The 72,089-nt window shown below is 35.6% G+C and overlaps 1 protein-coding gene across 1 annotated transcript; it reads left to right on the top strand.

Moving 5' to 3' along the window:
• Positions 1–20,394: 20,394 nt before the first annotated feature.
• LOC145686762 (uncharacterized) lies at positions 20,395–63,935 on the top strand. Its single transcript, XM_081760401.1, has 2 exons — positions 20,395–20,859; positions 54,787–63,935. The coding sequence occupies exon 2, from the start codon at positions 54,795–54,797 to the stop codon at positions 56,169–56,171; it is 1,377 nt and encodes a 458-aa protein (XP_081616527.1). The 5' UTR covers positions 20,395–20,859; positions 54,787–54,794; the 3' UTR covers positions 56,172–63,935.
• The last annotated feature ends 8,154 nt before the right edge of the window (positions 63,936–72,089 follow it).

Raw genomic sequence — 72,089 nt, 5'->3', positions numbered from 1 at the left:
TATGTAATAATAAAACGAAGAGAAAAATCTTAAGAACTGCAACAGACAATTCACTTCTGCTTCTTTGAATCTGGGTGGTATTTCATAAGGAAATTGGAATGGGAAATAGCGAAAAGGAGTGGACAGAATCTCTTAAATGTCATTGGAAAAGTTTCAACAACTCAAAAGAGGAACAATTGAACATATCCATACTAAAGTTCTCTTTTCAAAAGATTTTAAAAACGTAATAAACAACACCATTTTTCTCTGTTGAATATGTTGTTTTTGTTTCACCGAGTAACACTGTGTTATTTTTTTCTTGTTTCAATACGAAATTTTAGGGTCTAGAATTAGAGCAGCATTCTGAATCGGAGATGGGTACCCTCACTCATTTCTGCCCTCAAGAGGATTGGCCTCACTTTAATTCTTCCTCAATTAAGAACATAATCTAACCCTACTACGAAAGCTATGCCTGTGTGGTATGCATCCTTGCATTACTATAGAGTAATGGTGGTTGCATAACAGACCGCTATTCTTTGTATTGGATAAGAAAAACGACTTTTTGGATTGAACAAGAAAAACGACTTGAACGATTTGGTCGATATATCGCCGTTTTCTTACGTTCAAGACTGACATTCCTTATCTCTTATAATCACAATAAGTTACACCGGCTGGGTGTCAAAACACTACTAGTTGTACCAAATTCCCTTGTGATAAAGTCTCTGCTACACAGAACCATCGGTAACGCTGAGCCAGCAATTGTAAAGCACTTAAAATGAACTAGCTAGTAATTTTAAAGTGAGTCTGAAAGAATTACTGTACCTAGATAAGGTCTCTACTTGTAAAGGCAAAAGAACAGAAAATTGGAGTATGTCAGTCAAAACACAAGGTGAGTAGTAGCAATTGTGTATTACGAAATATGGTGAATAAAATATCACTCGAAGTATTTGATTGATTGATTGATTTTGAGTTTAACGTCCCGTTCAGTAGCGAGGCTATATGAGATGTGGACCTACTGATTAACGTGGAATCCGAACCACATGAGCTCCCGCCGGGAATCGAACCCGGGCCTCCCATGCCAAAGGCGCGTACGCTAACCGCTTAGCCACGGAAGAGCTCACACTCGAAGTATTAAATGTCCTAGTTTCTAAATAATGTAAATCACATGATACAACTTTTACCCTATTCTCCAAAGTTTCACCACCGAATTTGAACCATTTGTGACTCCATCGGAGATCGAACTCCAGATTATGTACAAACTTCACAGCTTGATAGCCGTGTACAAGCTCCCTCCTTGCTAAGCGGTTAGCGCAGCTCCTTTGGTGTGGGAGACCCGGGCTGGATTCCCGAATGGATCTCATGTGGTTCGGAGCCCACGTTAAGCAGTATGTCCACGTCTCATATGGCCTCGCTGCTGACTCAGTAAAATCTGAAAAAGTCAAACTTCAAGAACAAAATAAATGAGTTTCGTTTCACATTTTTGAAGTACAGTAGACGTCCAAACTTCGTGACTTCTGAAACCGGAAGCATAACTTTAGGATCTAGTAGAGAAATAAGGTCAGAGATGGAAACAGTTTTTCAAACCCTGAATCTATATCAAAAACAGTTTCTTGCTATCGCTTACAATTATTATTATATAAGAATCACTCTTGAAACCGGAAGCTGTATTAGACTTTACTATTTCCGGTTTCAGTAGAAGAATAAGATGTTAGATGAAAACTATTCCTGGAATCCTGAGTCCATAGGGAAAAAGTATACAGTTTGCCACCTCCTATTACTTTTCTTACTCTATGAGACTAGATATTGGGACCAGAATTGGTAGTAGATTTCTACCACTTCCGGTTTTAAAAGAGAAATAAAATTGGAGGTTTGAACCTATTCTTGTGATTCTGAGTCAATATCAAAAATCTGCTTCTTGCTACCGATTATCTTCTTTGCATTATGCCGATCAGACCTGAAACCGGAAATCCTAGATTGTCACCACTTCCGCTTTGAATAGACGAAAACTCTTGAAATAGTTAATCCAGATCAGATGTCACCCGTTTTTAGCTATTGCTGATCTTATTTTACGGAAATCAATATTGAAACCGGTGGATTTCTACTGGTTTCAATTTTAGTAGAGAGATAAGGTGGGAGATATAACCTATTCTTGGGACGCTGAATCGATTCCTGAAAATTGCTTCTCGTTATCTCTGACCGGTTTTTCTCTGTTACCTATAGATAGGCAGGCGAACAAAGTGAGAAACAGATGGATGAGCTGAAAGATGGATGGGCTGAGAGACAGACGGATGGACTAAGAGACAGGTGGACTGAGAGATAGATGGACTGAGAGATAGACGGACTAAAAGACGAATAGATTGAGAACACGTTTGCTGTAATAGAGACCGACTGACAGGCGGATGGACTGAGAGACGGATAGGCTGAAACACAGAAAGATGGACTGAAAGACGGATTGACTGAGATAGAGATAGGCTTAAAGACAGAAAGATGGACTAAGAGGCAGATGGACTGAGAGATAGGCTGAAAGACTGAAAGACAGATGGACTGAGAGACATATAGGCTTAAAGACTGAAAGATGGACTGGGAGACAGACGGACTGAGAGACAGATAGGCTGAAGGACAGAAAGACGGATGGACTGAGAGATAGATAGGCTGAAAAACAGAAAGATGGACTGAGAAACAGACGGACTGAGAGACATATAGGCTGAAAGACAGAAAGATGGACTGAGAGACAGATGGACTGTGAGACAGATAGGCTGAAAGACAGAAAGATGGACTGAGAGACAGGCTTACAGAGATAGAGATGAACTGACAAACGGACAGAAAGATGGACTGAAAGACAGATGGACTGAGAGACAGACGGATGAGACACAGACGGACTGACTGAGAGACCAATGGACTGAGAGACGGACGAAATGAGAGGTGGATAGACTGAGAGACAGACGGATGGACTGAGATAGAGACGAATACACCTATTCTTAAAATCTTTCCACATTTATATATTATATAGTTTAATTCGGAAATCTAAAATGCAGTAAAAAAAAGTAATATTACCTCGCCTAGTTTTGTAAACGGAAGACTCTTGACAGAAAGTTCAATATTCACTTTCGCTTTTAGTACGGCTGTACATGAAAACTATAACTAATTAGATTTCTGTCTTGCATCACCAAATGATAGCGGAATGACGTAGCAAAATACCACAGACATTAGAAGCCAAGCCATTAACAATAGGAGGGTAGAAGTGTTTCACATGGACCGGTCTGATTAGGCTCTCGTTGCAAAAGCACTCGTGGCAAATGAATCTCGAAGTTAAATGGTGAAACACCAAAGAATTTGAAGACGAGAGGGGAAGGAGGTATTGAAAAGCCTTTTTCCTGCTTCTTTTACGGGCTATGCAGCGAAGATGAAATATGCCGGATTTAATATGCGTCGACAGGACGATAAATTTCGAAGTAGGAATCGTGAAATGCGGGGACTCATCGGAGACCATCTTTTAACCCATCCATCATCAACCTCATCAATTCCTCATCGTCAGATTAGAAGACCCTTCTTACCTTCAGCACATACTAACACAGATACATTTTTCTTTCTCTCTCCATCTCGCACTTTAAATCTACTCTTTCAGAAATGTTGAGCCCTTTTATAGAAATTATTGAAGCACCCCTTTCACTACCGCGCTCCGTTCCAATGCTTCATTTTGTATTCTACTAGTGTGTTAAGTAAAATAGAATCATGTATTACACATAAGGAATTTATAAAAAAAATGTTTCAGTACAATATATATTTTAACATTAAAGTTATGTCCAAATTAACATGGGATTTTTTGACGCCAGAAATCCAATTGTTTGTTCTATTTCTCAGAGGGGTCTTGGTGGCTCAATGGTAGAACATTCACCTGTGGTGCCTAAAGTCCTTGGTTCGATCCCAGTTCGCGCCAAGTGAGCTCTGTGGCGGACAAACACCGTATGCGTGGGTTTTCTCGGATTCTCTCGTTTTCTCCTACTTTCTTCATTTTACCATTCTCATTCATTTCTCATCATCATCGTCTCCTTTAGCAATGCCGTGTCGTGGGGGTAGCGGGCGACGGCTCTGGGCGCCGAAGTAAGGGGCGCAAAATTCGGGAGGGAGAAACAAAAGAAGGAAAGAAAAAAGAGAAAAATTACTTGGAATGTTACTAGTATGTACTTAAATCCTCTTCCTGTTTTAGAAAGTGGCCCTATAATGTTACTCATGTTAGAAAAATGCATGTAGACATACATAAAATGGAAGGAAAAAATAATAAAAAGTGCTCAAAATCAAAGAAAAGCAGGGTTTATTTTTGAAAATGTTCTTGTTTTTCCGCCAACCATGGTGGCGTTTCATGGCTGATCTGTCGACCTCACTCATATGTACGGAGGCGCCGTCGAATGTTCTCGCCCTGGGCGCTGATTTTTCACGGCACGGCACTGTCCTTTAGGCTAGCCGGCATAACCATAGAACGTATAACTTTAAAATTTCATTTCCATTTCTCAGAAACACAAATAGTCCTTTGACAAAAATAAAAAAAATAAAAAAATAAAAGAAAAAAGAAAGAAAGAAAGAAATTGTGATAAGCAAGACCAGACGAGAATATGAATTTAGGATGTTACTTATATCAAACTACAAATTTGATAATTTTAAATACAGGAGAATGTCGTTTATGCGCATATCAATTATCTACAACGTCCGTTATCTGCGCACCAAAAATGAAACAAATACGTATGAATGCATAAACGTTTGATTCAGTTTTGAACGAAAAAACAATGTCTTCAATTATAATTTGGATCTAGATGTGTTTTACTGTTTTTCAGTTGACCTGCTATCCTGCAGAAGAAAATGTGAGTAATGGACTGTGCAAATATTAAAGCTAAAAGGGTGGGAACACTTGCCAATCATTGTTGTATTTATCAACCTAGAGTTCTTACCAGAAACTAGAATACAGTACTGAGAATACTTATGTATTGTTTTAAAAGTGTTTTTGTGTGGATAACTAAACTGTCGAAGTTACCCGTGAATATGTAAACGAATTGATCCATCGAGATAATTACAGCAAGAAAAATGATATATCCTTTAAATATAGGCAATCATCATTTCTTTGCTACCTTACAGGTTGCAGAGAAGCTAGGGAACGATAGGGATTTTAAACGGAACATGGATAGCCACCGTTACTTGTGAACATGTTAACGAATTGACTTCATTAATGAACTCAGTCGAGACAGCAAGAAATACGATATATCCTTTGAATATAGGCAAACAATATTTCTTAGCTACTGTGCCGGTTGCATAAAAGCTAGGGAATGTTATAGATTTTAAATGGAACATGGATAGCCAGCGTTACCCGTGAAGATGTTAACGGATTCACTCCAAACGAACTCAAAATAATCGCTGTAGCTGTCTACTGCAAAAATCGTGCAGAGTAACGGATGAGCTGACAAATTCTCGAGTTTGTTTATTATTGTTATTGCACTGACATTACAGTCTCGACGATATTATTATTATTATTATTATTATTATTATTATTATTATTATTATTATTATTATTATTATTATTATTATTATTATTATTATTATTATTATTATTATTATTATTGGGACGTCTGCCAGTCGAACTAGAACCCACTGAAGAGCACAGATTGCGATGCGTAATCCACTAATCGGTGGATTGCTAAGCTTCCTCGTGACTAGATGTTTAGCATAGGTGAGTGCCAAATCTTTATTCCCGTAGGAAACTCGTGTGCTTTGGATCCCAAGTTAAGCTGTTAGGTCCACGGTTGATTTAACCTTGTTGTTAAATGAGACGCTAAAACCAACCAACAGTGGATTGCGCCTCGTGATCTCAATTCAAATGCCCAAGACCACTTGGATATTTCTACCGACAACCACTAAGTATGTGGTCACTTGCTATTAAATTAAATAAATTACTCTTAGTCTTAGTCTGAAAGTATTTGAAAACAAGATCCTGAGAAGAATATTCGGACCCAAGAGGAACGGAAATGGGGAATGGTGGAAACTTCATAACGAGGAACTACATAATGTATATGGTTTACCCCACAGTGTTAGGGTCATCAAGTCTAGGAGGCTTAGATGGGCAGGTCATGTAGCTAGAATGGAAGAAAGTAGAGACGCTTTCAAAGTCTTGACTGGAAGACCAATCGGAAAACGACCATTAGGAAGACCTAGGCGCAGATGGGAGGACAATATTAAGATGGATCTCGCAGAGATTGGAATACAAAGTAGAAACTGGATGCAGTTAGCTAAGGATAGAAGTCAGTGGAGAGCTTTTGTGAACGCGGCATTGAACCTCCGGGTTCCATAGGCCATAGAGTTAATTAGTTAGTTAAATTACTCTTAGTCTAACCCATACATTAATCTAAGAGCGACAAGGTAGCTGAATCTGCTTGGGGTCCCTAGTTCAATCCCCGACCAAATAAGTTTGTTGTTAACAAAATCGTGTCCGTCGGTTTTCTCGGGGAGTTCCCATTTCATCACACACTATCAAAATTTAATAATTTTACTGATATTCATTAGACTGGGAAGAGAAAAGAAGCTGGTCTAGATAACTCAAGAGCCGTGATGGAATTCTGAGTCGTACACAAAATTTTCTGCATCAGCTTACTTACAAGTTTGTTGCTTCGCCATCACATGCTGGAAATAGAAAAATCATTAGTTATGCACTTTGATAAACACATCCTTGTGCACGGATATTACAACATTCCATCTTTGTGTACAATCTAGATTTTCTTTCTGGTCGGAAATAAATCAAACTTCATCCAGAAAAACTGTAGTCTATGGGTTAAATAATTGAATACGTAGCAGCATCTACAAAATCTGTACGGAACATATTTACAAAGATACAGAGTACACATGCACCACCTAGGTTCACCTAGCTCCACTCCTTCCAACGCAGTACACAACATAGTAGTTCTCTGGCCGTGGCAGGAGCGATTATCTGTAGTCGGAATCTCCTACGGATTTTCCTTCTATAAGCCTTTGATTTTTCTCTTCGTGTACGACAAATATGTAAGAAACCAAATTCTATATATAATTTTGGGACATATTTAGTGAAGGGGGCCAGAAGTAAATAAAGAATAGAAAATTTATAGGAGAAATGAGTTGAATTAAGGGAAGTGTAATTGATTTGTATATTATTTAAGAATGGAATAAAAGTACATGTTGTAGAAACGAGAAGTGCGAAATGCTGTAAAGAATATACAGTAGTTGAGTTCATTAGCAAGGCTATATGAGCTCCCACCGGAAATCGAACCCGGGTTTTCCACCCCAAAGGCGTGTGCTCTAACCACTAAGCCACGAAGGAGCTCTAATGTAGAGACTATAGTACTTACCAGAAGCGCACATAAGGGAATATAAGTGTCCACAGCGGCTCAGTGGTAAAACGTTCACCTCTGGTGCTTGAGGTCCTTGGTTCGATCCTAACTAGCGCCAAGTGAGCTTTGTGGTGGACAAACACCGTGTGTGTGGATTTTCTTGGGGTTCTCCCATTTTATTCATTCCACCATTTGATTCATTTCTCATCATCACCATCTCCTTTAGCCTAGCCGTCATAATCGTAGAACCTAAAGCTTAAAGATTTCATCTTATTCTCATAAGGGAATATGAATACAGTGATGCAAGTACTTAGAAGTATCCTAATCTGAACTAAACTGACCTAACCTAAACTAAATTAACCTAACCTGACCTAACGTAACTTAATATTAACAGAAATTAGGGAAACTGTAACATTGTTTTTGAAAAAAAAAAAAAAGCTGGCTCACTTCAACTAAATACAAGCCATAGTTTTCTCCAACTTTTTGAATTAATAGATTTACTTTAAAAATGAACGAATGTAATGTCAGCAACCTAGATTTTTGTTATATATACAGGGTGTTTCAAAAAAGACTTTACAACTTTGAAAACTCATATTAATTTATCTATTTAGCTTACATATATGGTTTTGGTGTCATTTTGTAGCAAAATACATATTTTTCTTTCCCTTATACCTAAAGAGGTTCAATGTAATTTCCATTGGTGATGCGGGACACATCGCATCTGAAGTCTCATTTGCCCTACAACGTCTTCAGACGTACACGGACGGCCTGAAGAGTTGTTGTGTCTTACCGAACATCCAGTTTCAATAAAAACACTTACGCCACTGATAAATAATAGGCCTACTAGAAGAATCTGTACCATACTCTGTACGAAAGTTACGTTGCACAATTGTCGCAGACTTGGTTTCTTCAAACCAAAACACACAGCTAACATGCTCGTGACCAATAAAGGTAGCCATCTTTGCTACAACTGCCGCTAGCGCTTGCAGTGGCTTGTTTCTGAATTAGTGTACTACGTGAGTAAAAACTTGTTGAATTTAGCTAGAAAATTACACCAAAATCATGTCTGTAAAATAAATGAATAAATATGTTTTGAAAGTTCTAAAGTCCTTTCGATACACCCTGTATTTAAGGTGCATGCTCCTATTCATTGCCTGCACTAAAAAACTCGTTGTGTCATCTAATAAGAAATGTTTCCTGCAAGAATATTAAAATATATGATAACCAAAATTGATTGAAACCTTTTCCGGGCGGATCGGAATAAAAAATGTCTCAGTTATAATTCTTTAGAAATCTAATCATGGAAAAATGGTCTTAGAAACTTCTAAGAAAATGTTTTAAAATTCCCCATATCTTCTATACATTATGGTGTCGGAGATATTCTTTTTACTAACATAATTAAGACATAAACAAGACTGTACTCTATTGTGCATAATCATAAATGCTGGAAAAGCTCCAGTAGTTCTTTATAATTTTAGTATTAGAATTAAAAATATCCATAGATCGGAAGTTCTCAACCTATTCTATTTTTGGAAGCCCTGTATAATCCCTTCGAACAGATTGTAATCCTTTGTACTCAACGATTACCCTTAACCAGTGGCGTATTTAGGATTTTGTTTGGGGGGGGGGGCTATGTACACTCTCCTGACTAGGTGTATATATGTTGGGTATATGTAGGTATAGACTACAGTTATTATAATATACGATATATAAATTTAGGGGGATTGAGCAAGATGGTCACCCCCTAAATACCACTACCCTTGACCCTTAAGTACTCGCGCGGGGTGTACACACACCCCCAACCAGGTAAATTTTGTGTTGCTAGCCAGAAGTACTGATGAAAAAACATTTTTAAAAAATGTCTCGCAAAGAGCAAAAAAAAATAAATAAATAAATAAAAATAAATCTAATTGCAGCAAATATTAAAAAAAAAAACATGTCTAAAGTTATGCTATATTGTCTGAATTATTTTTAAAATATATTTTACTGAAAAAAAAAAACAAAAAAAAACATGAATTTGGGTGTCTATTGGACCCCGCGCAAGTACTGGTATCACAAAAAAGGGCGAGAGTGCTTATGGGTTAAGAATTAGGGAAAATACTTGTGTCGAAAGGAAAATGAAAGAGTAAGTGTTAGAATTAGTGGGAGAATAAAGAACAACACAAGGCGTATTTAAAAAGAGAAAGAGAAACTGATTGAGTATTGGGTAAGAAGCAACGGTATCATGAGGGTCTGGACACAAGATGCGATTGAAAGATTTAGGAGTTTACTAACCCATTCAGCACCGAAGCTGTATGAGACATAGACCTACAGCCTGATGTGGAATCCGCATCACACGAGCTCCCTTCGGGAATCGAAGCCGGGTCTCCCGCGCCAAAAGCATGTGCGCTGTACATATAGCCACCAGGCACCTCTGCGATTGAAGGAAATATAGTGATAGACGAAAGAAGCTAAAAACTCATGAACAATACCAAACTGAGAATAATATTGCTACGTCGAAACGACCATGGAGCATGGAAAATTATTAGTTTTTAGTAATAACTAGAGCAATCCAGGCCCGTAGCCAGCCCAAAAATGTAGGGGGGCGGCGCTGAAGTTAGGGGGGGACCCGATCCAACCATATGATAGTTCATTACCATATTATAGTTCTTTTGCAAGCCTACTGTAAAACTTTTAGAGGGCCAGCAAAAATTTAGGGGGGCGGCCCCCTAGACCCCCCTGCATACGGGCCTGGAGCAACCCACACTATGCTTTTTTTCGTGCTTATAAATGCTTTATATTTTTCCAAATTATGCTTTTTATGCTTTATTATTAATTTCAGTCATTGTTTAACATAAAGCATCCATAATGTATAATATTTATTATTATTTATTTAACAATACAGCTCAGAGGCCATTTTACACTGGATATCTAACAACAACAAAAACAATGGAAAGGATTTGGGAAGTTATCGGCCAGGGCCTGTTTAGTAGGTACCATCCCGGCATTTGCCTGGTAGGACTGAGGGAAACCCTGGAAAACTTCAGTCAGGATGGTCGGCAGCGGGATTCGAACCCACGACCTCCCGAATGCGAAGCCAACGCTCTACCACTTGAGCTACTTCGCTATTATACATTAAATATTCTAAATGTCTTGATCTATTTTATGCAACCAGTTACTTTCATAGTGAACTTTCTACTTCATGCACTGTAAAGAGATATGCTTTACTCGAGTCAATTTTTTTTTTATCAATTGTGTGCGCCTTAGAGGTGCATATACACAGAAAAGGAAAGTAAAAGATGCCACAGAAAGTGTTCAAGTTCAAGGTAGGGCTGTTCCGATAATCGAGTAATCGATAACAATTCGATAAAATTTCAAAACCGTTTCATCGGTAAAGAATTTTAATTTTATCGAATTATCGAACTTTCGAGACTCCCGAAATGTTCGAGACTCTCGAAATGATCGAGACTCTTGAAATGATCGAGACTCTTGAAATGATCGAGACTCTCGAAATGATCGAGACTCCCGAAATGTTCGGGACTCTCGAAATGTTCGAGGCACTCGAAATGTAAGAAACATTAGACAACTTCGAGACACTCGAACTGTTCGAGAATCTCGAATTGTTTGAAAGCAGCAAATACAGAAAATATCAATATGATCGCATTTGTTGAGTCGCTTGAATATTTAGAAAAGTTCGGGATTATCAGTGTTCGAAAGAAACGATGTATTCGAGGTTATCATAGTTGTATATAATATGTATTACATATATGCAGAGTATTCATTTAAAACTTCTTTCCTTAGCAATGTAGTGAAAGAAAAGTTTTTTTTTTTTTTTTCCCATAGATCTGTATAAGGTTTAAGCAGTCTGTCAGAAGAGAGAAAGAGGAAGAGAAAACATGCACCACCCGAATGGAATTGGAATCCAAGACAACATTAGTCTATTAATAGTCACTTTGCTGATTGCGCCAATAACGGGGCAGGCAGAAAAATAATTTTACTTATGATTTCGACAAATACAACTTTGCAATAACGTACCAGATAAAAAGTTGTTTGACTAGTTTGGCTGCAAGAAGAAATCATTGTTGGAGAGGTGAAGGAACCGAACTGTTCATCACTACTTTTGATAATACCCAAAACTTCGATAATACTCGAAATGTCGATAATACCCAAAACTTCGATAATACTCGAAATGTTGATAATACCCGAAACTTCGATAATACTCGAAATCTCGATAATACCCGAAACTTTGATAATACTCGAAATGTTGATAATACTCGAAACTTCGATAATACTCGAAATGTCGATAATACCCGAAACTTTGATAATACTCGAAATTTCGATAATACTCGAAATTTCGATAATACTCGAAATTTCGATAATACCCGAAACTTCGATAATTTCAAATACTCGAACGGTTTCGAGTAACCGATGACAACTCGATACATTTTCACTCCCGAAATTCGATAGGTCCTGAGCCTTATCGAACACCCCTAGTTCAAGGTACACTGTGGAATTCCTGTGCACTTTTTTTTTTTTTTTGTACATTTGAATCATCATACATAACTGCACAGTTACAATTAATATAAAACTATTGTTTATTCATTGTTGGCGGAAAGTTTTCTTCTTCTTTTTCTTTTCCGCTTTTCTTTTCTCCACTTCAAAAGGATTACACTGAAAAGTTTAGAGAAATAAAAATAAGGTTTTCATTGTTGCATTGTTATGTTCTCGAAGGTTTTGCATTGTAAATATTGATTTTAAAAAATATTAATACAGTATGTTAAACTTGCAGTTAAACATAATTTTCTAAGAATTGTGCTATATATTTTAAATTATGCTTTATGCTTTATTTTCCAAAATTATGCTTTATTATGCTTTTAAAATTAGTTTCTTCTGGACCTTTAGACAAGCACAACCATGTTGAAGGTACCAACCATATGTGTAAACTGCTGTTTTTTATGCTCTTTATGCTTTTGGGTTGCCCTAGTAATGACAGAATACCAATGATGATCATTACATTCAATAAAAAAAAATAATAAAATAAAAATTACAAGGAAGAAAGAAAGGAAAATTCTGAAGAAAAGTTTTTTAAAACTTTGTCAAACGGAATCACGGCTATATGAAGATTGGTTGCACTGGGGCTAGAGCAGGGCCATGCCATGGAAAATCAGCGCCCGGGGCGAGAGTATACGACGGCACCCCCATACATATATTCTAAACAATTTTTCGTATCTTTTTTCCTTTCTTCTCCCGAATTTTTCGCCCCCATTACTTCGGCGCCCGGGGCCGTCGCCTCGCTCTTCCCCCACCCACGGGACGGCCCTGGGCTAGAGCGAATTGTAAACTGTTTCGATTGTGATTTATTACACATACTTATTCACAATTACAATTTGGGGACTATAATCAGTGTTGCAAACGAGCCCGTTCCCATGAACACGGTCGTTTATTGTTGAACTTTATCATGAATTATAATGACTGTGGCGACTCGTCAAGCCTTGAGCAATCATAGAACTGCTTTGCCTCACGTGTGATGAATCGGAAGAATTCGGCACGATTCGTGGAACTACCTTCCGAACGCACACTTGAGAAAACGTGAAATAACAGAAGTGCACCTAACAGTATTGTCAGTGAAAAAAAAAAAACTTTTAAAGAACAATAATACGAACACTAACAATTAATCGAATTAAACACTAACAATAATAATAGCAAAAATATAAAACAACAACAATAATAAAAATAAACAAAACAAAACAGTGGCAATCCGAGAACGCACTATCCTCAGGAGATATTCTCCTGTATACCGCAAGAGACGATACTGACAAAATGTCATGAGTGCGAATTGACCCTGTGTTTTATTGGATGCTGAAATTGGTAGATCTAGGCCAAGCTTCATGACTCCCTGCGATCACTATAATTTACTTTTTTTTTTTTAAAAAAAAAAAAGGAAATTTAGCGTGGGTTGAGTTCAGTAAACTCGAAATATAATTGGCTTTGAGAACACTATCCTTAACTAAGTCAACATCTCTATATCAAATTAAATCTGAATCGATTAGGAGTTCGAGTTCACGAGCGATTACGAGTTCATTTTTGTAGCTTTGAGTAAAATTATTTAAATCCAGGACTGCAAACTTTCATTCCGGTCGACCCATGGTGCAACCACTTACACCATTGTAATATCTACGACACCTGCTCTTGCTAAATGCAATGTTGTGAATACTTCTAGAGAATTGGGAACTGTTCATAAACCAAACTCGCTTAAAAAAAATTAACTCGTGGTCTTTTCTATAATCATCGATTCCATTAATCATTTGGAACTTCGCTATTGTCTAATTTCTTAGAAGATAAAGCTGTGCTGAAGGAGGTAGAAGCCTGCTAATAATGACAATAACGGGTGAAGCATAATTATGGAGTCCAATAAGGGGTATTTTGTTCGAAATAGCAGTATGCAGAAAATACTGTATTTTCTTCGTATCTATGTTCACAATTTAAATTGAAATGAATTCAAATTACAGAAGAAAAACGGAACAGGCAACAAAATATGTTCTCAAAAAAACAGCTTTTAATTTAAAAAGCAAGTCGAAAACAAGAAACACAACCGTCAAAGAGAGACTGATACATTTCATTTCTAACTTCACTTCAGGACTAACTACAATTGAAAACTGAGACAGCCACAGCCTAAGGTACACACCAAAACGTAGAAACTGTGCTAACTCTATAATAATAATAATAATAATAATAATAATAATAATAATAATAATAATAATAATAATAATAATAATAATAATAATAATAATAATAATAAAAAGTTGTACAGCCCGTGACGAAAGATAACTAACTAACTAACTCTACCTGGAACCCGGAGGTTCAATGCCGTGCTCACAAAAGCTTTCCATAGACTTCTATTCTCAGCCAACTTTATCCAGTTTCTACTTTCTATTCCTGTTCCTGCGAGATCAATTTTAATATTTTCCTTCCATCTGCTCCTAGGACTTCCTAATGGACATTTTCCGATTAGAGTTCCAGTCAAAACTTTGAAAGCGTTTCTACTTTCTGACATTCTGGCTACATGACTTGCCAACCGGAGCCTCCTAGACTTGATGACAATAACAATGTTTGGTAAACAGTATGCAATTTCCACCATTCGCATTATTCTTGGGTCCGAATATTCGTCTCAGGATCTTGTTCTCAAATACTCTCAATCTACGTTCTCCCCTCAGAGTAAACGACTATGTTTTGCAACACACAGCATAACAGACATTATTATCATTCTATAAGTTTAAGATTCGAATTCCTGGACAGAATTCGAAATGATAAAAGATTTTCAACTGAATAACAGCATGAATTCCATGCTTTTTAATTTCTGGTATCTTCCCGTTCTGTCTAATCTTTCGAGATGGGGAATTCTGTACAGGGAGGGAGGTTTTCTAGGGAATTTTTGTTTAGTAATTCTAAAATTATGTAAGAAAAATAACTATTTCTTCCAGATTCATCATAAATTTTAGATGTTATTCTACTTGTTCTTGTCGGAAAAATGACTAGATTAGGGATGGGCAAAACCGGTTTTTATAAAAACCGAAAACCGGTTTCTTGAAAAAACCTAAATCCGAAAAACCGACATTTCGGTTTTCTCCAAAACCGGTTCGGTTTTCTTCAAACCTGGTTCAGTTTTCACCGAAACTGGTTTCGGTGAAAACTTTTGGAAAACACATAAAACTATTTCTCTGGAAATGGAATGGGTTCCCGGAGAACAACGAAACACTATTCTGGTCAGAAATAAAACAAATTTTGGAAAAGCCGGAACCGGTTTTAAATAAAACGGAAACCGGACCCGGTAAAAACCGAACCGGTTTTGAAGGAAACCGAAACCGGTTTTTGGAGAAAACCGAAAGACCGCTTTTTGTGCCCACCACTAGACTAGATACAGTTCTGTTATTAGCAGTGTTATTCACATCTACTTTAGTAAAGATGAATGTGATTTTTGTTAAATACCTACAAGGAAATGGAAAAATTGGTTGATTCAGTTGCAACAAAGCCGTTTGACATTGTAATTGAAACGAACATAAAACGAAGTTACTTCGGTCTAATATCAAGTCATTTCTCAACAAAATTTTATTATTTTAAAGTAATTCATCACCAAGATGCTAAGGCTCGCAGTATTATAAAGTGCCACAGTTCGCATCCTCAAGACATGTTTGGCCATATATTAACCAAACAGTGCAAGAGGATGCATATGACTGCCCTTGAAAAAGAGCGTTTGTCTTCTACATCACATCTCCTTTCTCGAATTGATTTACTCTGTTGCAAGAAATCTGCTTGACATTGTAACTGAAATCAACACGAAACAGACTTACTTCGGTTTAATATCAAGTCATTTCACAACAAAATTTTATTCGGGTTTCCCTACAGGTATTAAAAAAAAATCACATTCAACTTTACTAAAGTAAATGCTAATGATCCTGCTAATAACAAAACCGTATCCTAGTCATTTTTCCGTGAAGAACAAGTGGAATAACATCTAAAATTTATGATGAAACTTGAAGATATGGTTATTCTTGTTACATAATCTGTAAGAATTACTAAAAAGATTAAGAATACGTGACAAAATCCCAGAGGACAAAACCCAAGGGAAATTCTGACAAAACGGACAAAATTCAAGGAAGAAATCATAGGAGCAACTTAATAAAAATATGATTTTATTTTCTTCAATTGTCATGCATCTAAAATGTTATCTGTAATAGTTCACTTCACTGAAATAACATTTAATATATATATATATATATATATATATATATATATATATATATATTGAAAACTCAATAAAACACGTAAGACTGTTATAACAAGTATATACTTCACATTTCGATCTTTGCTTAAAAAAAATTGATCAGTATTTCAGAATTAAAATAAATACATATTTATACAACGCTCTAAATCAGCGTTTCCCAACCTTTTTCAACTTGCGGCACACTATGGGTGTAACTTGAATTCTCGCGGCACACTATGGGTGTAACTTGAATTCTCGCGGCATCCAGTGCACTCCCGCATAGTTATTATTCTTTGTAAATATATATATAATACCGTGGCATTTTTTTCTGTAATTACTGATCTTCTCACAGAGAAGAAAGCTCAATCGCTGGTTCTTCCCCGTGGTAAATAAATATGCTTATTTTTCATTCTAATTTTAAAATAGAAAACATTTATAATGAAATATTGGACTCAGGTTTTTGAAACTAAGCTTTCTTTTTCGAAAACTGTCTCCAACCTTTCACTAAGAAGAAAGATCACTAAATAGAAATCTCTTTTAGTTTTAAAACACAAATGTAGGTAATTTGTATGCATGTTTGCTTTGTCGAAAGGATTGAATGATATTTTAAAATTTCAAGTTACGAAATAGTCTGCAGCAATAAAGAAACAATAATAGTCATAACAATGATAACAAATATTTTTTCAACATTTAAAATGTACACAAAAGTAACACGGTATGAAACTTAAAGTTGTAGATTCATAGTAGAGGTTCATAATAATGCGAAATACAAATATACATTTTTCCTTTGTCTTGCAATTTCATTCCTATAGAATTAATAATTTGTTTCGATTTCCTCGCGGCACACCAGCGGCCCATTCACGGCACACCGGTTGGGAAACGCTGCTCTAAATAAAAGAACACTACTGTATATGCTATCTCATAAGGATGAAATACATTTAAAAATCAAATAACATCACAATTACTTTTCGTAATTAAAATGAATAGTGTTACAGTAATATGCTGAACGTATTTCAAATGTATTAAATTTATAATGATTAGGAATAACCAGAACTTTTCATATATATATATACACAAGGGCGGATCCAGGATATGATCAAGGGAGGGGCTGAACCATATTTTGCCGTTTTATCCAGTGTAAATCAGGATTGAAGCCCATTTTATCCAGTGTAAATCTGAGCGCCAAGGGAGGGGGGCTATAGCCCGTATAGTCCACCACTTGGATCCGCCACTGTATATATATATATATATATACACACAGTGGCGGATCCAAAGGGAGACAATAGGGGCTATATCCCACCTTGATCATATCCTTGATCCGCCCCTGTATATATATATATATATATATATATATATATATATATATATATATATATATATATATATATATATATATATATATATATATATATATATATATATATATATATATATATATATATATATATATATATATATATATATATATATATATATATATATATATATATATATATATGTGTGTGTATGTATGTATGTGTGTGTGTGCGTGAAAGTAATTAAATCCAATCTGTCTTTTTGTTATAACACTTTTACGTTTTGTTGGCTTTTTAGTGTTTTTAATAAAAGAAAATATTTCAGTAAATTGAACAATTACAAATAACATTTTAGAGTATAAGACAAGACGATTTGAAGAATATATAAGACGATTGAAGAAAAAAATAATCATACAAGGTGTGCACTGATATATATATATATATAATGTATCTTTCTATAATTTTCTGCCTTGGATTTTGTCAGTCTCGTTAGAATTTTCCTTGGATTTTATCCTCGCCCTCGTATAACTGAAAACGCATTTCGGTGCTGAATTTCTTATAAAGAAAATTCCTTTCCGCATAAAACTGCCTATCTCCAAAGATTAGACAGAACGGAATTCTTATTCTACCTAAAGATAAGATCATTTTCTACAAAGTGCTGAAGGGCTTTTAGGCAGAACGGGAATGAATCTAATTTCTTCGTGAAAATGATTTTGTTCTGTTAATATTGATCTTAGATATTTGAAAATATCCACTTTATCGAAAGTATAATTTGATATTCTGAATCTGATGCATCCATAATTTGCGGTATTACTATCATGGCGAACGTCCATGTATTTTGCTTTTTCTTCATTTACTTCTAAACCAATGTCCCTGCAAATGCTTAATAAGGTCTCTGCATTTCTTTGTATTGTTCTCCTATCACCCCCTATCAGATTTACATCATCAGCATACGCCATAACCTGGTGAATGCCATTCAGCAGTTTATATTTTATACTTACAAACTGCAAACTTCATCGTAACTATTGTTATAAAGCAAAATTCTCCTTATAGTTTTCCCGATAATGAGTATAAATTTAAGCGTTGAACTAATGAAAACTAAATTAACTGAGAGACAAGAGTTAAGGCCATCTTGCCTATAAAGAGTGCCGTGAAAGTAATGTCTCGCCTTGGAAAGTATGTTCGTTTTTTATTGGTAGAGCTGTGTAGTCTGTTTCTCATCACAAAAATCATGTTTCGTGTAGTCTCGTGGACAGCCCTAATGAAAATTCAGTTTGACTTTACCTCGTTTATTTGAAAATTATTGGTTTGAACGTGATCCAAGTTTCGTTAAGCTGCGCTAATTTCAAATTTGAGCTTTCGCAAACCCTCATAATCAGGGTATACTATTGTTACACTATATAAGAGACCCTTAATTTGTTTTATCAGCCGTTACTAAAAATCCTCCTCGCTTTCACAAACAATCAGTGACGCCGTTAAAGTCCAGAGGTTCACGTACTCCAGGTTGGAAATTTCTTATCTATACGTTATCAGCAGTACCATCATTTCAGATTTGGCAGGGAGGAGGGAAGATTGTCCATCGACGTAAGAGTTTCCTGCTTTTTATTATTATTATTAATATATAGACTAGCCGAACCTGCGCACTCTACACAGTGCATCATTCACATATGAGCATGAACCTCCTTGTCATTCCTCACAATAGCTGTACATGTTCCTTTACAGACACAAGTGAAAGACGTCTTAATAAAAATCGGCAAGGGGTACCATAAAGGGGAGATATTTTTCGATTATGTTTTCAATATCTCGCACCGTTTGCAAGATTTGAGCCTACTTCCGGTTGGAGTTTTTAATTCATATATGATCAGTGTTTTCTTTCTTCTTGCATGCAGTATGGAATAAGCAAATACATTACACACACAATTAATTATGTCAGTGTTCATTAGGCAAAACACTCGAAACAATCAAAGATTCATCTTAGACTGGAGAAATGGTTATCTTTCATTTTTCATTATCATTTGGCCATGAAACAAACGTCTGATAGATATACAACCCACTGTACACAACTATGTGATGTTGGAATGTATAACTCGTAGGATATGATGCTTTTTTTTAAAATCAACACTTCCAGTGTATCCCTAAAAAATGTAATAAAGAAATAACGGCCATTAAAAAAAAGAATTAGAATTGAACAATCTACAAAAAGAATTGCAATCGATCAGTAAAACGGCATCTTTCTAGAGTTTGTGGTTTCCGAGATATCACTAAGAAAAGATTTGGCCACAAACATATAAACGTTCACAAATATACAAACTTTTCTTAACCACAAACCTAGCATCTTAATATGGAGATTAGTATACGATTTATTAAAACGCATTTGTTTCTTAAACTCAGAAGGGAGTAATTTCCTCTCCTGCTCCATTCAAAATGACACCCCCTCCCTTGTTAACACTGAAATGATCAAATAATTATCACTAAATAAAGAAAAAAGGTTTAATTCGTGTTGTTCACCAATCTTTGATAGAAAAGATAAAGAGATGCTTGCAGTGAAATATTGCCTTTTCAGTTGTATTCAGATTGCTGTTCATAAATAATTGTGCTTCGATAAATTTTAAATAAAGACTCGTTTCCGATGCAGTAATGAAAGTTGATAGAATGGTCTACCATTTCGTGTTTCGAATCTACTACAAAACTTTCCCTGTCCTTTTGTTGCAAAATCAATGAAGCATCCTTGTTGGGAATTTATCACACAAGTGAAGCGAACGTCTCCCCTCTCCCTTTTCTTCCCCTACATCCCGCACATTTCCTTCAATCTTGTGAACACCTACTGAGCTTGTGGTTTTACCAATGCTAGCAACCACGTGTTGCAGTCAAACTCTATGTTTTTACCATACCAACGAAGAACCAATACTTTACATGCCGGATGCTTGCCACCTCGAAACCTTATTGGACTCCGTCTGGCTAAGCCACGCCCACGATTCCCTTCCGCGTATAAAATGGCGCCAAATCTGGGCGGGTTTAATCAAAACGGTCGCTTCTCTCGCGCCGTCTCTGGAGCATCTTCATAGACGGCTGCCGAGAGCGACAGGCCGGCTTGGCGGTGCGGTGCGTCTCTTACAACGCATACTCGGGTTGCCAAGCTGGCGGGGTTAACCAGATCCTAGCTAAGGAAGATACTTTTGTCGCTTGCGTAGTCGACACATATCAACAAATAATTGTCCACAATATTTTATAGAACAGTTCAGTGGGATTTCCTGTTACAAACATTCGTGAAACCACTGATCGCAAGTCGAACACTGAATCTTACGTTCTTGAATGGAGACACAAACGCTAGTGACAGCTGGTGATGAAGAGTGAAACAGGTGGCAACAGCTGCAACTTCTATAGAAAAGTGCATCTATTTTGTCTGTGCTGAACAAAAAGTCAGAGGACGAAGAGGGACTTACTTCAAGTCAAACAGCTGTGAATCTGTTTTTTCCGGTTCAGTTATTGGAGCACGAAACAGGTTAGTGTATAGTTTTAATATTATATTTGTTACTTTATGTCATAGTTAAGAATCTTTTTTTTAAAAAAAAAGAAAAAGAAAAGAAAGAAAAAATCTTGAAAATGAGTACATTTAAATGGGTGCTATAAATTATACGTTAAACTAGAACAAAAAGTTAATAATTTTGCGTTTTATTTCTTCGACGGAACAGTATTTATTAATTTATCACCTATATTTTAAAACGTTAATTAATCCCCAATCTTTCTTTATTAGTAAGTTCTTTTGTTTAAATTTTTTATACGAGAATCGGAACAATTTTGTTAATCAACCAAGCTCTAGTTTCAATGGCCGATAAATCTCAGCGTTAAATTTTCCTTTTATATTTTCAAATCCGTAGATATTCCTTGTTAAATTCTGGTAAAGAAATAGCGGAATTAATCGCGACATCTTGTATTTGATCTGTTTAAATTGTTGTGTTCAATCCATGTTAACGTCATCGCGGATTTTTCGGCGTTGATCACTGGACGTCTTAAGGCCCTTACGGAGTTACAGAAACCACTTCGGTCTAGACAGCCAAAATTAATAATGGCGTTCGGTTGGATATTGACCTAAAGAAAAAGAAATGAATTGACTAAATTTCTTTTAAAAATTATTTTGTTATTTAGAAATAATTAATTGTTTAGGAGTTTAAGAACTATTTTCAAAAACGACAATCAATGAGGCATATTCATATGATACAAGTATTTAACATGTGATCCCGGACTACATAAATTCTAATCGGTAGACAAACCCGGGTCTCCCTTATGAAAAGCAATAATACTTTTTACCACGAGAGAATCCTCATAAAATTATCGAAAAAAAAATGTAATTGAGAAATGTTTCAGCAGAATTTTTGTTGCGCTAACTAAGCAAGAATAATATTGTCTCAAATATTATGACGTTTATCCTTAATTAACCATATTTATATATAAAACATTTTTGCTTCTTGAAATGGAGTCAGTTTACATTTGTTTTTGTTTTTTAAGTTAGTTCATAATATATAGTTTAATTTTTTTAAAATGAAAAAAAAACTTTGAGAAAATTAATAAATTTGTAAATAACTCGCATTTGTCTTCTAACAGTAGGCCTACTCAATATTTAACAAAATAATAATAATAATAATAAAAACCCTGTGAGTTGTGGATCCCTAGAAAGTAGTCGTAATCATATTATATTTATTTGTTGCAATAGATGGCAGTGAACAGTCACTTTTTAGTTTGTTTTTTTTTCTCATAAGTAAACGACAGTTGTGCATCAGCAAGCTTCTCGCTTTATAACAAACTTAGATTAATGTCAGAAACAGTGGCGTATTTACGATTTTGTTTCGGGAGGGGCTTTGCTAACTTTCGGGGGGTGCTTTGCCTGAAAATGTGAAAATTCTGCAAGATATTTCATATACTTTACTATAGTAAATAAGATTTCGGGGGGGGGGGCTTAAGCCCGGAAGCCCCCCCCCTAAATACGCCACTGGTCAGAAACAATTAAAGCGTATTTTAATTTTGTAAATATACAGATGAGAAAAAATTTGATTTAATGTTTTCGGAAGCACAAATAAATTTTAATTCTTTTTAATTTTAAAATTTTGTACATGGTGATTTTTAATGCGTGTAATAATAACCAATTAAATAAATGTCAATACTGTAAAATAATAGCTATTACTGCTAATAATAATAATAATGCTGTAATAATATATGCAGACACTGAGAAAAACATTGAATGTGGCGTACTTGAAATCGTATGTTACATTTGTAAATCCTGTAGATTTTGGACTTATAGTACAGCAAACGTATAACTGAAAACGCATGTTTTATAATATTTTCTGTATAAGTGTTTCGTATGTACGTACTTTCCGTATGAAACAATATAGGCGGTCAGGATCTCACATACAAATGGACGTATATAATATATAGCTGACGAAGGTAACATACATATGTATGTAATAGAAGGAAGACTGTTTGATATCAGACATCCTGCAATGGCATAATGTAACATCTAAGGGCAGTGCCTATGTAGCATACGGATAACGTATGCTCAGTACTTATTTCTGTAGTAAGCAAGAGGATTCCGTATACTTGTACAATATACTATACCGCTCTCCGAAGAACGGATTTTTGAGTTGAGTTGACTTTGAGTTTAACTTCCCGTTCAGCAGCGAGGCTATATCAGACGTGGACCTACTAATTAACATGGAATCCGAACCACATGAGCTCCCGGCGGGAATCGAATCCGGGCCTCCCACGCCAAAGGCGCGTACGCTAACCTCTTAGCCACGAAGCAGCTCGAATGGATTTTTCTCAGTGCAGTTGTATAACATACCGACCATCAATGAAGTTTGTATACACACGTGAATTGTCTGTCCGTATAGCTCACTGATGTATTCATTAAGAATTTTTGATACGCCTGAAACGATATTTTTATTCTTACGACATCCACAATAAGGGGAACGGAATTTCGCAAGGAAATCGGCCTGAGCGTTAAGTGTTTATAAGATACCACTCCGTTATTTTGCCTGGTGAGACTAGGAAAACCTTAGACGCAACGCTAGTCTCATAATTTAATTCTTAGAACCTGTTAGATAAGAAACACAAATTCTTAGGGATCTTCCACTAACTTTTTTCTTTGGTAATGTCAGATCTAGTCCGGGACCGGGGCTCCTAGCCCACCCAGATTTTTTTTTTTTTTGAGTTACTAAAATAATTTAAGCTATTATTAATATAATTTTGAAAGTTTATAGTAAACTCATAATAGACCTATTATAGTCTGGGTTCTTGCTACCCCCCCTCAGTTTTTACCTTCTAGATCCGCAACTGGGTAATGTCAGAGTTGTCTAGATCTTCTAATAGGGACAAACATATTACACAATTAGAAAATCATTTATTACTCTAGCAAAAATAGGCCTAAGTAAATTAGTTACGCATGATAATCTACGTAGTATATAAGTATATAGCTCTATAAAGAAAATATTAAAATTACTGTTGTCTTACTCTAGAGGATATGTTCTCTCTAAATTGCCAATTCTGTAAGTTATATATTATTCTATCAAATTAGGGATTCGATCCAAGATAAATACGTTTCTCTGTATTCTATCACGTAACCTGTATCAAGATACAAGTCAAATAGTCAGAACATCCCTGTTTGGCCCCAGGGCAAATAAGCTTGTGGTGGCCAACTTTGTGCCCGTAGGACTTCTCGGGGTTCTCCCTTTTCCTCCCATATTTTTATTCTACCAATTCTTCTGTAATCTTTCAGATTTCATTACTCCTTCTTCTTCAACCTCCTACAGAGGTTTCGCTCAACTTCGTGACCAGGGGCGCCCGAAGAAAATTTTCCAGGAGGCCATCTCCATGAATGCTCTATTACGTCTGCTATTTTTTGGTATGTTATTTACGTGGTTTGCTACATTACGTATACATTTTCGTGAACCAGGGAGGCCGGTCCCACCCTGTCCCCGCCTTCGGGCGCCCATGATCCTGATTAGTGTTGTGAAAAAACGGTTTTTTTTCTGTGAAGTTTTTTTTCAATAAAAAACATCGTTCTTTTTCATGTTTTTTTTTCAAATGTCTGTTTTTTTTCTGACAGCTATTATTTATTGATTTATGTTGAAAATTATTGAAATAATCAATAGAACTTGAGTCGAAGCCCTCGTAACTTACAAATCGTTTGTTTCCTTGTACCTATACGAGCAAAATCGTGTGATTATTCCTTCGGACCCAGATCATTTTTGGCGTTTTCCTACTTTGTCAGTTAGTGACTTATTGCTCAAAAACCATTTACCCTATTGATATGGTTAAGACCTTGTTTTTTAGAAAAGGAATGTGGCTATTTTTTGGTGTACGTTACATTGCAGTGTTGCGAGCGGGTGGGAAATTACTGAGGGAAATGTAGGGGTGAAAATTTACAAAAAATCCCTAACCGAATTTCAAGATTTTTTGTATCTAGCACCACTGTTGCCATATGGGTCTAAGTCACCTAAAAACATTCTTTGGTGCGTTGACATGGTACAGTAAAAACCTAAAGTCGCTGGCTTCCATTCAAAGAAAGAAAGAAAAAATTCTCTGTTTCCATACACATGAAATTTTGACACTTTTTACGCCTCAGAAGCAAAACCCACCAGATATGCCGGGGCTACAGCTTCTCTAATTATCCTATTGAAACTATTTATAGTGCGTTCTGTAGGCTAAAGAGAAGGCGTTCAGGTAGTGGTACATTTGTTGCAACGTAGCGAGCAACAGGGAAATAATAGAGGGGAAAGGGAAATTTGCCAAATTTTTTACTTAAAATCGGGAATTAATTGTTTTGGCTAGAAACACTGCCATAAAACAGACGTAAAGTATCTGAAAGTAAACCTTCGTACCCCAAGAATACTACCTACAAGTATCATGGCGATATCTAACAAAGTAAGCATGATTTTTTTTTTAAATATCTCATTCTACCTCAGAAATTAACAATTTTCTTAACATTTACAGAACATAGTTTATTATAAGCCTTAACTGTACTTCCCCTAATTATTCTACCGAAACTTTTTATGGTGTGCTGTGTAGGCTAAGGACGAGGCTTTCAGACAGTGGTATGTTTGTTTGAATGTAGCCAACAAGAGGGAAATAATAGAGACAAAAGGTTTTTTTTTCAAAATTTCTCCCTAAAATCGGAAATTAAAATTTTCTGTAGCTGGCAACAGTGCTAGCAGACACACACACAAACTATCTTAAAAGAAGCTTTGGTATCTCTATAATATACCCTATAAGTATTGTAGCGATATCTAATAAAGTAAGCAGGTCACTAAAGAATATTTCAGTCTACCTAAAAAAAAATCACAGTTATCTTTCCACTTAGAGAACAAGGTCTACTGTAAACCTTAACTGTACTTCCCCTAACTATCCTATTGAAACTTTCTATAGTGCGTTGTGAAGGGTAAAGACAAGACTTTTAGATACTGGTACTTTTCTTTCTATGTAGCCAACAAGAGGGATATAATAGACAAAACACGTAATTTTCCCCTAACATCTTGAATTAAAATTTTCCGTAGCTGGCAACACTGCTACCAGACAGACGAAAACTATCTTAAAATAAACACTGGTACATTACTAATAAATCCTACAAGTATCATGGCGATATTTAAGAAACAATGCTTTTAATTACCAAAAATATATTTCGATAAAGAGAAAAGTAGGGGAAAATCAAGAGTTAGAACCTTAATCCTAATTTTTCGTGCGTCCCCTAATTACCCCACTGTAACGATATGTACCCGAGTTTGTTCAGTAAGAACAAATGTTCGACTGGCGTAAATTGACTTGCATTCGGACGTATAGGTACGGTTTATAACAAAAAATTCGAATTTTTTGCCCAAATTTAAGGAGATTTTAATTTCTGTAGTTGGTAACATTGCGCGCAAGCCCGTCCAATTGATGTCAACAATTAGGTATCCATCCGACGTATCTACCTGACAAGCCTTAATGAGGTCTCTCTACAACGAATGAAGCTACAGGAGCAAAGTAATTTTAAAAATCGAAAATTCTCGAATTTTTGACTGGGGTGAAATTTGAGAGGGAAATTCGACACACAGAAGAAAAAGGGACTAAAATGATAAACTATGGACCAACCATATTTGGCAAAAAATATATATACCGATATCTTAATTAGTGACCATACAGGAGTGGATTAAAAAATGGACACACCCGTATGTGCCACTTTGACCACCTGGGTCCGAAAGGGTTACGAGTGTACATTTAATTACATTTTTTTGACTACTAACTTATGTTGTTGTAGTAATTATAGTCTTGACTAATAATAATATCGTTGTTGTAAACAATCACAATCTCTCCTTTTTACATCTTAGTTCCAATACTGATGCTGAGAAATGCAGGGTGTTTTAAAATGAATATCGGGGGAATTAAGTCTTCGTAGTACTTATTACATTTTACGCACAATTATAAACAATACATCAATTAAAAGAACACCTCAAACAGTTTTTGCTTCAAGTGTTCGATATGAGCTTCATTCGTCACATGGCACACATTGAGTCAATAGGTGAGAAAGGCCCATAAACTTTCCGCTATATGGCACAAAACATTCAATTCATACAGACGGTTGCACTGTAACTACAGATTCAGTCTTTGCAAAATTAAAACACTCAAAGCTTTCTGGTCTCTAGTCTCCATCTTTGCTACTTGCTCTTTCTAACGGCAGACAGAGGAAACAATGCATGGCATGCGTGTGTACAAAACTGTTTGAGTTGCTCTTTTATTAGATAATCTTATAATTGTAAGCTAATTGTTAATTGTTCAAAACCGTAATATTCATTTTGAAACACCCTACATTACTTCAAATTATCTCATCCTATATTCATGTCTTGTATGTACACTCATGTCCAAGATTATTGTCGCATGTCTATAAATATGTTGTTGTAGGAATATAATTTGATAACGAATCCGCCTGGTATTTCTTATAATGTTAGTATGTGTATAATCGGCAAAGACATGTATGTGGAAAATTTCATGTCAAAACAGCAGTAAATAAGAACAATAAAACGAAAATAAAACTTTCTTGTCCATTTAGCAACAGTTTCTTTTACTCTTTCTCATTTTCGTATTTATAATTCTTTTCCTTTGAAATTTACCACAAATATACATTTTCCGATTATATACACAGCATCAGTATTAAAAGTACCCTGCAAAATCATTATCAAATTATATTCTTACAAGAAGACAGTTATAGATATGCGACAATCATTATGGACATGAGTGTACATATCATCAGGCCGGCCCTAGGCAATTTGTCGCCCGCGCAATGACGTAATTTGCCGCCTAAATCTTTCTCCAGAAAGAACAAATCTTAAAAGTCGCGATTTTAAGTATGCTACTCCAGCATGAACAACGAAAGGGAGGGAAACTACACTCGCACTCAGAAAGGCTTAAATACTTACTACAAATACAATATTGTTGTGTCTGTATTTTTCTTTAAGTATTAATCTATTATGTTAGTGAAAGATAAAGCAAATACATCTGAAAGATGATAATCCTTTTTATAGAATTCAATATCGAGTTTCAATCTCAACATATCAGTTTGCAATTATAGTGCAACTAGTTCTTTTATCTTTATTTCTTGATTTTCCTTCTACATCTGTTATTTAAAAAAAATGTTTCCACCTTCCATGATACGATCTTATTTGCGACAAAGACAAGAGAAGCTTCATATCAGAACTTTGATAACTAACCAAAGGGGACAGGCATTCGAGAATTGAGTTCCTGTATTTGATAACAATCAAGCAGTTTATTCTGGGATTTATTTTACCATTTGCTTTAGCACTGATCATGTGACTTAAACTAATGCGACCTAAACATAATTTATGAATGTAGTATTCAAATAGAAGGTCAGCTTAGTCAGTGGTGCCCACCCCCCTCATGTCCATGAAGCACCCCTCAATTGTCTATCCAGGTGTTCTTCCATGAAAAAAATCTTTTCGATTAATTTTTACACACCCTCAAGCATATTTATATAGATTTGTAACCCCCCAAATATTTCAATGATTCAATTTGCGACATAGCCCCCCCTTGTGGGCACCTCTGGCTTAGTAAATTTAGCTACCATGATCATGAAGTCGGTCTCCAACAAGAAATATTTATTTTAAATAAAATACTTATGACAGATATTGCATCTCAGTGCAAGTGCACGTGTTGCACATATGGTAGAGTCAGCAATGCATATCACATATCTAGTCGACAAATTATTTATATATGATATTCAGAAAAATGTTAGTAGGAAAATTAGTATTAGTTTTTACCTTTAGACAAGTTATTTGCATTTTATACTGTTCGTGATATTATTTTCGTTCTTATTAAAGGCCTACTTTCACGAATAAAACAAATGTTCATTTATATTTTTATTTCTTCGTTGATATTGGTGAAACAGTACAGAAACCCGGATTATTAGTAGGTACGCTAGTCATATAAATTGTAAAATATTTGTACCGTATCAGTATCTAGTGTTTACTTTATGTTGCATTTTATGGTAATTACACCTACATAAAAATACTTCAGGCTTAAATGACGTAAGATACATTACTAATGACTATTTGAAAAAAAACGAAATTTAGAAAAAAAACGAGAGGCAATGTTTTTTTTCTAAAAAAAAACGTACATTTCAGAAAAAATACGAACGGTTTTTTTTCTATTTACAACACTAATCCTGATTTCTACGAGGGTTGCTCGCAAAAGATTGAAAAGATAAATATAATTAAGGTCTATAGCAGTAGAAAATATATCTTGAAAGCTTAATTTGAATTTCTTATTTTGATAGATGACATTTTTATTTCCATATACATTATCGATGATATTTCTATTCAATATATAAAGATTGCACACATCCTACCCACAACTGTAAGCAATAACGAGCTATAGTTAAAAACATTATTACAAAGTCGCTTATGAGTCGAAAGTACTTATGAGGGTCGCTTGCAAGAGAATTTTATAAAAGGGTGTCGCGGTATAAAATAGGTTGAGAAAAGCTGTCCTACAAGATATAATTGCTGGAACATAAAACTAAACAAGAATCTTAGGAATAAAACCCATAAAATGCACCAACAGATTTCGATCTTCGCCAATAATTAGTTTTTTTTTTTTTTTTTTTTTGATCAGGAGCCACAACATTTTTGAACCGCCCCTAATTTGAGTTTTCGTATTTTTTTTTTATTACGGAATAAGCACATCATACTGAGTTAAGTGATAGTTTGGGTTTGGCTACACTGTATGTAGTTCTCCAGATATAAGACGTAGAGGAAAATTTTTGCCTGAAATATATTGGATCTTTTGATCCAAAAATAAATAAAGAAAAGAAAAAGCCAAAAGAAACTTGACAATGCAAAATTTAATAATAATAATAATAATAATAATAATAATAATAATAATAAAACTTGCTAGAATTGTGACTCTCAGAAAACTACAACGGTCAGCTTATTTAAAATTTTGATCAGCACATTGATTCACACTAAAAAATTCAAATATTTTAGTGACTGCGAAACGCTGATGAGAAACAGCGAATATTTTATGCCATCACAGGCAATCGAACCCACGATACGCATGATATCCACACTTGCTAATGTCCGAATTATTATTATTATTATTATTATTATTATTATTATTAATAATAATAATAATAATAATAATAATAATAATAATAATAATAATAATAATAATAATAATAATAATAATAATTGGTATCTCAAATTGATTGGATAATTTGGCTTATACAGAGCTTTAATACTTAATACAGTTATCATACGGAAGGAATATTATCTTTCAATTGCTAATTAGCAACTTGATGTCTAATAATGTTCTTAAATGATTAAGTCAATTTATTCCACTCTGTTTCTGTGTTTAGTAACTGTGTGAAGGAACCACTCTAGGTCGTAGGCCTCGGAATCTGAGGGTTCATATCTACTAGCCTCTTCCCCCGATTATTGTCGTTGAGTGGTCTTAATCCCTCCCCAGCAAATGTTTCAGTGTCATCTTCATGTTTTTATTACTACAAAACAATCTTTCCGGCTATTAAACAAAAAAATGACCATTTAAGTATGTTTCCGTTTTGGAAACAATATTTTCTTCTAAACAATTGAGGTTATGTAAAAAGTATTACAGTATTCAGACAACTATTTTCATTCTCACAGAATTTTTTGACTTACTGTAACTAATTCCATTAGGGTTATCTATGAGGTGAGAATTGAGATATCTCGTCTCGAAAAGTGTGTACGTTATGTCTCATCTCGGAAAGTCTGTTTCTATTGAAAAATCTCAATCTCAACATATCTCAGGAAAAATCCTGTCTCCTCCCACGGCAAACACTAGAGCTCCACTAGGAATTTGTACGAGACAAGATTTGAGGCTGTCTCGTCTCGAAAATGTGCTGTAAAAGTGATGTCTCGACACGAAAAATGTATTTTTTTCTATTGGAAGACATGTGTCTCGACTCAAATTTTGTCAGAAAAATTCTGTCTTGACTCGTCTTGTGCGCATCCCTAAGCTCCACCCCCACAACGTCTTCTTTACACTGGTACTTTTTCTCTAGATATATATGTATTGTGTGTAAAAGATATTGGCACTTTCATATGGTGTTAGATTTCGTCCGCTGGATAAAGAAATTAAAAAAGAAAGTAGTATTCTTTTTTTTTATGAATTTGTAATTTTTCGTCCATTACTTTAACAGAGCGTTTTTTAAGCTTTTTCCTACTAGGGACCAATTTTTTTATTAATCAGAATGTTCTACAGAGCACCGTACTTTTGTGCTTTTCGAAACCAAACTTAGGGGGTCTATCATTTTTTTCTGTTTAACATTTTAAGCATATACCAGTATATTTATATCTTTAAAATAGTAAGAATTAGAATTACCCTAATTTTATATTGCTATTAATAGAACGAGATACATAGCCTGTATAATTAAAGGTAATTAAGAATACTTTATAATAATACATTTATTTACTCCCTTGTAAATAAGCTATAGACTCACTGTTAACAGATCACAACGGGACCAAACTCTTATCGAATAACGAAAAATATCGCTGAAAAGAAAAATCACAATTTCATATCCCCTAAATTGTATAGCATCTCTATAAGGATTTTTAAAAATGCGTAAAATGTTATAATTTAATACATTTAACTGAACCAAAATCAGAAATTTTGACCGCAAGCTGCTTCAGTCTCACACAGTTGAATGACATAATTTATACTACTGAATAAGGCACATTAGACTATCACTCAATCAGTTGAACGAAATAATGTATACTGAATAAAGCACATTAGATAACCACACAATCAGTTGAACGAAATAATGTATAGAGAATAAAGCACACTAGACTATCACAATCAGTTGAATGAAATAATGTATACTGAACAAAGCACCCACTAGACTATTACACAATCAATGGAACGAAATAATGTATACTGAATAAAGCACACTACACTATCACACAATCAGTTGAACGAAATAATGTATACTGAATAAAGCACACTACACTATCATAAATCAGTTGAACGAAATAATGTATACTGAATAAAGCACACTACACAACCACACAATCAGTTGAACGAAATAATGTATACTGAATAAAGCAAATTAGACAATCACACAATCAGTTAAACGAAATAATGTATAGAGAATAAAGCACACTAGACTATCACAGAATCAGTTAAATGAAATAATGTATACTGAAGCACCCACTAGACTATTACACAATCAGTGGAACGAAATAATGTATACTGAAAAGAGCACACTACACTATCACACAATCAGTTGAACGAAATAATGTATACTGAATAAAGCACACTACACTATCATACAATCAGTTGAACGAAATAATGTATACTGAATAAAGCACACTACACAACCACACAATCAGTTGAACGGTATACTATATATTGAATAAAGGACACTAAATTATCACGCAAATCCTCACTTATTTACGGTATATCTGTATTTATTTTTTTAAAAAAGAAAGATTAGGGATTAGATTTTTGGGCTTTCGACATGTATGGCAATGTTAAGCCCGTCACACACATATGAAGGATGGCGTCCCTCGGCGATCGAATCGTCCGAAAAGAATGGGGAAGGAAGGAAGCGATTTTGGACGATTATGTTAGGCACAATCTCTGCATTTGCCTGATGTGAATGAGGGAACACCAGGAGAAACCTCACTCAGGATTGTTCGCCTAAAAAGCTATTACACCTTATCGACCGAGTGTCCCAGCTATTACACCTTATCGACCGAGTGTCCCAACGGGTATCGAACCTGGAAAAAAGAAAGAAAGACATAAAATTGATAAAATACAATTCAGACTACAATGCTAAATGAAGTATAGTACTTGTAAACACATTTACTAAACGAAGAAAAACACACTTGAGCCTATTGTACGATATTTTGTTAGACTGGAGCACCGAATGCAGTTAATAAAAATGACTTATTTCTTGGAAGATGCTCGATAAATTGACGGACAGTTAAAAGGAGAGGGCGGTTAAAAGGAATCCACTGTACTAATACATTACCTTTGTTTTTTAAATTGAATAATCTTTTATTTATATAATAACCTATACTTGTTTAGCGATTACTGTTCCCGTTGGTCTACTTCCTCGCATAAGTGCCTTTGTTATCAGGGATCCTGAATTCGATTCTCACTGGGAGAATCTTTGCAAAATTTTTAATGCATTACGATGGTTCAAACTCCATTTAAACTGCAAGTATACGTTTCGTATAGCCTCGCTGTTGAAAAGAAAAGCTAAACTTTAATATCAGAAACAAAATCTGTTGAAGATTCTGGAGTATAGTGTACGTCATACGCAATTCGTTTTTCTTTTTAACTACAGAAAATGTAAGATAACCGCGAGGGCCATTTGTTGCGTGCTTGCGGTGCAGGTAGACTTTGGTTGGGCACAGTAGATTCATTTCTGATTTTGACAAGGGAGGGTGGGGCAAGATTGCCCACCAACTTGAGTTTCACGATTTTTATTGTTATGTAATATACAATTTATTTTCTTAAAAAGCATGTGTTTTTTTTCAGACTCAGAAGGAAATCACACTGAGAAAAAAATTGTACGTGGCGTACTTGCATGTAACGCATGTTACAAGTATAAGTAAACGCATGTGTAAATCCTGTAGTTTTTGGACAACGTGTAACAAACATATAACTGAAAATGCATGATTTACAGGTAATACTTTCCGTATATGTATTTCATCTATAAGTACTTTCCGTATAAAACAATACAGCCGGTCACGATCTCACATACAAATGGACAGACATAACATATAGTTGACGTATATAACATACGTATATGTATGTTATATACGGAAGATACGGAAGACTGATAGATATCAGACATCCAGCAATGGTGTGATGTAACACCTAAGGGCAGTGCCTATGCAGCATACGGATAACGTATGCTCCGTACTGATTTCTGTAGTAAGCAAGAGGATGCCGTATATTTGTATATACAATACCGCTCTCCGGATAACGGATTTTTCTCAATGCACTTCTCCTGTCCTCCCCAAATGACGCCACTGGTTGTGTAAGACGTTATTAATTGCTAGTTTAACATGTTAATGTAAGAAAAGAACTAAAAAATATAATTCTGCGCTTGCAAGATGTCCAAAATATAGCGTTATCTGTTGTGAGATAAGTTCCCAATAACAGCAGCATGAAACTAACAGTAAATATAAAATATTAATATATTAATGGTTGTGGATTCTTGGGGAGGCAGACGCGCCTGTGCTCCCCTGAAGTTTGCTTGAGACAATGTATATTGTTTAAAAATCATCATGACAAACCCGAATGTCCACCTCTAAAACATATAGATATCGGCGCCACTGAATATATTACATTACAAACAACACGTAAAGGTCAGCATGGTTCCCTGTTTCGTTCCTTAGTCCAGTGTTTCTCAGTCGATGTGTCGCGACATACTGGTGTGTCACGCGGACCCCTAAGGTGTGTCGCGAAATTTTAGAATTTAAAAATATTGAAAAAATATAATAATAATTAGTTAAAATCGAGACAGACTGTACCAGTGAACATCTCCAGCGGTATAACAATGCTCAGTGCTATATTGAGTCATTATAAAAACTAATTGGTTTCAATATTATAATAGATATTATTATTATTATTATTATTATTATTATTATTATTATTATTATTATTATTATTATTATTATTATTATTATTATTATTATTATGTCGATATGTCCTGTACTTTCAGCAAAGTGTGTCGCCAGTAAAAAAGGTTGAGAACCACTGCCTTAGTTTGACTGTTGATAGCTGAATTACTCCTTCAGAACAGCGTTTCTCAAACTGGTTTCAAACTCTTATTAGTCAGAATGAAAATCTTTAAGTTTTACGTCCCAGGCTTATACCGTGTGGGCTAAAGGAGACGGTGATGATGAGAAATGAGTGAAATGGTGGAATGAAGAAAGTGAGAGAAAACGGAAGAACCCTGAGAAAACCCACGCACACGGTGTTTGTCCACCACCAAGTCTACTCGACGCGAGCTGTTATCGAACCAGGGACGCCACACACTAGAGGTGACCGCTCTAACATTGAGCCACCGCGGCACAATTTGTCAGAATGTTACCACCTATTTTTGTCCCTTCAAAAGCAAATTTATTATTATTATTATTATTATTATTATTATTATTATTATTATTATTATTATTATTATTATTAGTAGTAGTAGTAGTAGTAGTAGTAGTAGTAGTAGTAGTAGTAGTAACTAACTAACTAACTAACTAACTCTATGGCCTATGGAACCCGGAGGTTCAGTGCCGCGTTCACAAAAGCTCTCCACTGACTTCTATCCTTAGCTAATTGGATCCAGTTTCTACTTTGTATTCCTATCTCTGCGAGATCCATCTTAATATTATCCTCCCATCTGCGCCTAGGTCTTCCTAATGGTCGTTTTCCTATGGGTCTACCAGTCAAGACTTTGAAAGCGTTTCTACTTTCTTCCATTCTAGCTACATGACCTGCCCACCTAAGCCTCCTAGACTTGACGACCCTAACAATGTTGGGTAAACCGTATAAACTATGTAGTTCCTCGTTATGAAGATTCCGCCATTCCCCATTCTCGTTCCTCTTGGGTCCGAATATTCTTCTCAGGATCCAGTTCTCAAATACTTTCAGTCTATGTTCTTCCCTCAGAGTAAGCGACCATGTTTCGCAACCATACAGAACAACAGGCATGATTATCGTTTTATATATTTTAAGCTTCAAATTCCTCGACAGAATTCGCGACGACAAGAGATTTTGAACCGAATAGTAACACGAATTCCCTGCTTTTAGTCGACATTTAATTTCTTCGTGAATATGATTTTCGTCTGTTAATATTGATCCTAAATATTTGAAAGTATCCACTTTATCAAAAGTATTATTTAATATTTTAACGCCTCCACAATTTGCCGTATTACGGTCCCGACGCACTTCCATGTATTTAGTTTTCTCTGCATTTACTTTTAAACCCATGTCCCTGCAAGCGCTTAATAAGATCTCTGCATTTATTTCTACTGTTCTCCTATCATCCCCTATTAAATTTACATCATCAGCATATGCCATAACCTGGTGAATGCCGTTCAACTCTAGGCCCTGGTTGCTATCTTTGATTTTACTTATGGCGTATTCCAGCACAAAGTTAAATAATAGTGGCGACAACCCATCTCCTTGTTTCAGGCCATTTTCGACGTGAAAGCTCGTGGACAAAAATTTTCCTACCCGGACTTTACTTTGGGATTCACTTAAACATATCTTAATTAATCTAATTAGCTTTCTCGGTATTCCAAGCTCTGTAAGAACGTTGTATAATGTTTCTCTCCTAACCGAGTCGTAAGCCTTTCTAAAATCAATAAATAGTTGATATACCGGGGTATTATATTCCCACTTCTTTTCGAGTATTTGGCGAACGGTAAATATTTGGTCGATAGTTGATCGATTTCGTCTAAATCCGCACTGATAATCTCCAATAATTTCATCTGCGTATGGGGTCAATCTTGCTAACAGAATATTTGAAAGGATTTTATAGGATGTTGACAGAAGAGAAATGCCTCGATAATTATTACAGTCAGTTTTGTCGCCTTTCTTGTGAATTGGAACAATGATTGACTCTTTCCACTCTTGTGGCAATTCTTCCTTGTTCCAGATAAGGAGAATGAGTTTGTGTATCTTGTTCCACAATTTTTCGCCTCCAGCTAAAATTAACTCAGCCGGAATTTCATCTACACCCGGAGATTTGTGTTTCTTTAATTTCTTTATAGCGGCTTCCACTTCTATTCGATTGGGTTCTGGAATATACGGTTCTGCGGTGTGTATCTCCTTTTCTCCACGCACATTAGTTTTTGGCTGCGTGTTCAGCAAATCGTCAAAGAAATCTTTTCATCTATTTAAGAGGCTATCCGTATCAGTGAGAACTGTTCCGTCAGATTTCTTTAATATATAAGCACGAGGTTGATAGCCTTTCTTAAATTCGCCTATCCCCTTATACATGTCCCGAATATTTTTATTTTTACTATTATCTTCAAGTTCCTTAATTTTAGCTTTCAAAAAATCGCGTTTCTTTGTTCTAAAAGTTTTGGAAGTTTTCCGCCTGATATCTGCGAAATTTTGTGTAGTTATTTCATTCGGATTTTGTAGCCACCGTAGTTTTGCCTGTTTTCTCTTCTCTGCTAGTTTAGTAGTAGTAGTAGTAGTAGTAAAAGCGCTTTATTAACTTGAAATTCGAAATATCATTAAAATACAGTACAGAGAAAGTAATGTCTGATTTCGACCAAGTGCTGTATTTGACCTGCTCTGTTCCTACCGCTGTTATTATTATTTTATATTTTGAGAATACACCGCAATACTTATAATTAAAATAATTATAATTCTTTGACTTTTATATTAGTATTAGTAAATGAAAACATATTTTTTCATAAGGAAAAAGGTTATCAAGGACATTTTATAATAATACATCTATATAACCCATTTGAATTTATAAATATGCTTCCTATGCTTCCGCGTGGCTATGCGAATAACGTATACGTCTTTGGTGTAGGAGACCCGGGTTCGATTCCTAGTGGGAGCTCATGTGGTTCGGATCCTAATGTTAAACTGTAGGTCCAACGTCTCAGATAGCCTCGCTGTTGAAAGGGGCGCTAAACGTAAAAATCAAATCAAATCTAAAATTTGTGTACAGTACTCTTTTAATCTCTTAGATTGTAATAATAAATTATTTGTGTGGTCTATACCCATGAATTTTGTGATTTTTCAACTATCTATAGTGTGTGGATACTCAATTCATTTCAAATTTAATTTTCTGTGTTATTTTTTTTACTTAAATACTTTTCGCCAAGGTCGTTACTTCTCGTTATTTATTTATTTATTTATTTATTCCGTATTAACAGCTGCAATGCTGAAGCCCGTAACTGTTTGTTATTTATATATTTCACTTATATCCTCCTCATTTATTGATTTCACTCGTGCCGTTAGTTTCAAATATGATAGATTGCATAAGCCTTATCCTTCCCGTGCAAGAAACAGGTATTTTACCTAGTATTACATAAATATCAACAGACCTACCTACCGAGACGAATACCTTATTATTACTATTGGTGAGCACAAAAACCGGTTTTCCGGTTTCCGGTTTTTAGGAAAATCGAAACCGAAAACCGGTTTTTCTTCAAAACCGTTTCGGTTTTCGGCGAAACCGGTTATTGGTTTTCTCCAAAACTGGTTTTGGTTTTTCACCAAATAAGGTTTCGGTTTTCTTCAAAACAGGTTCCCATTTTCTCCAAAAACAGGTTCGGGTATACCGGTTTTGGGTATATTGATTTAACGACATTGTAACATGCGTTGAGAACACATATGAAAGAAGCTCAAAAACATGTGTAAATTCTCGTAAAAAGGTAGAGCAAACCAAATTCGATATGCTTAAAAACAAATATGTTTCAAAACAAAACTGCTTTTGTTGTAAACGGATTCGGTTTCCGGAAAACTACGAAACTCTACTCTGGTGAGAAACCGCACCGGCTTTTGGAGAAAACCGAAACAGTTTCGGTGAAAAACCAGACCTGTTTTTGGAGAAAACTGAAACCGATTTCGGTAAAAAAACGAAAGGTCGGTTTTTCGGATTTCGGTTTTTCTAGGAACCGGTTTCCGATTTTTATAAAAACCGATTTTGCCCATCCCTAATTATTACTCGTTAATTAATTCGATTAACTCTATGATATTGGTCAAGACCAAATCTCTTTGTATGACTTGTTTAATTAGTCATTCTTCATGTTACTGCTTTGTAAAATAAACGCCGGAATATTAACTTTCATAAAATAATAATAATAATAATAATAATAATAATAATAATAATAATAATAATAATAATAATAATAATAATAATAATAATAATAATAATAATTTATATGCGTATATCACTTGTTACTTCCACAATCTCAATAACAGCTGTTTTTTTTATTTTTGTGTCCTCCTTTTATACCATGAGAAAATAAGTAAAAAGGTACGGGCCACTGCACTAAATTTTCTCGCTCCAATTTTTTAAAATTACTTCAGGTTATGCTGTAGTTATTTATCAAACACTTATCTGTTTAATACGAAGAAAATTATGACGCATTTTCGCAAAACTTGGTCCGGAAAAAAACTCATCTCCAAAAGTAAACTACATCTTCAAGATAACTTCATGAAAAATAATTTACGCAATATTATACGCTTATTATGTATTGAAATGTTTAGTTATATATAAAAAAAAGTATTAACAAAATCGCATGGTCATATTTGAGGAAATCGTCCGAATATAAACTCATTTCCAAGATAAAAACTTACCCCTTTGAGGATTGTTTCAAAACAAATGAGTTATGATATATTGTCAGGATATTAATAAAATATTTATTTAGGACATGTAATCAAAATCGCTTACAGCTCACAGATGACGAGAAGAACCCTAAAACAGGGGCAGCGGGGAAAGGTCAACGACACGGCCAAGTCCATTTTCGGTTTTTGAGGTGTGGTCTATACTTAGATGTCGTCTGCTACTCCGGGTAGTTATCTGTGTGCTATTCCATGGTGTCATTTAAAACCCCCGTGCGAAACGTGGACGAGCCCATACCTACGTCACACTACTTCTGCTAGGGTTCTTCTCGGCATCTGTGAGCTGTACGTGGTTTTATTTTTGTTTCACATTTTGTTTTAGAAAATAATATGAGAAAGTTAACCTCAAGAGTAACCTACCACTCTGAGAAAACTCTGTTATCCGGACAGCGGTAGAAAAAAATATGTTTTAGAAATATACTATACGATATTTATATGTTTACTACGAAAATCCTTTCACATCATACGTTATCCATATGCTACATATATTTTGACTTTTCCCCGCTTAAATGTTACATCATGCGGCTGCAGGATATCTGACATCTAACAGTCTTCCGTATATTAGGCCTACATGTACGTATACGTATGTTACATGTTATATACGTTCATCTGTATATGAGATCCTGACCGCCTATATACAGTTCTTTCTTTCATATTGGAAGTACGTATAGATCGAATAATTTCAGTTGTACGTTTGTTTCAGGATGTTACATATAGTCGTACATTAAGTTCATATACTACAGGATTTACGCATGTAACCACGTTTTTACGTTCGCCACATAAGTACGTTTTTTTCTATGTACACTTGTGTATTTTTCCAGGAGAAATCAGTTACTTTATATAGTTAAGTTTTTTTAAATGAAATGTTTATTTATGAAATAGGAACAAAATCGCCTCAGTCACTGTAGAGAAAATAGTCTTTTAAAATCACCTAAAGAGTAAATTATGTGGATTTTTCTCAGGACAAATAAGTTGCCATATTTTTAGGTTATTAATAAAATATAACGGTTATTAATGAAATTACTCGTATTTATTAAGGAAATGTTAACAAAGTCGCCAGAGTCTATTTAAGAAAATTGTACACAAATAACCGAACACAAAGAATAAACCTTCTGGCTTTTCGTTATATTGACAGGAAAAACACCGAAACTGTTACTCTTCGTTAATTATTTATTTCACTCAAATTGAAAGAAAAAACGCCGAAGCTGTTACTCTTGATTAATTGTTCCACCCAACTTGACAGAAAAACGCCAAAGTCGTTCCTCTTTGTTAATTGTTTCACTCAAATCGACAGGGAAATCATCGAAGCCGTTACTCTCCGTTAATTGTTTCACTCAAATTGACAGGGAAATCATCGAAGCCGTCACTCTCCGTTAATTGTTTCACTCAAATTGACAGGGAAATCACCGAAGCCGTTACTCTCCGTTAATTGTTTCACTAAAATTGACAGGGAAATCATCGAAGCCGTTACTCTCCGTTAATTATTTCACTCAAATTGACATAGAAATCACCGAAGCCATTACTCTCCGTTAATTGTTTCACTCAAATTGACAGGGAAATCGCCGAAATCGTTACCCTTCGTTAATTGTTTTACTCAATTTGACAGAAAAAAAGCCGAAGCCGTTACTCTTCGTTAATTGTTTTACTCAAGTTGACAAAGCAATCACCGAAGCCATTACTCTTCATTTATTATTTCACTCAAATTGACAGGGAAATCGCCAAAAGCGCTACTATTTGTTAATTGTTTCACTCAAATTGACAGAAAAATGCCGAAGCCATTACTCTTCGTTAATTATTTATTTCACTGAAATTGTTATACTAGATTATAGTGTTGTAAAAAAAATGAAAACACTGATTTTCTTAGAGTTGTTTCCAAGATTTTCTAAATTTCACTTTTGAGTAAACTACCCTTCTTTTTTGAGGGTAGGAAGAAAATTCGAAAAAGCCATATGGAAAATATTGAAAACAATTAATTTTAAAATTTATTCTCAATACGTTGAACAGTAACGGACCTAGGCAAATGAACATATTTACGTAGAGACGAGCGGACAAACGAGCATCCAAAAAGATTTTTTTTTTTCGCATGTAGGGACCATGAAACGTGTCAATCCATTGAAATATTAAATTCGTTTTTTTTTTTTTAACGATTATTATACCTTTTTCTCTTCTACTGTCATTTGAAATTAAATAGAAATTATGTGAGCAGCAAGTGATACACCAACTATTGTATCTTTGTGAAGAAAAAAAAATGGTGTTCTCACATCATTTATTTTACTGGACAATAACCGGACATTTATTTTACTGAAATAATCTAGAGAAGATTTTACTGCTGGGGGTGGTCCCACGTACCGTAGCTGCTAACGATATCGCCTTTGGTGGGAACGGTCCCGAGTTCGATTCCCGGCGGGGACACTGGGTCGTAAAAGTGTAAAAAGCTTTTTCAGGCGAGCCATCCTGAGTTAGGTTTTTCCTCATTCAAACCACTCAAATGCCGGGATGGTACCTAACATACAAGTCTCCGGCTGCTTCGTCCTTCCCTTTCCTAATGTGACCGCCAACGGATGTCATCCTTCATACGTGGCGGGTAAATATGGCCAAAGATGACCAAAGCCCAGAAATCTAAATCCGAATCCTAATCCTTTACTGCTTTTTTTTTTTTTTTTTTACGATGTTTCAAGCGATTTTGTCCACATGCCGTTAATAAATATTTCATTACCACTCTACAAGATAATGTAATTCCAGTAGGGTAGGTAGTTTACTGGTTCCACTATTTTGGGGGGGGGGGTGCGGGTATCTACTCGGAAAGGACTCAGATGATTTTTTTCATATTTTGCAAATAAATATGATATTACAAAACACATAGAGTTGCCTCGTTTCCAAAACAAAATAAAAAACACTTCATGCAGCTAATGGAGGGGACGAGTCGAGGGAGTTTAGCAGTATTTTTTTTTTTTTCGAAATAATGTAACGTAAGTGTTTCTAGGAGATTGAATCGTATTTTTCAAGTTGATAAAAAGGAAGTGAAACGATATAAATCACACATACCTATATCAAAGGCTCCCAGACATCCCAGTATAGCCACAACAGTCTCACATTTACTTAATTCTGACACTAATTAATTCTAATATTCAAGAAGGAGTAAGTGTGTAATTATGAATTTTTCTGTAAATTTTGATAGCCTCCGTAATTTTGGCCCGTACATACCTCTAGTACTACTGAAACTTGAGGTAATGGCAGTCTACACAAACACAACCAATCCACAATCCAACGATGGTGCATCCAGCTATAGCGCCTCGACCAGCTGCGACGTCATCGATGATGACTTATTTCAATTCAACTGATAATATGGCAGTTGACTTTCACAAATTAGATGAGTTGTTGATGGATTTTTTTGTAATTTAAAGTCATGTATGTTGCTTGTTAGTCTTCAGCGAATAAAATTCAACATTTCAAATTTTTAATATAACTCACTTATAATCTTACACACAAAAAAGAGGTTTAAAATATACAATGTGGGTTATAGGTTAGGATTTCAAAATCTAGCCATTTTTGCGTAAAAAAGCTTATTTCTGAAGGCGATCTAGCCTATTTTCTTCAGAGGCTGTTGGCAACACTGGTTATTAGAGCACAAATGGCGGGCATTTCTCAAGTTCCATTCTTTATGGGACGCCTTTCACAACTCCGACTTACATGATACTTTTTGTTATCCTGTCTGCGCTTCTGCCACATTAGGCCGATAGTTCGGAGTCTACTGTGTGTGTACATGTAATTACCAAAATAATAATTCGTTGACAAATCCTTATGCAGTAGGAGATATTACAGTTGTGCTAAAAGTAAGAGTCACCAACTTGAGATGGCATCACGTGAGGAATCCATGTAATCCAAAAGGTAAGTCATTCTAGCTACACATGAAAACGCATTGTTTCAATAAATTTATTTGCGAAAAAGAAGTACACATACAATTATTAGGTATTCGGAATTAATTTGATCGTTTAATTAACTATTATCTTTGCATAATAGAAATACGTAGAAAGTAATTTATAAAAGCTTCTGGTAAATTCCTACCGGAAAATAATGTATAGACAGTGACATAACATGACAGGTTGAAGACTTTGAAATCAGAATATTTAGTATTACCTGCCGAACATTATGGGAACAAAGTACCGAAGAATAGATATAATTACTGCTCCATATTCAGAGTATACACCTGCTCTAATACATTTCACTAGATCTATTATGTTTAATAGGTCTATGCAGTGGCGCATTTACGATTTTGTTTCGGGAGGGGCTTTGCTAACTTTCGGGGGGCTTTACCTGAAAATGTGAAAATTCTGCAAGATATTTCATTTACTTTACTATACTAAGTAAGATTTCGGGGTGGGCTTAAGCCCGGAAGCCACCCCCCTAAATACGCCACTGGGTCTATGAGACTATTGGCTTCCAAACAAGGAATGAGTTTGGAATGAACACATACTCATTGCTGGAATTGTACAACAGGGAAGGAATAAGCTAACTGCCTGCTACATAATTCCGAAACCGACAGAAGAATCAGTATTTGAGACGTTAGGATTAATTAAATATTTATTATGTTAAAAACAACAACAATGTTCTATAACATCAGATTTTCCAATAAATATATCTCAAATTGTAATTTTAAAAATATAGAAATATACTGTAAGAATAAAATGTATAGTTTGTTTTTCAGAGTTGTGAAACAACAATGTAACGAACCGAAAATCTTCTTCTTATGTAGAATTTTGTAGAAATATCTCGTTTGCTGACACCAGTATGAAATTTTGCACAATGCTTAAATACATAGTGAAAATTAATTTTTAAAAAATACTGGTAGACACTTGATCAGAGATCATGAACCCCAGTGTTGATGTCATGTAAATGGCCGCCGTCTCGAAAGACAGATGCGCGTTTAAATGATTATATCTCAATTACTAACCATGATATTGTGATGTTTCAATACACCATTGGAAAGATCTTGAATTAAGCTACATGAAAGATTCAGTAATTTTTTCTTTGTAATAGATCGGTAACGAACTTAAAGCGGAGAAAATTTGGAAATCAGTGATATACTAGTGAACATTCAGAAGAAACGCACTCTGAAACGGCTTTTATTTATTTATTTATTTATTTATTTATTTTTGCGACATTGGTCAATATGTATTTTTATAGACCATAAGATCCTGCTGAACATGAACCATGGTGAATTTTGCTCCCTTGTGGCCAAAATCCAAGATGGCGGCCAGAATGACTGCTACATAAATTTGTTTTTGAAAATAGTTACAAATATGGTTGTTACAGTAGCTATATAGTCGAAAATGAGTACGAGCCCCTTTGGTAAGCTAACGGTGAGGCCACTGTGGACAAGCTACCATAGTTAAATATCATGTAAATGCAATGTCAGGTGCAGTCGTTCAGTGGCGGATGTAGCCTGGATCCTCAGTTTTTTGAATAACAAAAGTAATTTAAGCTATTATTAATATATTACTGAAAGTTTATAATAATCTCATGATATACCTACCATAGTCTGGTGTCTGGCTGCCCCCAGTTTTCACTTTCTAGATCCGCCACTGCAATCATTGGCTATGAGTAAATTTTGCCTTAAATTGCACTTTGCTTCGTAACTGTGAGGTTCAATATAGAGACTAAAACAAAACCATAGAAGGCATGTTTCTTGTTTTCCAGTCTCTTTTAAATTGTTGCCGCAATAACTCCTAAACAATTCGTTTAACAAATGTTATGTGACCTTTCTTGTAGCTTAATTTAAGATTTTTCCAATGATATGTGAAAATATTACAATATCCTGGCCATGGCTTAAAAGAACGGCTTTGGGATTTGGGCTGGGAGTGAATCCGCTCCTGTGTAAGGGAAGAGGAGTCAAGAAAGATTATATACAATATGTATCAATCATATATTTAGCCCATTCTCAGACGGAAGCTGTGCTATTATTGCTTTTGATTCCATTATTTTTTCCATAAATTATCCTTATTTTTTGAGACCTATCTTGAGTTTTTAAGCACTTAGGGTGTCACAATCAGAATGGTTATCGTACAGCGTACATTTTTATTTTCACAAAAAAAAAAAAAAAAAAAAAAAAAAAAAACACCGTCACTGGCGTATAGAAACCCTGTAAAAAGGAGTGAGACACAATTTATGGTCCAGCTAATACGCATTCTCTTGCAATGGAAACACTGATAATGAGCAATAGTCAGTAGAATTGAGTCTGCAGATTGAATACAACCGGTGATGGGAACACGGCATTTCGTATGTAAGTGGCACATTCAAAATCGGCTCAAAATACCGTACGTGAATCAACGTTTGTAAGAGGAAGCACTGATTAAAAAAAAAAAAATGTACGATTTACGAGAAATCCTCGAATAATATGGTTGCTGATGTGGCCATTATGCTAGACTGAACTGTGGTATCCTTGAACGGTAGTGCCCTATCTGAATATATTGCTGAAAACTGCTTGTGGATATCTATTACCGTTCTTTTTCTACGGTGATCCATGTTGAAATCGGAAATAGTTCATTTCTACCACTTCCGGTTTAAATACTGTAGATGGTTAATAGAACATATTGAGAGTATTGTTGGGACGCTGAATAAATTACAAGAAACCATTTCTCGATATCTCTTACTAGTTTTACTCTCATACTTGTTGACAAGGGCGCCGATTTCTCTGTAAATTTGGGGTGGGACATTCAGATGCAGAAGGTATATATGAGGATTTTAAGACAAATTGCATTCAAATTATGCCAAATATTGTATATTCATAAATACAACAGGGGACCCACATCAGCTTTGGGGGGCCCGGGCCCTCCTCCCCCTCCCCCACGATCGGTGCCCTTGCTTGTCGAGAGACGGAGGGACATGGCTGTTCTCTAAGTCTTCCATCACTTATGTATAGCAAAGAGGTTAAGTTCCAAAGTTAGTCGTCCGTTTCTAGCAAAATGTTGAAAATGTACTGGAAAGACATGGATAATTTGCTCGTTTGTGTGCTTGATAAAATGTAAAGAGAGTCAAAATTGTGTTTATTTCTTTTTATAATCGGATATAATTATGGAACTATCTGGCAAGCGGAGGGAACTACTTCACGAAAGGTTACCGCATGGTTGGATTGTGGGAAAGTAATGAGCATTTGTATTCTGAACGTGGCTGCAGGTGTACAGAAACGTCCAATTGGTATTCTTACGCAGAGACGAAAACTTACCCTTCATTAATTTTAAACAAAATGGATCCAAACTTCTCTAATTCTAAGCTAACCCGACCCTACCTTACTCTACTCCACCCTACCCTACTCTAATATACCCTTTTAAAGCGGGCCTGAAAATTGATGACTTTTTTAAAACTTTCTTAGCTGTTATCACTTTTTTTTCTCTCGAAAACTAAGCGTACGTCCAACTTCGGAATGAATGCCCAGCATGTTAACATAATCAGGCTATTCAGAGGCGTACGCACAATTCAAGTTTGCATTAGCAACCCTAGAGGGTAGCATATAAACAAAGTACACACTGAAATAGGAACTCTTTAAATGAAGACAAGCACTTCGTTTGAACATCCGTTTTCAGGACAAATAATTTGAAGTGGCATCGAAAGTAAAAAGTTAATTCAATGCGTAGTTTTGTTTACCACCTACTGTTGTGCGGATTGTCTCGGCACAATGAATATAAGGAAAATAATGCCTATAAAGGCGACAGGTAGAATCCACTTTCAGAAAATATAAAATCAATTAATCTTTTTTGATGTAAATCTTGATTAATATATTTATGTAATTTGTCTTGCAATACAATGCAATACAATATATTGACTGACGGGGGTTCTGTCCCCGTAACCTCCTCTAGTATTGTCACTGATGGACCATGTTTAAGGCTATCATATTTTCAGAGCGTGAAATGGTGATGTTAGCTAACGTCCTCGGACGTGTGTCCTCTTTCTTGGCTCTGAAAATGGTTTCGGTAAGCTTTCAGGAAAATGTCTTCTTTTTCTCGGAGAGAGGGAGGGTTACAGAAAACTACTTCATCTTCAACGTCTTGTATTTTACTTATATACGTGAAGAAGTATGCACAGGGTGTTTCAAAACAACATCAACAACGTGTGGGAAGTGATTCCTGACACCAAGGTAAGACAAAAAAATATAGACCAACCTGGGTGCAGCAATCCGTCATTTTTCGGAGTTATAGGCTGCAGAAAACATAAACAAAAAAACTTTAAAGTATGGGACCAATAGTATGGGACCTACCGTAGTCAGGTTAAGACTTCATTCATAAACTAATATGTGCCCTATCCAAATGTCCATGTTTCAGAACACTGCGGTACATCCGCAACAATTTTTATAGAGATAATTGATGAATACTTCAACTTATATGCCAGTAGCCAAAATCCCTCTATAAAAATTGTTGCGTGATTACCTCAGGATTCTGAAACGTATTTTTGGATAGCGTACATATTAGTTCCTTAGTAAAGTCTTGACCCAACTGCGGTTGCTCCAACAGTTTTGGAGCTATTTACCTTTAATTTTTTTTTTTCATGTTTTTGGCAGTCTATAATTCCGAAACGAAGCACTTGTGCATCCAGGTCGGTCTATACTTTTTGACTTATCTTGGTGTCAGGAATCACCTCTCAAACGTTGTCAGTGTTGTTTTGAACCACCCTGTATAACAGTTATTATTAAAAGGGGATATATTTCATTTTAAAATTTCATTGATTTAAAATAATTTTAGTGTTAATATTGTTCTAAAGTTAAATTTCAAAAGCAATACAACGCATCAAGCTGTAATGCAAAAGAAAGAAAATCAGAATTCTAAGAGTTTAATTTTTTTTTTTTTTTTTTTTTTTTGCTATGAGTAATGAAATATTTTTTGTGAAATGTAAAAAGGTCCGCTTATTGAAAGTCTGGCACATAGCAACCCTATGATATCACGACATTTTTAAAGAAACTTTCCAAGTGAATGATAAGAAATTAGAAACATAATTATAATTCTAATTATTGATAATATATTCATTAAATTATATGTTCAGTAATAAATCTTACAAATTTTGTAAGAAAAATTAAGAATAACCGTGGAAATAAAATAACTGTCTGTTTAAGAAAATGTAAAGAAGTTGAAAAAGAGCCGATACTACTTAGAACCAAAAACAAAGCACTGTCCCGTCTGTGTGAAGTTGGCCCCTCAAATGTTTGGGCTACACGAGATTATTATTGAAACAGAAAGTACTTCATTTGGGCTGTTTGGGCTAGCAACTTTAGTGTTTGGGCTATTCTGAAAATAAAGCTACAACTTCACAAAGTTTGGGGGGCCAATTTCACGTTGGCCCCCAAGTGATTGGGCGAGACGAGATTTTTATTGGGCTGGCTAGTACTTCGTTTGGGCCGATTGGGTCAGCAACTTTTAGCATTTGGGCTATTACACTTTCCGAAATATGGGCTATTAAACTTATTGAAAAGTGATTTCCCTGCTTCTTTTTTCGGGGCTAACTTCATTCATATGATATTTCTGGCAAATACATTTATTGAAATTGAGAGTACTTCGTGTCAACTAGCAGCTTAGGAAGTTTCAAGATTTGGGCTGTATTTTAAACAGAATTAGACCTTCATAAAATTTGGGGGGATAACTTCACATTAGCCCCCGAGTGATTGGACCAGACGAGATTTTTATTGGGCTGATTGGGTCAGTAACTTTAAGCGTTTGGGCTATTATAATTTCCAAAATATGAACTATTAAACTTATTGAAAAGTGATTTCCCTGCTTCTTTTGTCGGGGCTAACTTCATTCATATGATATTTCTGGCAAATACATTTATTGAAATTGAGAGTACTTCGTGTCAACTAGCAGCTTAGGAAGTTTCAAGATTTGGGCTGTATTTTAAACAGAATTAGACCTTCATAAAATTTGGGGGGATAACTTCACATTAGCCCCCGAGTGATTGGACCAGACGAGATTTTTATTGGGCTGATTGGGTCAGTAACTTTAAGCGTTTGGGCTATTATAATTTCCAAAATATGAACTATTAAACTTATTGAAAAGTGATTTCCCTGCTTCTTTTGTCGGGGCTAACTTCATTCATATGATATTTCTGACAAATACATTTATTGGAATTGACAGTACTTCGTGTCAACTAGCAGTTTAAGTAGTTTCAAGATTTGGGCTGTATTTTAAACAGAGTTAGACCTTCACGAAGTTTGGACGGCCAATTTCACGTTAGCCCACCAAGTGACTGGACCAGACAGAAATTTTATTGGGCTGAATAGTATTTCGTTTGGGCTGATTGGGTCAGCAAGTTTTAGTGTTTGTGCTATCAAGACTTCGACTGTATTTGAAAGGGAGTTAGTCCTTCAGATATTTGGCTGCCGGAAATAATCGCTTTTAATCTAATAGGTGAGGAGTTTTCTTATCTTATAAACTATTTGGACTATACATCGGTGGAGCGCCAAATGCTGAAAAAAGATGCAATATTGCCATCTTCCACACACTGTGCCAGAGGTGCTGACACAGAATTACGTCATTATTAATTTCTATGTTAGTACTAAATTTATATTTGGCAGAGTTTGCAAGTGGTCACCCAAAACTATTAAACTGTAGGTCATATAATTACGACTCTCATTTATTCACGACCGTACCAGCGGGCACCCTGATCGCCTTTGGACCCGGAGCATCGCCCCGGTTTCCCCAGCCTATTACGCTCTTGGACCGAGGATGTTTATGCAAGACCAAAACCAAGACTAAATGTGCAAGAATACTCAAATTGCCAAGACTCCAGCAAAAACATTAGCCCCCCTGCCTTGATACTTTTATGAATAGACGAAACATAGAGAAAAACTTTATACTTCAAATTCATAATTTTGTATTTCGTTTTGTTTTGTCGGTTTAAGCCAAGGGGGCAGCAAGGGGAGCAGAGTGATTCAATTACTTCCCCAGGAACATGAAGAAGTGCTCATCGTAATATTTTGAAATAATCGAACCGAGAAAAAAGATATTGCTTTCTTATTGATTTTCCTATATACAATATAATGTGGATGAGTATTCGGCTTAAAAATGACAAATGGCTCGTAAATGAATAATAATAATAATAATAATAATAATAATAATAATAATAATAATAATAATAATAATAATAATAATAATAATAATAATAATATAACCGAGAGTAGTTAGAAAACTGTATGCTCCTTGAGACTCCATTGGGAATCAAACCTGGAGCTCTCTACATCAAACACAGGTGTATATATATATATATATATATATATATATATATATATATATATATATATATATATATATATATATATATATTATCGACGTATTCACAAAAGGCGTACGTAACAAGTAAAGAATGGATTGATATTAAAATTATTTGGACATGTTTTCAAGGTTTGACGCAATTCAATTATGTATGTAGAATATATAATTTTCACCAGTGTCTTATACACAGTTAGTTTACCGTACGTATATAACCATTACAATTGTAAAGTTAATGCTTTACACAGTTTATTAAGATAGTAGTTGTATTCCAATAAAATAAATTTAGGGAATTAAAGCTGATAACTACTTAGACAAATTAGCGCTGTCAAAAATTAAGATTCACCAAATCCGGATTTCCGATAATGAAATGTCAAAAACCGAAATTAGAATTCCGGATAATGAAATGTCTAACAACCGAAAAGGATTTCGGGTAATAAAACGTCGAAAGCCGAAATCCGGATTTCGTATAATGAAATACTAAAATCTTGGTATCTGCGTATTCGACAGCATTAGACAAAATGTTATGGAAAAAGAATTCCAAATTGAATATTACATGAAGATGAAGACGACATCGTATAAAGTTATTGGGATCTTTAATAACTGGTATGTTAATCAATCTCATAAATTAGTGGGCACAAGTTTCATTTCCATTATAAATAACATTCAAAGAACTAAAAAAAAAATACTAATTAGTAAAAGTATTTTTCAGATATATCATATTAGTGAACTTGGCGCCGGAAAAAGAAGTAGGAAAATCACTTTTCAATAAGTTTAATAGCCCATATTTCGGAAATTATGATAGCCCAAACGCTAGAAGTTGCTGACCCAATCAGGCCAAACGAAGTATTATCCAGTCCAATAAAAATCTCGTCTGGCCCAATCAGTTGGGAGCTAATGTGAAATTGCCCCCTCCCCCCAAACTTCGTGAAAGTCTAATTCTGTTTAAAATACAGCCCAAATCAAGAAACTTCCTACAGTGCTAGTTGACACAAAGTACTGTCAATTAAAATAAATGTATTTGTCAGAAATATCATATTAGTGAAGATGGCCTCGACAAAAGAAGCAGAAACATCACTTTTCAATAAGTTTAATAGCCCATATTTCGGAAAGTGTAATAGCCCAATAGGGATGCGCACGAGACAAGATTTGTGGCTGTCTCGTCTCGAAAATGTGCTGTAAAAGTGATGTCTCGACTCGAAAAATGTATATTTCTCTATTGAAAGAGCCGTGTCTCGACTCGAATTTTGTCAGGAAAATCCTGTCTCGACTCGTCTCGTGCCCATCCCTCCCGTAATAATCGTCTTCCTTAGCCTAACGGGTACAATCATGAAAGATATCATTTTTACTTTGTAAACCGTTATTTTTCTTCTTAAAAATCTTCTGAGCAAATAATAATTGTAGCAATGGTGCTTTAAATTCATAAATAAAATCTCTCTCTCATGTTTCGTCTCCCCAAACAAGTATGCGAAGTTGAATCTTCCATCACTTTCGAATTTTCACTCCAAAACAAAATCAATCGTTTGTCATTGATTGTTTTGAAGAAAAAATCGTTTGAAACAGATATATGCAAAACTAGCGTCAATTAAACGCTTTGCTGGCTTAAAATAAGAAAATAAATTGTAATATGTTCCTCTACTCAGTCAAGTTTTATTATTGCTGAAGCGCCCTCTGATAGACGATGTTTTTTTTTTTTGTCTTTAAAATTAAATATTACCATTGTGACCTAAATTTGGATTTAAACGGCATCGGAAGTGTCACTGTTCCTCTCAGCGACACTGAAAGCTATGGATTCGAGACAACTTCGGTCATTTTCGACAATTTATATATATATATATATATATATATATATATATATATATATATATATATATATATATATATATATATATATATATATATCCCTTTCCCTCCTCCAAGTTGCAGGGATGAATTTGGATTTAAATAGCATCGGAAGTGTCACCGTTCATCTCAGCGACCCCGAAAACTATGGATTCAACATTAATATCGGCCATTTTCGATCATTTTTATATATCTCTTCCTTCTCCCCTTCCCCTAAGTTGCACTGTCAAAGTAAAATAATAAAAAAACATCTCAGGCCCGAACCTCATCTATGTTGAAAATTTGATCGAGCAGTTCAAGAGTTATTAAATCACAAACATAGTGATTTAAAGTTGTAGACAACTTCACTAATCGCCACTTTCAAGTTTCGATCCAAAACCATAATTAATCGTTTATTTTGAAGGAAAGTGTCATTTGTATTAAAAAATTTCAAAGAGATATTTACAAAATAAAGTTAAGGAAGGGAAACTTCACACTGGCTTCTGCTTTCAAATTTCAATTTGAAACCAAAATTCGGAAGTAGGCGCCAGTATGAAGTTTCCTCCCCCGACTCTTTTTTGCAAATATGTCTTCAAATTTTTCTTAACTAACTACCTTTTTATCCAATGCTAACAAAGGCTACATTTTGTTACTCACCTGGCGTAAGAAGCACATACTCAACTCTCTCACCGTAAAGTACATCCTGTTTTGAACTACCATCACTTTTATCTCAACTTTTTCTCAAACCTCCGGCCAAGAGAAGGCGTAACCTTCTAAGGCCCGCTCATCTCTGGATGGGAATGAAAGACAGGGAAAGAAAACTACCTTTTCTTCGTAACAATCAATAACAAACGATTGATTTTGGTCTTGAATCCAAATTTGAAAGTAGAGAGCCAGTGTGAATTTGGCCCCCCAACTTTATTTTGTATATACTTCTTTGCGCTTTACGAAACAAACTATTTTTTTCTTCAAAACAATCAATCACAAACGATTGATTTTGCTTTCAAGTCGAAATTTGAAAATGGGTGTCACCTTCATACCTGTCGTAAAGTTTCGCCTAATCCTCGTTTTGTCTAGCCAATTATCTGACACTTTATGACAGATACAAGATAGGATTTGTGTCCACCATTTTAGGCGAAAAAGTGATCCTGATTTGACCTAACCCTCGATATACCTAAAATGATGGTCAATAAAAACATCGTGAAAAGTCAACTAGAGGCAAATTACAAATGAAAATTTTCTATTATATGAAAGAAGAAGAAATGAAAAATATAATATTAATATTGATATTATAATAACTCGCAGTCAGTATTTTCAAGGAGTTAGGATTACCAAAGCTCCTTTATGTATTTACCATGTTCACACACACAAACACACTATATATATATATATGCAGACATGACCTACATGCATTCAGTTCTTAGTATATATATGCATTTTGTAGCAACGTCGCTGATAAAGAACTACTGAGTAAATCTACCAATCCACCACCAGTTACATCGATTGACACTAGCACCATTTATTAGTGTAACAACGATGTAAGTGTTTGATGTACTGACGTCTACTGCTCTACTAATCTTTTAATCCTGACAGACAGTGCAAAACAGCCACTCACGTTTGCTGTCTCAACGTCCCGCTTGCATACGTTACTCCATGTAAACGCAACTGCAAAAATAGATTCACTCGTCAGTTGAGTAATCATTATTAGGCACATAACTATCCACTTGTTTGAGTTAACAATGTGTCTGACTTCTACGTATTAGAGGTTTGCGAACAGTGTGCTCGTTTATGGACAATCGGATCTGTTCGTTGCAACAGTGTGTCTGACTTCAACTATGCGCTGCGAACGAGGTGGTCGTTTCTGGGGAAACAGATCTTTTTGTTGCAGCAATGTGTCTGACTTCAACCACGCTCTGCGAACGGGGTGGTTGTTTTTGGACAATCGGATCTCTTTTGTTGCAGAAATGTGCCTGACTTTAACTACGCGCTGTGAACGGGGTAGTCGTTTTCGAACAATCGCATCTTTTTGTTGCAACAAGGTGTCTGACTTCAACTACGTGCTGCGAACGGGGTGGTCGTTTTGGGACGATCGCGTCTTTTTGTTGCAAAAATGTGTCCGACTTCTACTATGCGCTGCGAACGGGGTGGTAGTTTTTGGACAGTTAGGCCGTTTTGCTGCTCTCATTCAGTTCTTAGTATTATCGACCCGCTACTATATAGCTTATACCATATATATTAATAAATTATCAATAATCGAAGGACTCAGTTTGCTAACATGATAAGTGTAAACCTTTTCTCATCTGAGAGCGTGTTGCATGCTCTGTGCTTCAAGCAGACTTCACCAAAGTAACAAGTTCATTAATAATATATGTGCTTTAATTTTCTGTGGCAACTGACCATTATGTATCTATATAGTTTAGTGAATATTATACGTAACATTTATTATTGTTGTTGTTTTGCAGATATCACCATGACCATGGATATGAATCTTCAACGTGTCCGGGAGCCACCATCCGTCACAAGCTCCCCAACTCCCCAGACGCTTTACTCACCTCCACGAACCACTTTTGGAGTTAAAAGAAGTTTCGACGTCGCATTTCTGATGGCGCCAGATGACCACAGTAAGAAGGAAAAAAATATTAAAGTTACAAGTGGCACCACCAACGGAAAACCTCCACAACTTTCGCCTCCTTTAATACCAACAATTCCAACCTTGACGCCAACAACGTTAAGTCTCATGGCTCAAGAAGCGGAATTCAGAGCTCGCTCCGGTAAAACGGACGGTGCAATTTCACCTTCGCTGCGAGGTTACGATACGTCGTCATCACAGGATTCCCAAGATGCATTGCTGCCAAACGAAGACAGGGTAAGCAAGACGAAACAGCAACCACAAGACTTTACCCCTGTCCGAAGTGCTTTTACCAAAGTTTCCAAGGTAGATGGTTCGAGTACTGGAGCACCGATACTCCCTACAATAACGGCCGGACTTTCGCCTGAATCCCCATCGTATCAAGCTAGTTTAAGTCCACCAATACCTAGTCCTAATTCGCCAATACCTCCAATTCCTTATATACCTCCTCCACCAACAACTGTAACTACCAAAGCTTTCACGATGCCCTTGCTGACACCAGTAACTCATCATTCGTTACTTCAATCGACAAAACCATACTCAACAGCAGCAGCGGCAGCTTTTCTTCTACCCGGCATAGATTCATCAGCTGCGACAGCTGCAGCTGCAGCGGCAGCAGCGGTAGCTGCTAAAGATAAACTGAATAACAACAGTAGTTCTCAAAACACAAGTAATAGTACTTCTGGTAATGGTACTAGCTTTATGGAAAATTATCTGAAAACAGCGCCACAGTCGTTGTACTCTGATAAAGAATTAGCATTTCAAGCAACAGCTGCCGCTGCAGCTGCGACGCTACCAGCGGCTACAGGACTATCTAAATTAAGACCAATGCTATACCCGGATGCTTACAATCTAGCTACGACTTATCCGTATGCGGCAGCTGCAAATTTTGCTTCTGCTCCTGCAGATTTACTAGCAAGACCGCCGCCATTTTTGACAGCTGCACCTGTTTCGTCGCTTCTGCCACCATCGTTCGCGGCGCTAACTCTTCCCGCACAAAATGTGTGTGCTAAGTGCAATATTAGTTTCCGTATGACTTCTGACTTAGTGTATCATATGCGTTCCCACCACAAAGGAGAGAATGATCCGTTGAAACGAAAGCGCGAAGAGAAACTCAAGTGTCCCGTCTGTAACGAAAGTTTCCGTGAGCGACACCATCTAACACGACACATGACTGCTCACCAGGATAAGGATGACGAAGAAGAAGGCGGTAAGTGACGCTGTCATGGCGTTGAAGACGGACTTTGTCAACGACGCCAACAGCAAAGACGCTCAACCAAAAGGTATAACTAGATATTATGTATGTATTTGTACAGTTAAGAGGGCAAAACAATGTAAAAAAAAAAAAATGTTTTTAATTACATGTTTCAAAAACAGGGTTGTTAATGGCAAGGGAATATAAAAATTATTTTCTATTCCGGTTCCGGAACTTAGATTAACATTTTAATTCGGCGTGCTTCGGCAAGAAAACCGATATATATTTCGACATACCGGTCCTGTTTACGAAACCGAAAACAACAGTCATAATGAACAGCAGGGGATTTAGAAGGTAAAACCTTTGGGGGGGGGATGAAGCCAGAATCCAGACAGGTATCCAGTGGCGGATCCAGGATATGATCAAGGGAGGGGCTCAACCATACTTTGCCGTTTTATCCAGTGTAAAGCAGGATTCAACCTCATTTTATCCAGTGTATATATCTGAGCTTCAAGGTGGGGGGCTATAGCCCCTATAGCCCTTCCTTTGGATCCGCCCTTGGGTATATCATAAACTATAAACTTTCAAATATATATAAATAATAGCTTAAATTATTTTTGTCAGTCAAAAAACTGGGGGAGCCTAGGCAAGATCTGCCCCTGAATGCATTAGGACTACGTTTTGAAACAGTTACATCACACCACTTGCAACCATCGTAAGCTCAAGATCATTACAAGCTGGAAAAAGATTGAGGAACTGTTCAAATGATAATTCTAAGGAACTATCTATAGTAATGAAAAGTTCGGTTTGAAAAAAGCCCTTTTGATAAGAAATTCTCTTTTGGTTCCGCACCCGGAATAGTTTTTTCTTTTTTTTTTTCGGAAATATCCATTCCGGTTTCGACGGTTACGTTAGCATTAACAACCCTGTTTAAATCTGTTAATCGAATAATAATAATATGTCCGTATGGTCTGCTTTATCGTTAGATATTGTTTCTGGTTCTCATTGTATCTGTTGAAGTCCGAAATGAGCAACATAATATTTGAATAGCCGAAAATGTTGGCTATAAATGTGAGTTCAGTTCTTTTTGTGAAGGCTGGTACGGAATAAAGCCCATGAAACTTATTACATCAATATACTGCTGTCATCTCTTGGTATTGAGTTAAACTAACTATTCGAAAACTATGAAAAAGAGTATTATAATAATGTACTTTTATTGAGGTTATAGTTGGCTCACCAGATGGCAGAAGAGAGCAAAACGTTTTGATCTAAATTGTTTTCATAACAGTTTTATTTGCAAGAATAGTGTAAACCAAGGATGTTATAAAATTGAGAATCTACCTATATGTATCTTCATCCTGTTAACGCAATGAAACCAAATAAACAACCGAGCAACGACACTGAGAAACGGTCTGATTGGCTACTCTCGTTTCCGTCATTAATGTTGGCTCAAAACATTGCGATCCTATTGGGTGGAGCGGGCAGAGTGGGGATGGCGAAACAGTGACGTACGGCTTCACGATTTTGTTGTATAGGCAAATCCTCTATTTTATAACATCGTTGGTATAAACTCTGAAAATAACATACAGTACATCAGTTTGTTGCTGAATAATCTCAATTAAGATTAGCCAATTGTGGTTCAAGCACGTTTATACTTAATAACACTTTCGTTCTAGCTGTTTCTAGGAAAAGCTTGTTAGTTGAATGCAGTGTTGCCACTAAATAGTTTTCTTATATTACTGTTTGCAATTAATTTCTGGTTGCTATAGTCCAGAAGGTATAACATCGTTGGCTTCCCGCGCTTAGACCTGCTCGTCACTGGAGGTGTGGTAAAGGGGTAGCCAATCACCACCAGCCGTCTACTGAGCTCAGCGAGCCACGAGTATCCAAGCTAGCCACTCCCCATAAACGTCACAACTTTTCGCGGGAAGCCAACTACGTTATACCCCCATACTACAGTAAGTAGCTTTTTTTTTTTACAGTAAAACATCAAAACAAGTAACTAAAACAACCGTGAAGAGCAATGTTTGCTATTTGAATGTTCGGTTCTCTGCTGCGTAAGGTCCCTGGTCCGATTCCCTGCTAAGTAAGTTTGTGGTGGGTAACGCAGTATCCGTGGGTTTTCTGAGAGCACTAACATTACCTCCCACATCTTCATTCCACCAGTTATTCCATCATCGTTCACTTCCCTTAGTCATCCGTCTCCCTTAGTCTAAAGGGCAGAATCGTGGAACGTTAAATTGACCGTTAAGATTTCATTCATCTAGAAGTTTCTGCACTTTTTAAGGAGTGTAACTCATCCTTTATAGATTTAACATGTTTGTCCGTGTCTGTTCCGAAGAAAAAAAATATATCAAGAACCAGTGGTGCTATTCACCCGGTTATCACCGGTTCGCTAGAACCGATTGGTAAAATATTTTGAGTTCGCAGAACCGTTTGTAATACAACAGTAAATTTTACCTAGCTATATCCTTCTTTCTCACTTCAACCATAGGTTAGTGGGCAACATGGAAATTTGTCTCCCTTGAGATAGCTGTTTTATACTTTGATAAGGTCTCTTATTGATCTAGATATTCTATCCTTGGTCCTCCTCTTTCTGGTTTTCCTTCTGCCTTTCCTTCTATCAACACGCTGATCCAATCAGAATGCCGAATAAGATGGCCAAGTATGCTATTTCTTCTTTTTCCTATTATCTTCATGATCTGTCGTCCTTCATTAGCTTCCTTTAGTACGTCTTCATTCCTTTTCCTTTCGGTCCAGGATATGCGCAGCATTCTGCGCCAACACCACATTTGAAATGCTTCCAGCTTGGATATTTCAGGTTTTCTCAATGTCCACGTCTCTGATCCGTAAAGAACCACGCCCCATACCAAAATCTTAATAAAATCCAACGACACATTTCTTGACGTTAGCAGTCCTCTTTTCCTATTGAATGCTTGTTTAGCCTGCGCTATTCTGGAACTTACGTCTTTTTCTCTTCTCCTGCCCAAGGATATTAGACGTCTTAACGTCTTCGATTTTCTCTCCATCTAGCTATACGTGTGCCCCTTCCTGTTTTGTTCTTGCGCACTTTAGCAGTTTGATTTTCTTCTTATTTATCTTCATTTTGCATGTGTTTTCCAGTTGGTCGTTAAAATTTGAAAAATGCTTCCTGCAAGTCCTCTTCGTTCTCCGCTATCAGTGCTATGTCATCAGCAAACATCAGTTATGCTGGAAAACTGGTCATTTACCGTACTTTCACGTCTTTCTCTTATTTATCAAAGGATTCTTTCATAACCTCTTCTCTATAGATGTTGAACAGGAGAGGTGAAAGTCTACATCCTTGACTTATTCGTGCTTCCTTCTGATCTCTTCCTACAACAGCTGCCTGGTTCCTGTAAAGCTGGTATATTATTCTTCTGTCTCTGTAATCCACTTTCAGATTCTTCAACGCTCTGAACATGATATTCCAATCTATGTTGTCAAAAGCTTTCTCTATGTCTACAAATGCTATCACAATTGATGTGTTTATTCTGATGTGTTGTTCCATGATCAACCGTAGACTCAGTATTGCTTCCCTTGTTCCCTTTTTGCTCCTGAATCCAAACTGACCCTCCGTTAGCCGTTCTTCGATTTTCCCTTCTATTCGTTGTGCGATAATTTTGCACTATATTTTTGATGCATAGTAAAGTAAACTTAACGTTCTGTGCTCCTTTTCTCTTCAGGATGGGGACCAATATGCTTTTCTCAAAGTCTCTCTGTATTTTTCCCGACATTTCATTAATAAGATTAAATAGCTTTTTTTGTTTGTTTGTTTGTTTGTTACTATTCCGAGATTCTTAATCACTTCCGTTGGCATTTGGTCTATTTCTGGGGCTTTACCATTTTCTCCAAAGCATTGTCAAATTCGCACTGTAAAATTGATGGTCTTAATTCGTTTTCATCGAAGTCTTCTTTTCTTCGTTCACTATGTCTCCTTTGTAGAGTTCTTGAATGTATTCCTTCCACCGAGTTTATGTGGTGGGATTCCACTTTAACCAGCAGACCCTGTCTCATAGCCTCGCTGCTGAAAGAGACGTAAAACTCAAAATCAACTCAATTCAATAAACTACTGCGTACATTCCTCATGGGAGTGCAAATTGAGTTCCATTGCTGAAGTCGACTATGATGTTCTGAAAAAAAATTGTTACACTATATTATGTAAAACCACTACTCTAATCTAGCAGGGATATTCAGAATTTAAGATTAAATTCCTAAGAATACTTTTTATTGACAGTTGCTAAGACGGTACATTGCGAATTGAGCTGCCAGTACTCAAACTTTTACAAATTGATCCTGACACCAGTAAGTGTGTTGTTTTCTAAAGCACGGAAATATAAGTAAATACTATGCAAACGGAATAGTGTGTACAAATATTCGATGTACAACAAAGTTATATTAAATGCAATTAACTTTAGCACGGTCATCTATCGGTTAATTTCACAATCAAAGAACAGCTTTCGGCAAGGTAAAACATTTCTTACAGCGACCGTTCTGACAGAAAACAAGTAGCAGACTCACATGTAAAGGTAATGTGTGCACCACGTGAAAGAGTTTGGTTTATGTGTTCTCAACGATTATTGAAAACGGAAAAGGTAGTAGATTTCTAGGGCTAACTGCTGTATCGCCGGACCAATTTTAGAAAATTTACCAGATGAAATGGATAATTTATTTTGGTTTGTAAGAGTGAGTGAAAGTCAGATGAGAGGCATAGTTGAAGTTAAGAAAATATTTGTTTACCTGGTATGTTAGTTCACTGTTAAAAATACTTTCTTAAATCTGAGAAAGCGTTTCTTATCTGTGAACCGGGAATATATTTTCTTAGAAACAAGAGCTTGAAACTCTCATTAATGAGAAATGAAGAAAATTGGATGAGATTTATAAATTGTAACGAGAAAATATAGTGTTACTGTCCCCATGAATTAGAATTATCAAATCTCATCTCTAAGAAAATATTCTCTCGGTGCAAGATAAGAATTTCTCAAATTTAAGAAATGATTTTTAACAGTGTTGTTTTTGATGTTGTAAGTGGCACTATATGTAAAGGCGGAAGGAACTATTTGGCGGAGAAGAACACTTGTTATGATTTATGAGAAATGCAGTGTATAAATGGTGCGTGACTGACAAGATTGGCACATATCGTGTATGAGTTTTATAGAGTTATACAAAAATAAGGAGTGTCAGTTGTTGAAATTGTGTTAAAGGCATGGCCTAATAAACAGGCGAACAGTTTGTCCTAAGTGTAGAAACGAATTGAAACTACAGAAAAGAAGAGGAACATCTAACCAAACCTTTGGACTCGGTTAGATAGCATTCGTACTTTTTAATGGCCACCTAGCACAAGTTGGGTCGTGCTTTACGCACTACTTTCTATGCCATACGTCCGTACTTTATTTCGAACAATAATCAATATCAAGTGTTCCAGGGACACAGCTTAGTATTTTTTGGGGAGAAACTAAATAACATTCCCCTTTGTATCGTTTTTCGCATGTTCCGGCGATACACAGTAATGCCGATTTCTATCACCTCCTGTTTTAATGGAGAGATTCTTAGAACGCTAAATGGATTTAAGCAAACCCTTCTCGCTATTTCTTATCAAATTTCCTCTATGTAGATCAATGTTGAAACTAGAAGTTGTAGTGGTTTTCTATCACTTCTAGTCAGGGGCGGATCCAGGGGGACGATTGCCCCTCTTCCAGAAGAGGAAACTTTCTTATTTTATATATATAAATAAAACCCATCCCAAAGTTTGGGGCCCTTAAAAGTAGTAGTATGACAACCCACCGTTTCCCCTCCCCCCAGAAGTCGGTCCTGGATCCTCCCCTGCTTCTAGGCAGGAAGGTAAGGATGGAAATGAAGTGCATTCTTGGACACTTAACTGACTGCAATAAACCGATTCTCCCTATCTATTACCGTTTTTTCTCTATAGTGATCAACATTAAAACGTTTTCATTATCACTCCCGGTAAATGAAACACCTCCATTAACTCGGTTTCTAACTTTGGAATTTATTCCGAAGTTGGTCGCCAGTCTAGTTTTTGGCTAAAAGCGTAATAATTGGTTCTTTTGTGTACCAAGTTTAATAGTTAATTCAAATAGTATTGCCGAGCGAGCGTTAGCGAATGAAGTAGGGTTAGAGCCCCGCATGGCACGTTGTTTTCTCTCTTTATTACAGCTAAATGGGAAGGGGGACCTGTGTTCTAGAATCCTGCCGCCATGTTGGTTATGTTACTTACCGTTACGTTGACAAGTATTACTTTCTCCACGTTTCCTTACAGTTATCTGCTTACCGCATTTTCTACAATCTATTTTTAGATTTATTAAGTCATGACTTTTCCTTACTTTAAATAGATTTCCCTAATTATCGCCAGCCATGTTTACAAAACAAATGCTCATTAAATTCCCATAATCCTACCATGAAGTAACCTTGCGCCAAGTAGTTCCCTCCGCTTGTCAAATAGTTCCATGTTTAGAATCGTTAATATAAGAAAATAAACACAACTTTTGCACTCCTTATGCCTTATCAAGCACACAAACAAGCAATTTATTCATTTCTTCCCGGTGAATTTTCAAAATCTTGTTAGAAACGGATGACCAACTTTGGAACTTAACCCCTAACTTTTGACCCCCTACAATCTGGACAAAATTCATCCAGGTCCATTAGGTAATTCTTAAGATTATTTTTCTCTCCTCAATAAACACACGTATACATGGATAGACAGAAAAGTATATAATTTATATAAAGTAGTTTTCGTGAACCGAATCCCTTAATAAGCAAGACTGAATCATAGAAATGTTTTTAAAAAATAAACAGCATCGATTATAAATTTTATCTTCGTAATCTATGAACCACTTGCTGCAAAAAGCAAACATGTTCAACATTTACACATTTCCTTTTTTTATGACGATAATGGTTTGTAACAGGTCAATGGATCGTTTAGCACAGAAATGACACTTGTTCGCTCGATAACAATGGGCATCGCGACACGTGGAATTTTCATGTTATGGTGGAAACAACGTAAAGATAGTTTTCTCCAGTTTTTTTTTTTTTTTCCTCTTGCAAACGTTACGACGTGTTTGCTTTCTGCAGTAAGCGGTTCATATTAGAAAAATCTTTCGGTCCCTTTGACCTTAGGAAGACGGATGATTGCGGTAAGTAAATAATGATGGAAAAATTGGTGGAATGGAAATGTGGATGAAAGTGGAAGTACCCGGAGTAAACCCACGGAAACCATGTTGTCCACAGCAAACTTACTTGACTGGGGTCTTACCACAAGTGGGCGTTTCAACACACATACTAAATCACTTCGCCCTTAACAAAAAAAAAAAAAAAAAAAAATGAACACATTGTACAGTCGTATTCGAGAAATCTTGACCACTCATCTTACTTTACAGGACCATATTCTGACGACCGTACGTACAAAGTTCTAATATTTTGGTCCTAAATTAAGATTTCAATCGATCAAAGAAAATTCATAATAGTGATTTAATTTCACTTTTCAAAAAGGTTGGATTAACGTTTTTCTTTTTTAAAAAAGGAATGCTTCTACATTATTAACTAGTAGAATACCCGTCCTTCGCACGGAAAGAATACATTTTATTTTAGACATAAAGAGTGAATTTGGATTTAAACGGCATCGGAAGTATCACTGTTTGTCTCAGTGACAGTGGAAACTATGAATTCGACACTAATATAGGTCATTTTTGATCATTATATATATATATATATATATATATATATATATATATATATATATATATATATATATCTTCTCTTTCCCCAAGTTGCGGGACTCAATTTGTATGTAAACGGCATCGGAAGTGACACTGTTCATCTCAGTGACCCGGGAATCTATGGATTCGGCACAAATATGTCATTTGCGACCATTTATATATATATATATATATATATATATATATATATATATATATATATATATATATATATATATATATATATATATATATATATATATATATATATATATATATCCCCATTCCCCTCCGCTAAGTTGCACCGTCAAAGTGAAATGATAAAAATCATCCCAGGTTCGAACCTCACCTAAGTGGAAAATTTGATCGACAACGATCGAATGCTTCAAGAGATTAGGAGCCACAAACATAGTCACTTTCAATTTTATAATATGGATAAATTCGAATTGTGAGCAAGAGTATAGGATTTTTCTCAGAGACATGGAGGGTCTTTATTTATTTTTTTTTAAAACAAACTAGTACATATTAATTTCGGTCCTTTTACTTCCTATTTTAACGAAATAAATTAGTTATATTTTAGGAAAAGAGATTTAGGAATTCTCTTGTTCCATAAACGATTTTCCTTAAAGTAGCAAATTCTATAGTTGTTCTAGATTATACACGTAATGCCAATTTAATCCTTAAAAAAAAAAAAAAAAAAAAAGTAGCAAATTCTATAGTTCTAAATCAACGTTATTTTATGGGTTTTTTTTTAGAGGGAAAAAGATTTTTTTTAAAAAAAAAGAGAGAACACAATGTTTCTTTCTACACTGACAAACTGCTCTCTTTAACAACTAATTCGCATACTTTTCATCACCGAGGAGTTGGAAAATTTTTTCGAGATTTTCCAACTAGTTTGGAACAAAACCACTTCTTTGTGATTCCTTCTCGCCAATAAAAATAATGTTAAAAAAAAAAGACTTTTTATATATATAAGTGCACAATTAAGCTGAGCATACTTGTAAAAATCACACGAATATTACCTCAAAGTGTTCTTCTCGTCCCTTGTACGGCATCGTCCCCATTCATCGTACGGTATATATACACACACTCCTTTTGTAACCCCCTTAACTACTGAAACGTGTGTTCATGTGCTCAACACACCACCACAACCCCTTTTTGGCTTAATCTCCCTTGAAAGTTCATTATTGCTGTAAATGGAGTGAAAAGTAGCGATAAAAACACACGCACACAAACACTTTCACAGAGAGGGAATAACGAATGTATGAAACGCATGACGCACAAGTCAGACATACAATCTAAAGCTCCATAAAATTTATTTTCAGCGTTTAAATTCATCTCCTACTTCGCAGATCTGGTTTCTCTCTTTTTTCCATTCTACCGTTTCCTTCTGTAATCTTCCTCCAAACTAAATTTGTAGACTTTTGCTTTAATTTATTCCTAGATTCGCGTGGATGTTTGACAGAACACGTAGCAGGGTTATACTACCCATCACGTATGAAGAACTTTGATTTGATTAGATTTTGATAAACCAAACGTTTTAACGAGACAAATTTTACCTTGCTATACTTAAATATAATATTTTTACCTTAACTTAAATTAAGAATACTTTAAGACGGAAAGAAAATTGTTAGATTTTTCGAGTAGTAAATCATCTAGCTACATTTTAACGTATTTAAAGTACAACTAGAGTGTGTTGCATCCTAAACATTATACTAACCCGCTAATCTCAATAGCACTACGGGTAGCCTACCTCAATAGCTCTCCATAAATTGCTCCCATAAGAAATACATGCGAAATCGAATTTTCATTGTCCATATCTTGAAATCAATTGGATGAATTATGTCCATCAGAAGTTTGAATCTTGATTTTTTTTAACCCTCTAAATATTGCCGAAAATTGATAGTGATCCATCAAATAGGTCTTGAAGTTTTGTGACTCGCGGAAGAATACATGGACAGAATAAAATAAACACACTGCTGAACAAGACTGCACTTATTTAATAAAAACACGTTTATACGTAACGTTTCGATCTTACGTACACTGACTGATGTGTACGTCTAATGAGGATCTTGGCTAGAAGATCGAAACGTCACGTGTGAATGTGCTTTTATTAAATAAGTGCAGTCTTGTTCAGCATTGTGTTCATTTTTCTGATTTTATTTGCAAGACGTATGATTATGACTGTGTGTCGGACGGAGTAAATACGCGTATAAAACTTACTCATAACCGATAATGAAATACCACTTTTACCATTTTAAACTTCTATATTTTGTTCATTTACTGAGTCGGGTAGATGTGTTTCATTTTTAAAATGATTAATCTACTTAATGAAATAAAGTTTATGTTAGTTACTTGAGAAGCAACAGAGAGTTATTTTTGAGTAAATGACCATATTCATTCAAGTTTCCGAATAAACTGCCCTAATATCTGCCGTTAGGTTTGGCACTTGTTCCCAATTAGGCGGGACATCCCGAATTTTAAGAAAATTCTCAGGGTCCCGAGTTTCACCTAAGAGGGACACATTATATGGCAGGACACCAAATTATCCAAAGAACTTGGTCAGATAGGGATGCATTAAATGGCGGGACGCCAAATTATCCAAAACGGTTACAAAATATGGGACAGATAGGGATGCATTAAATGGCGGGACGCCCAATTATCCAAAACAGTTACAAAATATGGGACAGATAGAGACATATTATATGGCCCGATTCCAAATTATCCAAAACACTTACAAAATATGGGACAAAATAAAGACACATTACATGGCGGGACGCCAAAGTATCCGAAACACTTACAAAATTTAGGACAGGTAGGGACGCATTATATGCCGGTACGCTAAATTATCCAAAATGCTTACAAATAATGGAATAGATAGGGACATATTATATGGCAGAAAGCCAGATTATCCAAAACAGTTACAAAATATGGGACAAATAGGGACGTACTATACGGTGGGATGCCAAATTATCCAAAACACTTACAAAATATGGGACAGATTTGAGAAACTTTTTTTTAAAGTTGTTTGATTGTTTTTGATCCTGTATTTTAGTGAAGTAATTATTTTGATACGAAGATAACTATGCAGAAAATGTTGTAAAATAAGCTTATGGAAAAAGTTTCCTGACAAGGATACAATTCATTGTAAATGCGATATCAAGATGGAAATTACATTATTCAAAAACAGTTTACTTTTTTTATAACTGTCAAAAAGTTTCTTTCAGAAAGAAAAAGTGTTCAAAATCATCGTATTCTGATAACTGTCAAAAGGTTTCTTTTAAGAAAATAAAGCGTTTCAACGAATATCTAGAATGAGCTTTCTGTGAATGAATTTTCAACATTTATTGTAACATTCATGTGTCTATGAATATTGCATTGCCTAAATTGTTTTAATGTATTTCCTTTCTTTTTTTTAAAAAAAAGTATTATTATCGATTGTATTAGCCGTAAAAGTATTAGCCGTTCTATGGTTCCTTAGCTGCAACGTGTCACATAGTGCAATTCGTGTCTCGAGATAAGGATCCAAAAGGTATATAATTATATATTTTTTTCGCTTTATTTTGACTTATAGAATTGTGCTTTGTGTAGAATAGTCCGTGGACGCCATTTTTAGAACATCCTATATATACAAAACTGGAAATAAAAAGGTCCCCCTTTTAAAAATAAATTGCTCAAATATCGTATAAAGTCATACAGAACTGACAAGTGTGAGTAAGTGTATGTTTATTATATATACGTCGAGTCAAGGACGTACGCAGGGGTTGGGTCTTGGGGGCCTGGAACCTCCCGAAAACCCGATTTTTTTTTTTTTTTTTTTTTGTAAATTTGGTGTAATTTTAAAGTTGATTTTTACACATTTGAATATAATAGATTCTCATATTGAAATTGGAGATCCACCGAAATCCTTTGTGTACCCCTCTCCCCTGAAATAAATTCCTGCGTATGTGCCTGCATTGATTAATACAATTATAAAGTTACAGTACATGACTGCTTCAATTGACATCCTTGCTTAGATACGAACAATGGCGCTACTTTCAAACATGAGAGCAAACAGAAACTAATAATCCTTTCTTTATGAGCATTTCTAGCTCTCCTACGCATCGCGAGCCCTTCTGCTTCGCCCTGCCAAATTAGATGCAATACTAACTTATTGTCAACTTAGTACAGTAAGGGACATTTCTGGTACACTTTTGCCATAAATTTCCATATGGGTGTACCATCTAGAAATGTTCCTTACTGTACAAGTGTGTGTATTTATCGTACTTTTCGACGCAATTACACTGAACATATCTTATCAGTAGAGATATAATACCATCTGTTACAAAATACTTCTAAACCAGTCCTAATTTCTGATGCAGGTAAAGACAAATTGGAGCATGTAATATGAAAAAAAAAAGGCTACAACGGTATTTATTGATATTGAGGAGGCTTTATTTTTTTTTTTTAATTGCCCAAGGTGGCAAGAAAAATATTAATTGCAGCCCTGAGTAAAACGAAATGTAACTTACAAACTAAACCATGGAGTGGGTTGGGATCGAACTAAGGACCTTTCGCAATTGAAGTAGGAGCATTACTGCTGATCTAAAGTACTCCTTATTTGCAATTGATAAGTTCTGTAAAATGTGATGGCAAAATTTTGATATGATCTGTAATTTTCCCATTAGCTTTTCAAATATGGAGAAAGAAACGGCAAATCCACAAAGGTCCGCTGTTAAAGCAGTATTTGAATCACATATTTTCCGAGCGGGAATTGAACATGTGACCCGGATTCTGTATTGAGCTGAAGGTCTAAGTTGTCTTCAAAGAAGATCGTAAACAAACAAACAAAAAAAAAAAAAGGCTACGCCTTTAGAAAACCATAGTGACTTTAAAACTTCTATATAGGGATGCGCACGAGACAAGATTTGAAGCTGTCTCGTCTCGAAAATGTGTTGGAAAAGTGATGTCTCGACTCAAAAATGTTTATTTCTCTATTGGAAGAGCTGTATCTTGACTCGAATTTTTTAAGGAAAATTCTGTCTCATTTCGTCTCGTGCGCATTCCTACTATTTACAGTTAATTTGTCTCCTGCAAGTTTGTGAATTCTTGTGAGAAGAGAGGGACAAGGCAGAAACTTACTGACATGGCCTTGTATTCACATGTTGCTATAGCTATAAAACAATCCAGTGTATTAGAACAATATGTGCACTATTTCATCATTCTGAAGAATAGAAATAATTAGTAAATGTCGTTTACAAATGCATCAGAAACCAAATAAATATAGTATAAAAATGAATATAGAAATTTGATACAAACCAAAGGTAAATATTATAAGGTAATTTTAAAGTGAACGCTCACAAACACAATATGGTTGTGATAAATTTACCTTTGTGTTTGCGAGTTAAATAATACTAGAGTACGTTTGTTTTATCTTGGCACACTTCCCATCAGTGCATTTGATTGACCTTTAAAGTATTTTCTGCTAGCACTCACGTGAACGCTAGACGTCTTATTGGTTGTCTCGTGTAGATGACGTTACTTGTCAGACAGCCCACCAAATGAGGTCATTGCTATTTGGCGGGTGTTTGAAGTGCTTAGTAAGTTGCCACACGCGAACAAGTGTGTTACGGTGATTTGTGGGTGGTGTGACAATTTTCTGTTTGCTAGCGTATTGTGACTCTCAATTTAACCATGGCGTGGCAACAATGTGCTGCAGACAAATCCATTCTTTAGGCGGGAAGCGTGTCAGGATAAGACAAACGTACTCTAAAAGAGAAACGTGACAAAATAAAAATTGTAATTATGCATAGATAGTACAGAGTACAGTAAAGTATATGTGTATAAATGCAATACTAATATGTTATAAATAAGTACATATGTAATTGTTGTATGTATGTGAATGTGTTGTACATATAATATATATTGTAGAAATATATAATAAAATGAAAATATATATATAGATGTAAATAATATTTTCATGTTTTGAAGCTGTTGAAATAAAGAGTAATATATATATATAAATGAAAACTGAGGTATGTTATTTGCTCATGTACTTGTGAGGGTTTCTTCCTATAGTGTTTTCTCCTTCCTGGATTTTTATGGTTTTTCCTCCAAGAGGAGAGAGACTGTAATTTTTTCTCTTACAATGCAGGATCTTGTTTAAGAACGTGAAAAAAGAGATGTAATTTTTCCTGCATGAAAGTAGTAATTGTAATTAATAGTTACTAGTGAAACTTATAATATATAACAAGAATTTTAGGAATGATCCAAGAAACGGATCAAAAGATTGCAAACTTGGCCAAGAATTTTCGGAATGATACAAGAAATGGATCAAGAGATTACTATCTTGGCCAAGAGTTTTAGGAATGATCAAAAAACTGTATCAATAGATTGTAATCTTGACCAATAATTATTTTTTGGATCAGGTGCCACAAAATTTTTGAACGATCCTTAAATCGAGTTTTCATATTTTCTACGGAATAAGCACATCATACTGGGTTAAGTGATAGTTTAGGTTTGGCTACACTATATGTAGTTCTCCAGATATAAGGCCTACAAGAACATTTTTGATTGAAATATGTTGGATCTGTAGATCAAAAAAAAAAAAAAAAAAAACTTACATCTTTATATACAAGGCATTTGAAAACAGCAGCAAGGAGAAGGGGGTATTGTTTCTCACACAGAAAAATGAAAGAAAAAAGGTCACATGTGTTATATTTGAGCGATATAGCTTCCTCATAATCTGTCGAAACCATACTATATATAAATAAAAATTAAAAAATGAATATAATAAAATTATTAACAGGGAAAAGGCAATCATATTAAATATTTAATTTCACGTTCCATGATTACACCCTGCAGGTTAGAAACAAAGCTAATTAATGAAAGTAGTTGCGTACACAAGGTGGGGGTTTCGGGATTTAATCCCCTTTCGCTTGACTAAGGTATTATGGTAAAAATAAATGTTTAGTATATTAAGATGCATATATGATACAAAAATCACGCTTGTCCTGAGAGGAAATCAAATTGAGTGCTTGAAATCCCCGTGATGAAATTCTGTGTACGCCAGTGAGTGAAGGACAATAGCTATGGGAAATTCCGTGGAATGAGATTGTGGAAGAAACGGGAGACCCGTACTAAACGATATTTCTGCTTGTTCAACTAACCTGTGACTGCAGCAGCTGAGTCATTTCAGATTTTGCTTGCGGAGGGGAGGGGGGATGTCAGTAGATATTTCAGGTTTTTATTGGTATATTATTATCTTCTGGATTAAAATATATATACAAATGTCAAATTCAGGGGGGCGATTGTCCCTTTCTGGAGCCCCAAATGATGCCCTTGCCTCTGAGATGAAAATAGGTCGAATTTATTGTCATAATTCTATTTGCAATTGGTGATCCTTCTTGAGTTGAACGGAATGAATTCTTGAAGAAACAATTGTGTCAGATTAGGCCAATTTTCATAATTTTCATCCCACAAGTTACGCGAAGAAGGTCATACCAGTCATCAAACTTTCTCTTTCTTTCTTTTCTTTTCTTTTCTTTTCTTTTCTTTTCTTTTCTTTTCTTTTCTTTTCTTTTCTTCCCCATCAGGATTGTGTCGCCTACAGTCGGACAATATGTAGATGCCGACCAGATGCCGCGGTTGGATTGCTGGCGCCAGACACTGGCGTCTTTCCGCGCGATTTTCGACCGCGACGAATAGTTGCCTTGCCGAACAGTCGGTAAACAACTGTAAAGGCGCAGTAAATGCACCGGTGCCGCTGTCGAAAAGAGACAGGCATAAGGAGTCGACAGAGGGTCGTAAAGAGGCCTTTCCGACTGTTTTGACGACTATGACGGTCGGCAACAGCCGGCAAAGAGCATTTTATTTTACGATTTTCAACCGCTTGCCGTCTCGGCCAAAGGTCGACAACTTTGAACAAGTAGATCGTCGTACCACCGCGGAAGGGTGCCGGCGGCCCGCCACCGTCGACAGCGGCAATCCCTCTTTCCGACCGCGACTTCCTGATGGGGTTTTAAATAAGATGCAGATCAGAATGACTTACTGCGGTTTGATATGTTTATATATGTGCTGTCTAATTATAAAGAACGTGAGAATCGTGTTACACTAGTGAGGTGGTGGGCTGCAGCTTTTAAAAAATATAGTCACGGTGGCTCAGTGGTAGAGCGCTCACCTCTGATGCATGGGGTCCCTAGTTCGATTCCTGCCAAGTAAGTTTATGGTGGA

Source organism: Thermobia domestica, chromosome 5 (genome assembly GCF_964235325.1).
Source record: "Thermobia domestica chromosome 5, izTheDome1.hap1.1, whole genome shotgun sequence".
NCBI classification, from domain to species: domain Eukaryota; kingdom Metazoa; phylum Arthropoda; class Insecta; order Zygentoma; family Lepismatidae; genus Thermobia; species Thermobia domestica.
This window is presented reverse-complemented; position numbering and strand designations above follow the sequence as displayed.

What these genes read in the sequence shown, in the direction of transcription:
- LOC145686762 (XM_081760401.1), top strand. Translation starts at nt 54,795, where the DNA reads ATGACCATGGATATGAATCTTCAACGTGTCCGGGAGCCACCATCCGTC.